This window comes from Ictalurus punctatus, chromosome 29 (genome assembly GCF_001660625.3).
Source record: "Ictalurus punctatus breed USDA103 chromosome 29, Coco_2.0, whole genome shotgun sequence".
In the NCBI taxonomy this organism is placed as follows: Eukaryota; Metazoa; Chordata; class Actinopteri; order Siluriformes; family Ictaluridae; genus Ictalurus; species Ictalurus punctatus.
Genome location: NC_030444.2, coordinates 9,077,842 through 9,149,930, shown reverse-complemented (window position 1 = coordinate 9,149,930; position 72,089 = coordinate 9,077,842). Strand labels below are relative to the sequence as shown.

The 72,089-nt window shown below is 37.0% G+C and overlaps 2 protein-coding genes and 1 long non-coding RNA gene across 5 annotated transcripts; 2 read left to right on the top strand and 1 right to left on the bottom strand.

Moving 5' to 3' along the window:
- Nucleotides 1-20,156: 20,156 nt before the first annotated feature.
- LOC108260542 (uncharacterized) lies at nt 20,157-24,779 on the bottom strand. 2 transcript variants are annotated; one of them, XM_017460924.1, is made up of 8 exons: nt 24,623-24,779; nt 23,625-23,697; nt 23,365-23,496; nt 23,140-23,185; nt 22,938-23,052; nt 22,495-22,567; nt 21,400-22,332; nt 20,157-21,253 (listed from the first exon to the last, which is right to left on the bottom strand). In XM_017460924.1, the coding sequence occupies exons 1-8, from the start codon at nt 24,643-24,645 to the stop codon at nt 20,384-20,386; spliced, it is 2,265 nt and encodes a 754-aa protein (XP_017316413.1). In that variant the 5' UTR covers nt 24,646-24,779; the 3' UTR covers nt 20,157-20,383. The 2 variants fall into 2 exon arrangements, with proteins under 2 accessions (XP_017316413.1, XP_017316414.1); XM_017460925.1 differs by having other exon boundaries at nt 23,631-23,697.
- Nucleotides 24,780-31,386: 6,607 nt separating this feature from the next.
- LOC108260543 (uncharacterized) lies at nt 31,387-40,930 on the top strand. Its single transcript, XR_008393826.1, has 3 exons — nt 31,387-31,591; nt 39,500-39,531; nt 40,112-40,930. It is a non-coding gene; the product is annotated as an uncharacterized LOC108260543 (long non-coding RNA).
- An 18,664-nt stretch (nt 40,931-59,594) lies between these two features.
- Nucleotides 59,595-66,012, top strand: LOC108261000 (uncharacterized). 2 transcript variants are annotated; one of them, XR_008393785.1, is made up of 3 exons: nt 59,595-59,786; nt 64,387-64,621; nt 65,211-66,012. XR_008393785.1 is itself a non-coding variant. In XM_053677570.1 (3 exons), exons 1-3 carry the CDS (start codon nt 64,357-64,359, stop codon nt 65,976-65,978), a joined length of 948 nt encoding a protein of 315 aa, XP_053533545.1. In that variant the 5' UTR covers nt 63,751-64,356; the 3' UTR covers nt 65,979-66,012. The 2 variants fall into 2 exon arrangements, 1 of the variants encoding a protein (XP_053533545.1); XM_053677570.1 differs by lacking the exon at nt 59,595-59,786 and having other exon boundaries at nt 63,751-64,504; nt 64,590-64,621.
- Nucleotides 66,013-72,089: the final 6,077 nt, after the last annotated feature.

Sequence of the window (72,089 nt, the reverse complement as noted above, 5' to 3'; positions counted from 1 at the left end):
TGTGAAGACCATCAGGAAATGTTGAAAATGGGGCACCACAGTGGCATTACCAAGAACAGGATATCACTTAAAGACTGTTGAAAGGACAAGAAGAAAACTTATCATGGAGGCTGTCAAGAGACCCATGACAACATTACAGTAGCTGCAGGAATATCTGGCAAGTACTGATCAAGCTCTGCATGTGACATGCAATCTCTTGCATTCTTCACATATCTGGGCTATGGATCAGGGTGGCTAAATGGAAGCACTTTCTCACAACAAACAGCCCATACAAATTTTGCCAAACCATGTGACAAAATGTGTAATGATCTGATGAGGTCAAGGTAGAACTTTTATCAGCAAAATTCTAAAATATATGTTTGAGACAGATTATCATCCAAAGAACAGCATAGCCACAGTGAAGCATGGTGGTAGCAGCTTCTTTATATATATATATATATATATATATATATATATATATATATATATATATATATATATATATATATATATATATATATATATATATATATATATTATATCCCCCTCCAAAAGTATTAGGATGGTAGGTTCTTTTGTTTTTGCTATACAAGGAAGACATTTGGGTTTAAAATGAATATGACATGATAGAATTCCAGTTTTCATTTCCTAATATTTACATCTAGAGGTGTTAAACAACTTAGAAAATCGCACCTTTTGTTTGAACCAACCAATTTTTCAAATGCTCAAAAATACTGGAACATATTACTATTTTTCTTGTTGGATTGAATATACCCTGATTGATTTTTCCATGTTAGCTTGATTATTTAAACAATTAATAGCTCTGAATGTCTACTCTTGGTTTGAGCCCTGGGTTTCACCTGTGAAAACTGCATTTGTTGTTAAAAAGTATAGAAAGTGTCTCGCCCCTAATAACTATGCCACCCCAAGGAAATGGGTAAAACAACACAAATAAAGGCACACAAATACAATCCAGTTAGAAAAGACAAGAGGCATGGGTTTCCATACAAAAATAAATTTTATTTGAAACTAAAAAGACTGGCCAAGAATTATTTAAAACCAGCAACCAACGCAGTCAGGCATTGGTCAAATAAAACAAAAAAAAATAAATTAAAAATAATAATAATCATCATCATCATCATCATCATCATCATCATAGGCTTCCTGTATGAAGGGCAGGCTAGTACAACAGCACCAGCTATACTGAAGGGAAAGAACCCCACCAATCAGAATCATACCCACAAAATTCACTGCAAATAATAACACAGCAATAATAATGACCCTTAGTGAAGTAAAGCCTAAAGGTGCAGCAAAGAACCCCCCCCCCCCCACGCCTAAGGAAGCACTCAGCTCCTACAGGAGAAAAAAATAAATAAATAAAATAATCACATTAACAAAGAACACAATCGAGTAGACACCAATGCTACTAAGCATAAACACTAAATGAAAATAAACACATTATGAATCAGTTTACTAAATCCAATAACAAAACAAAACCCAAGAAAATTACTTACAATATACTCAAAGGCAAAACAAACAAACAAACAAAAATTAATAACCCCCCCCCCCCCCCGCCCCCACAAAACAAACAAAACAAAAAACAAACCAAAAACACACTTACTGTCACAAAAACACAGAGATAACTCCAAGCTCAAACTGATTACAGGTAGTAAGATTAAAAAAACAAAACAAAAACCCACTACTACCGCATCAGCACAATTGATAAAGACTGTTACAACCGAGTTGGATTCAAGAAAACTGAGGTTAGTGACAGTAACCAGCACAAAGCTATGTCAACACAAATAAAGCAAAAGAACAAAAAACAATATTAATACAGCAAAAAAAAAGAAGGAAGGGACCTTCCTTCCCACTTGGGTATTAGACTGAGACCTGACTCCTTTCGCCGAGCCCCACACGAATTTATGGAGATACTAGAGATCCTGATCCTTTCAGCCTCTGGATGGAGCTCAAATCTTCTTTAATTCCAGACTGCTGGGACTACGGCTGCTCTTAACACCATACAGACTTCATATAAATCCATAATGAACTTTTTCACAATATCTGTTGTTACCCAGATGAGGATGGGTTCCCTTCTGAGTTGGGTTCCTCTCAAGGTTTCTTCCTCTTAAAACATCTTAGGGAGTTTTTCCTTGCCACCGTCGCCACTCAGTGGCTTGCTCAGTTGGGATAAATTCGCACCTTTAATATCTGTATACCGTGTTGATATTTCTGTAAAGCTGCTTTGAGACAATGTCTATTGTAAAAAGCGCTATACAAATAAAATTGAATTGAATTGAATTGAATTGAATTGACTGGACACCAAAAAGCAGCAACGTGGCTCAAAGAGTGAGGGGGAGGAGCTATACCGAAACAACCGCACTTACTCAGTTCTTGTAATAGAACTGATCAATTTACCTACTGTGATCCGATGACATACTCACGACGGCACATACGAAAATCATATGATAGCTTCTTGAATAGTTGCGAAAACAACAGCTGGTGCTCTGAATGGGGCTACGTGAAACTGCTATGCTGTTGATGGGAGCCCTGACGGCACACCACACTGAGAGTGAGCAGCACACCACATACGCACATAGTCTCCGTAGCCCAACGTCACACTAAACAAGTAAATTGCATGATATGACTGAACAACACTAGTATCAAATAGATAAACGGCACAGATATAAACACATACCTCCATAGTCCGTAGAAACGAAAGGGGGGGTTCAACCATGACGCACTCCGTGAGGCCTAAACAACAGTTTATATACTGTGGTAGGTTGATAGCTCATTGGCCACGTATTAAATAATGGTGACATTTTAATCACGTCACACACCTCACTACAAAAGATAGACCAACATGAAGAGAGCTGAGAGCTGTTTGAGCTTGCATGGCTGCTTCTGGAATGGGCTCACTAATCATTATTTATGATGTAACTCATGATGGTAGCAGCTGAATAAATACAGAACTCTGCTAATTTACATGGAAATGTATCCAATCCATGCAACCAAAGATTAAGTGTTATTTACTTTAATTTACTGTAATAATATCCAGTACTTTTGCTCTACCATCAAAGGTGACATGTTCTAAGCTTACATTTACATTTATGACATTTGCCCACACCCTTATCCAGAGCGACTTGCAATTGTCTCATTTATGCAAGTTGTTTAATTTAGATGTAAATTTAGTAGCTCCAAATTTTTGCCACAAAGTTGGAAGCACATAATTGTATAGTATGTCATGGAATGCTGTAGTGTTACAATTTCCTTTCATTGGAATTAAGGAGCCCAAACATGTTCCAGCATGACACTGCCCCTTTATCCTTTAGGGACAAAGCAAGGTCCATAAAGACATGATTTGCCAATGTTGGTTTAGAAGAAATCGAGTGGCCTACACAGAGCCCTGACTTCAACCTCACTGAACCCAGGCTTCCTCGCCTGACATTAGTGCCCAAACTCAGTAATACTCTTGTGGCTGAATGGGCAAATCCCCACAGCCACGTTACAAAATATGGAAATGTGATCACATATCACACATCACACATAAACACAGATCACACACAATAAATTTGCTTTAGCTAACTATGTCTTTTTATTGTTATTGTTTTCTCTCTCTCTCTCTCTCTCTCTTTATATATTTAAACCTATATAAAAAATAAACATAAGATATGTTATCTATCTAATTATGGTCTAAACAATGACATAATAAAAATGATGTGGGGCAAACATCACACACACACACACACACACACACACACACACACACACACACACACACACACACACACACACACACACACAGGAGTTCGTCCATCGGTTTCGACGAAGACCGAAGTTTCCATTTCTGCCTCCATTATGGAGAACACAAACTGGGACTCGACTTGCGTGTGAATTGGATTAAAGTGAGGTAGACTTGTGCAGCATCGGCCTCACTCTCAATTCCCAGTGACCACCATGATCCAGTGGGAAGACTGAGTTAAGAGGACTGAAGATGGCCCCGGATGCAGTGATTCATACACCCATTCATACACTACAGACACTTTGGAAACGCCAATCAGCTTACCATGCATGCCTTTGAACTTGGGGAGAAAACCAGAGTACCCGGAGGAAACCCCCGCAACATGGGGAGAACAAATTCCACATACACAGGGCCACGGTGGAAATCGAACCTGGAGGTGTGAGGCGAACGTGCTAACCACTAAGCTACAGTGCGCCACACACACACATGGACACACACATGCACGCACACGCACGCAAGCATGCACGCACACACACGCACACTTCCTCTGTCTTCCTCTTTCTATTTTCTCCTCCCATTTTGACAGTTTTTTACGTGCAGATAAAACTTTCTGTTGGACTAAATATCATGTTTCATTGAAAATCTAATCCAGGGTACTGGAGTTCTGCAAAAAGCTGTGAGTTATTTCAAATATTAAGCGATTTTGACTTAAGAAATATTTGTATACAGTTTATAAAATCCTGGCTAGATATTTTTCTGAAATATGTTGCAAACAGCAAGAAAATTGCGAGGAAATTGCATTGTGTTGCTTATTTTAATTCATTTTTATGAATTTTTTAAAAACAACCATTAAAAAACAAAAACAAATGTAAAATAATTTATTTGTCCAAAAACCACATTGTTAATTAGCATTATGAAGACATTATGAAAGTGCCAATGTTGTCCTTGTGCAGTGCTGTCTGGATGCATTTAGAGGTATATTTTTATATATGTTGAAGATAAATGTGAGGGTTTGCTATGGTGGCCGAGAAGTGCAAAACAAATCACAAATATGAAAAGAAAATAACAAATTATAAACACAATGACAAATCCGAAAACACATTAACAAATCAGATAAAACAGAAAAGATAGGTATATTTTGTGAATGGATTACTTACTGCTGTTTGGACTACACATTTATTAATGAAGATATATATGAAGTACACCTATGGCGTGTCCTCTGATCTGTCCCCTGCGGATTAAGTTCTTGCAGCAGCAGCATAACATCATCATGTTTTACACGCAACTTTCTGCTGTTTCTGCTGAAGTGTTAACCACATTATCCACTAGCTGAACAACTGTCCTGGTCCACACAGCTATGTTCTCATAGCATTCCTTACTGCATTTAACGGAGAATAGTTTTTTCCTCTAAACAGACCTGCATCCTTTAGGTGTGTTTGTAGAGAATGCAAGCTAATCTTTATTTAGTCATGGTATGTTAACAGCATATCCAAAATCATGACATATGAATGTCCATCCTCAAAGTAGCACTGAATAAATGCCATTTTCTCCTTTCTTGCCAATATAAACTTTAAATAAAAATTTTTGCTTAGGTGTAAAGTAAACACGGGAGTCCACTAATGTACAAGAAACAATGTCGTTCACAATTTCTTACTTCCTGTATATCTTGATTGACAGATGTTGATTTGCTATTTGAAAACAAAATACATTTATAAATACATATTACAAACTACATATTTATTTTTTTAATTAGTATTTAGACTTAAATTTAATACAAGAGACCAGACTGAGATAACCAAAAAGTACCTTTTGTAGTATTCAGTACCTTTTTCAGCTTAATATAATACAGTTTTCTGTGAGCAGAAATACTTTAAATGCTAGGATTGCTCAACCAATTATTTGACCTAACAATGCTAAAGTTTTCTCTTTTTTTAGTTAAAAAAATAAATGTGGACTTAACATGGAGTAATGTGGTCATAAGATTTAAGTAAGTGTTTAAGGTACTTCTTATTCTTGCTCTCTCTCTTTATAGAAATGATTAGTGTTTTTATGCAGATACTTGTGTTGTGTGGCTACCCTTTGATTTGTGGCATTGTTGCCACAATTGGGAAAAATGAATTCCCAATATTTCTTGATCAAGCTTTTTGCATTCCAACTGTAAAGATATCTAAAACTTAATAAAAGAGACATTCCATTGTGCCTAAATGTGAATGAGCCTTGGGTGAACATGACCCTGTCGCTGGTTCACTGATTGTCTTTCCTTGGACCACTTTTGGTAGGTACTAAGCACTGCGTAGCCCACAAGTCCTGCGGTTTTGGAGATGCTCTGACCCAGTTGTTTAGCCACCACATTTTCAGTCACTCAAATCCTTACATTTTCCAATTTTCCCTGCTGGTGGTTGCCCCTGCGGAGTGCATTAAAATCGTGTAACACACCTAGTCGTGGATTATCCCATTTAAACCATGGTCATTTGCCAGCACTGAAAAATTAATGCCGTCATTGATGTTTGCAGTACAAAATCTGACTCAAAAGATAAAAATAAGTAAATTGTCGATAGTTATTTTATATATGGGTCATTAGATCTGGAATTCTGCCCACTCTAAATCATACACAGCGATAAAATAGTGTGATAAGATTACATTTATTTGAATTAATTATAGCAAATAGCTATTAGAGAGAGAGAGATGCATGTGTGAATTATCTGCATCTGTGCCGCGTCTCTACTAACTACGAAGCTGTGAGTTTAACTCTATGTTACTATGGTTGCAGTTGTTTATAGGCAGCACCTTAATTTAGAACAGTGATTAAACTAACTGGAACTTTTTGTGGTATATAGGGTTTTAATGCACACCTTCCAGCCAATCAGAATCGAATATGAGGACAGACCATGTTACAATATTCCATCCATCCTTCTATACTGTTTAGCCTTCAGGGTCGCGGGGATCCTGGAGCCTATCCCAGGCATGAGGCGGGGTACACCCTGGACAGGGTGCCAATCCATCGCAGGGCACAATCACATACACATTCACACCTATTCATACACTACGGACACTTTGGACATGCCAATTAGCCTACCATGCATGTCTTTGGACTGGGGGAGGAAACCGGAGCACAGGGAGAACATGCAAACACACAGGGCATTAAAGAGAATTAAAAATGAGGAATCGAACCCCCAACCCTGGAGGTGTGAGGCGAATGTGCTAACCACAATATTAAATATTATACATTATTTAAAGATGTGTGAAGAGATTACGCTATAGATTACAGGCAATGGAAATACCTATTTGATTATAAAATGAATGTACCATATTTTATGACAGCACATCTTAAGAAGCTGAAGAGAGAACAAGCCATGTCCCTTCATCACTGCTTCAGGTCTGACTTTCTGGAGCAGGTACCAGACACCAAAATCATCCGCCTGTCCATCTTCCTCATCACTGGTGTGTGTGTGGGTTTTCCAACTCTGCTTTGGGTTCTCCGTGTTCTGTACCGCCAGTGTAAAAAAGGAGGTAAAATCTCAGCCTTTACCATATTCCTCCTCCTCAGTGACCTGTTGGAGCTCCTTCTGAATCCAGTCCTTTTGGCATGCATGATCAAAAGACACTTCACACCTTGTGTGTTTTTAAGACTTGTGTTTGGAGCTAGGCTCTGTGGGTATCAGTTTCACCTGCTGTTGGTGGTAGAGAGCATTCTTACTCAAAAATATCCATCACTTGCTGTTATATTTTCTCCAAACATCCCTACTATCCTCTGTGTCTTTGTGTGGATATTAACATTGTTGTGCAATGTCATCCCAAATGACCTTATTTATGAAATAAATGTGTGTTTATGTGTGTTACCTGTAATTCTCTGTGCAACCACATATTTAGTGACTTGCAAAGCATTTTCTTACACCAACCAGGCCACAGACAGAAAACCAGACATGTTAGTGCTAAGTGTTGCCCTGTTTACAGTAATCATTTTACATGTGCCATATTTGTTGACTTTTTTTACTGACTTTCCTATAATAGTAGACTATCTAGTGAGCATGAGACTGATTTCAGAGCCTCTCTTGTGTGCTCTCGTCTGCACGGAGAACCGCATAGTTAAAACAGCACACACACAAACAGATCACACTCAGTAAATTAGCAGCTTTGTTTAGCTATTTTTGTGGAACGACAGCGATTATTTTGCTTTGTTGTTATTGCAGTCTGTATCTTTCTATACAATCTTTTATGTGACAAGGCTGTCCTCTATCCTATGTTTCCAGGTCTTATTTCCATGACAGTATATTTTGGTTCCTTGTTAATTCTATTAATTGTGTTTATAGTGGACTAATGCCTGTTTTCCTGTTCATTGAACAACACATGTTGTAGACCTTTGTTATATTCTGGCTCTGTGTTTTTTTTTTTTTTTTTTTTTTTTTTTTTGTTGTTTTACGGCTTATTGACTAATTTTATTTTATATATATATATATATATATATATATATATATATATATATATATATATATATATATATATATATATATATCTGTTCAGGCAATAGATTGTTCAGACAATATTAGAGTATATTAGCTTATTGCCATTTAGAAATGAAATGCTAAATTTTTAGGGCTTCTGGTTTGTTGGTTCCTCATTAAAATATTGTTTTACCCCAAACAAAATGGAATATGTATACTGACATTAAGCTGTTTGTCTCATATTATCACAATAAACTCTAAACCTATTTTATTCTCTGTGCCATCTGATCGTGATATTAGATGGGACGTTAATCTATCAACTACAATGACACACACACACACACACACACACACACACACACACACACACACACACACACACACACACACAAAGACAATAGAGAGCTGAAATAATTACTTGTTATAGGCCTTTCCTTTCAACAATACTCAATATATAAACTTAACGTCCACTTTATTAGGAACAACCATACACCAGCACATTCACTTTACAATCTTCAACTGTCTGGGCTAGAAAGAAATCGGCATCAGTCTCATTTCCTCAGGTCTGTCGCAGTGGTACCTCAGAAATTACTAGAGACTGTAACCTTCCAGATGAAGAAGAAGAAAGAGAAGAAGGAGAATGAGAAGAATGTGTTTGTTTGTGTATCAGAAACACAACCCTGCAGATAGGGCAAAGTATACAGGCATTCATTCCAGTCAACAACAGAAAGTGAATATTTTAAAATGTGAAATATACTAAATAACATTCATTTTAAATTAACTAAGTTGCAGAAACGTTAACAAAATTTCTGGATGGATATATAATGACTTTTTTGGTGCAAATGTTTGGTGTTGTTTTTGAAGCCGAGAGGTATTCATGGAGTCTTCGCTTAAAAAAGTGTAACTAAGCTGTATTTTGAATATTCTGCCATTTCTAAACATTTGGTGGCCCGAATGCACATACTTTAAAGCTGACCATTCATGCAGATGGGCTATAGTTGCCAAAAAAATCTATTTAGGTTAATAACACATGCACACACAAACACATTTTTCTTTTGTGTATGGTTAATCACAGTTAGTAAGGCAAATTCATTATAACACTGTAAAATACATATTTATTTGAGATGTTATGTGTAGACTGGGACAGGGTCAACCAGCTGAGTATATCCATGGGAGCTTATCTGAAGTTGACTCAGCCACAGGTGCATTGGTTCACCAAGACATGGACCTCAGTACATAATCACAAATGTTTTAAACGTTTACACTGCTGCTATCACTGCATGAAGGTGTGTGAGAAAGGCAAGTAGAAGCTGACAAATGTGTCATACTGTCACGATTTCCCCTCACACAAGCACTGGAGCACACAGTGTGCTCTGAAAAGCAGAGCGAAGGAAAGAGAGTCTGGGGTGGAGGGTGGGGGGGGGAGTAGGTGGGGACAGGAAAGAGAGTACAGAGTGGGGTGTGTGTGTGGTGTGGGGCTGGGGGTGGGGGTGAGGTCAGGAAAGAGAGTACAGAGTGGGGTGTGTGTGTGGTGTGGGGGTGGGGGTGGGGGTGAGGTCAGGAACGACAGTACAGGGTGGGGTGTGTGGTGGGGGGTGTGGTGGGGGGGCAGGAAAGAGAGTGCGGGGTGGGTTCTTCAACTCGACTACATGTACGTAATAGTTTTAAGCTTAATTTTGTACTATTTTATTTTTTTGTTTTGTTTTTTTGAATAGTGACTGTAGGGGATGGGTCGTCATGTGGTTCTTGGTCGTGGCAGTAGGGGACGGTGTCAGCACATTCCCCAAGCTCCTCTCAGGGTTTTAAAGTCTGTATTTTAGACTTTGGTATACCTCTACCCGTGCACTCTAGTCTGCATGCTACATGGTGATTTAATGGGGCATGTCCCTTTTTTTAAATTTAGTCATTCTGGGATTAAATTTGAGATATCCTGATTCTCTGTTTCAACAGGTTAGTGTTTTGAAGAGCCTCTACAAGAATGTTTGCTGTTAAAACTGTTTCAGGAACCCCAAACTACACATTGTCCAATGCAAAAATGTACAGGTGCTTCTAAAAAAATTAGAATATTGTGGAAAAGTCCCCCCCCCCTCCATATTTTAATTAAAAAAGTGGAACTTTCATATATTCTAGGTTCATTACACAAAGAGAAATATTTCAAACCTTTTTTGTATTAATCTGAATTATTATAGCTCATGGAAATAAAAAAATTCAGCATCTCAAAATATTAGAACAAAATTTATATGAGAAGAGCTCTAATCAGCTAATTAACTCAAAACACCTGCAAAGGTTTCCTGAACCTCTAATCTCTCAGTCTGGTTCAGTACACACAACCACAATCATGGGGAAGATGAAAGTAAATTTTGCGTTTCATTTGGAACTCAAGGTTCCAGAGTCTGGAGGAAAAGTGGAGAGGCACAGAATCCAAGTTGCTTGAAATCCAGTGTGTAGTTTCCACAATCAGTGATAATTTGGGGTGCCATGTCATCTGCTAGTCGAGAGTCAATGCAGCATCTACCAGGAGATTTTAGAGAACCTCATGCTTCCATCTGCTGATGAGCTTTATGGAGATGCTGATTTCCCTTTCCAGCTGGACTTGGCACCTGCCCACAGTGCCAAAACTACTAGTAACTGGCCTGCTGGTGTTACTGTGCTTGATTGGCCAGCCGACTCGCCTGACCTGAACCTCATAGAAAATCTATGAGAGACACCAGACCCAACAATACAGACGAGCTGAAGGCCACTATCAAAGCAACCTGGGCTTCCAGAACACCTCAGCAGTGCCACAGGCTGATTGCCTCTATGCCACGCCACATTTATAAAGTAATTCCTGCAAAAGGATTAAAGCCCTGACCAAGTATCGAGTGGATAAATTAACATACTTTTCTAAAGGTCGACATTTCTGTATTATAAATTCTTTATTCTAATAATTTGAGATACTGGATTTTTGATTTCCATGAGCTGTAAGCTGTAATCAAGATTAAAACAAACAATAAAAAGGCTTGAAATATTTCACTTTATGTGTAATGAATCTACAATATATGAAAGTTCCACTTTTTGAATTAAATGATGGAAAAAAATGAACTTTTCCATGATATTCAAATTTTTTGAGATGCTCCTGTATATTCCTCTGTTAAGACAAAAGTATTTTTTCCCCCTTAATATTGCACAGAACCACAAAGGTGTTAACTGCAAACAAACTCCAATCTTAATTGTGGTTGACCAACTGCATATTTGATGTGGTCCACATTAAACTGTTGATGAGTATCCGCCACGCTTGACTTGACTCTGTTTTGGACAATATTTGGTTGTGGTTTGGTTTGACATTTTTAATTCTCTGTTCCTAACACTTTTGAAGACAAAATTACTACTTCAGCATGAGGTGTAGAAAAAAGGCATACATCAAGACTCTTTACTCTCTCTGTCCTGACACCTAGGTGGTGGAATGAACTACCCTTCAAATAACTAAAGACTTACCTCTTCCGACTGGTGAAAAAAAAAATCCTTTAATCTCCTTTAAAGACTATCAAATGTGTTCCCAGCTAAATGTCTGCTACTGACTCAAGAGGCAACATGCTTTTGTTTTGCTTATTGTTATCGTTCTTACGGGCTGCTCCTGTTACAGGTCGCCACAGTGGATCATTGGGCCACATATTTGCTTTTACACCAGATGTCTTATCTGACACAAACCTCACATTTTATCTGGGCCTGGGACCGTTGTACCCGAGTACAGCCCCCAATCTCTGGGTTGGTTCCTTGCCTGGGAATCGAACCTGGGCCACAGCAGTGAGAGCACGGGATCCTTAGCTGCTAGAGCACCAGCGACCCTAGGGTTTGTGTTTTGTTTAGATATTTTTACATATAATGTAGTAACTAAGGCCTGGAAAACTGACCTCTACAAAAAAGAAGGCATTGCAGATCTCCCCACAGCAGCTGAACATCTGCTCGGCAATAATGCTGCTGACGCTGTAAGAGCTGCGTCGGACATCCATCGGAGCTTGGAGCACATTCACAAACAAGATGGTGACGGGCAACGCCTCCTGCAGCTCCTGTGTTCGCACTGTTGTGCACATCTAATGGAAGAATAAAAAAGAACTCTGTTGCGTTCTCCATAGACAGGTCTTATGAAACTCCTGAGCCTACGTTGCCTACGCCAAGGACCGACTCTTGCAACTAAATATGTACTGATTCTGATATATTATTGCTTCAAATAGTACTTACCCTGTCCAGGGCTGCTTCTATCATAAATATGTGGATGAATTTTTGTCTTTCATCTGTTGATAATAGGTACGCTCTTCTTGAGGAACCTAAAGAAATAAACCATTTAGATTGATGGATGTATCATCGATAGCAAAGTATGCATTGAAAGCTGCATGAAAAATGAGAAGTATAAAAAAATCTGATTTACTCCTCCCAGGGATGATGTCTTCCATTGACACGCTCTGTCTTTTCTTGACGCGGCGCACCTGATTCTTCAACATTTGTATCATTAGCACTAAGTTCAAGGGTTAAAACTGGTGTCAGTGCAGGTGTAGTGAATTCAGAAAAGGCTTAAGACCAACCTTGACCACTTGTTCGTTTTCAATCTGCTTGACGGTTAAGTCGTCTTTGGGCGCACGGTGGCTTAGTGGTTAGTACGTTCGCCTCACATTCGATTCCCGCCAGGGCCATGTGTGTGCGGAGTTTGCATGTTCTCCCCGTGCTGCGGGGGTTTCCTCCCCCAATATAAAGACATGCATGGTAGGCTGATTGGCGCGTCTAAAGTGTCCGGAGTGTATGAATGGGTGTGTGAGTGTGAGTGTGTGTGTGATTGTGCCCTGCGATGGACTGGCATCCTGTCCAGGGTGTACCCCACCTTGTGCCCGATGTTTCCTGGGATAGGCTCCAGGTTCCCCCGCGACCGTGAAAAGGAGTAAGCGGTTGAAGATGGATGGATGGTTAAGTCATCTTTGCCGCAGAGCCACCATGCTTCAGGAGAGAGCACGACGTAGCCAGGCTCCGCCAGCACCACAGCCGATTGCATCCGATTGCCGATTGCGTCAACTCCTACTCTCGCTCTGAAGAATCTCCCAGCTGACATGTGTTATGTTAAACAGCATCGAATAAAACATAAGGCACTCAATTACGCAAGTAGAACTAAATAAGCACCTATTATGACATGTTCTCTCCTTTGCTTGTCGCACTTATCCAGAATTTGGAAAAACATTGGACAACCTCAGATATGGCGTCACTCAGGTGCACGCTCTCCTCCACCCATTCAGCCAGAATCGTGTCACCTGCAGGCAAGATCATGTAACATCCATGTACTGCCATGTGTGCAAATATTTACAATTGACATTTACGACATTTATATGTTTCTTATAAGTTTCCAGCATACCGAGAAGAGAGATGAAACGTCTAGCCGTCTCGACGGAGAATCTGTCCTCAGGGACGCACGACATCCTGCCATTCGGTTCGGCATATCAGTTTGTGTGTGTGTGTGTGAAGTCTTTACATGGGCCATTGTGGACTATTTTGGAATGTAGATTTGTATATTAGTGTCATTGTTGTATACAAAGTATGCTAGTTATATGATCAATTCAGAAAAGGATTATTTATACTCCATTGAAATACATGAACGTGACCATGGAGTGTACTTAATGACAGCAGTAATAATAATAATAATAATAATAATAATGTAGCAGAAACATAAAAAATAAAACGTCATTCCTGAACAATACGTCAATATCAATTCAAATACTGACATGGTAATCCTTTATCATGATTAATTATTATTGTTAAATCACTATATTTTATTCATTTTATCCATAATTTGGATCATCCTTTAAAGGGTTAAAGGTATATAGTTGTTGCTATGGTCAGTTGCTGTTGTAAAACCAGGATAAACACATTGTTTATTGAAAATTGTCCAAAATAAGAGACCTGGTGTGATTATTCTTTTTTTTTGGTGCTTCCTTCAGCTAACTTCTTCATCTTCTTCTTTTTTTTGTCTTTCAACGTCCCATCCCGTTAAAATGACATTTATCAGCACATGTCAGAACCGTTAATCATGTTCTATACATATGACTCCTATACAATATACATGCCAAATATTTCATATATCAGGGATGTTATAAAGGAGTTTCACATGTCGTATGAAAAGCTCGCTCACACACTGTAGATGATGTGTTGCTTCCGTACATGTGCTATACAGTACTGTATTCATCGTGAATAAGGAAATAGGGAATTGTAACAGGAGATGAGGAACTACACAGCTAATTGGGCGATATATTTAAGTGAGTTTTGATAAGAACATCAAAATGTGTTCGTTTGTTATTTTTAGCAAAACCTTCATTCTGTTTATGAAGGTTGTATGAAAAATGGTGCTGAAAAAACTACAGCAGTGGCTTTGGGAAAACCGTAGCTATGTACAATATTAGGATGTGACATGGATAATACCGTTATTTACAGTATCACACACACACACACACACACACACACACACACACACGTGCAGAGATTAAACTTGGAGCAGGGCGACTGTCTGGAAAGCTATCAGACGTCTTCCTTTAAAAACTCAATCTTTCCTTTTCTGATGGAGGTGTGCGCATGAGAGGGAGGAAAAGAGACAGGAAAGGGGCGAGAAGTTTTCCAGCGAGACACTACTCTGTTTGCAGGAAGAAATGCTTCTCAAATGTGTCTGTCACAAAGAGCACAGCTTGTGCTTGTGCGTGTGTGTGTGTGTGTGTGTGTGTGTTAGTGTTTGTGTTGTGTAGATAAACCCCCACAGGCTTTATAAAAGCAGAACTAATTCTCACTTTGATGCATCTTGTACTCTTGGGCAAGTGGAGTGGTCTGGCCATCCTTTTGATTAAAGTCCCTAAGGGTCAGGCCACAGTGTGTGTGTGCTTGTGTATGTGCATCCAAGCATAAAAGTCACTGGATATGTGTGTGTGCACAATAGCATGCAGTTCTTCTTGACGGAGGTGGTTTAATAAACAGCGCCATTTCTGCACTGAAGCTTAACCAGAGTAGCAATTGGAAGTCTGCATTAATTCACTGTTACAAAGGCTTTAGAGAGAGATGTTGTGGATAAAAAATGTCATAAAATAAACATAAGGGAGGTCCAGATCCAGATCCAGGTCCAGTAACGGAGAGAGAAGGGACTGACGACGGGCACCGGCAGAAGCGGTTTTAGTCAGAGGTGGATAAATTGGTAAAACACTTTAAAGATCTTTATGGGTTATTAGTCGAAATAGTCGAAAGAAGTGTACGAGCTGAGGAGTGCTAAAACACACACACACACCCACTCGTACAGTCAAGGGCGGGCAAGTAGACACAACATACACACACATGAATAACTTTAATAATATCTTATAGTAATAGAGAAACTCTATAAAAAAAAACAGAATAGTAGGATATGCAGGACAGTAGAACTGTAATGATATTAAGAAGTTGGAAGTACAGTAAACCGCTTTTCAAGTAGTATAAATATATATAAAATAAGAAATATAGTGCAAATATGAAAATAAATTATAAACGAGAAATACAGGGGAAAAAAGGAAAATATAACTTACTCATGATTCAGGTGGTGAAGATTCTCGTCTCGCAAGGAAAGCCTTAATTTTTAGAGAACCATAAAGAAAGCCAGTTATAAGGGTGGCTGGGTCAAACTGCCCCCCCCCCTCGAGATAACGATAAGACCAAGGTCCCTCCCGGTTGTTTAGTCGTCTTGTCTACGTCATTTTTTTTACCTAGGGAATTGAGAATCCTGGTTTCTGACTACCTAGGTAAATGAGAGTCCTGGTTTTTGACACCCTAGGTAAATGAGAATCCTGGTTTTTGACAACCTAGGTAACTAGAAACTCTGGGTTTTTGTTTCCTGGGTTGTTGGAAATGCCTGGGTTCTGATTTTATGTGTAAATTAAAACCCCTGGTTTCAATTCTATGGGTAAGTGAAATAGGCCTTTTCTGGAAACCTATGGGTTATCTAGTGTGTAAATACAGTATAAATACTGGAGCTTAAGCTCAGGGTATGGGGATCACTTTTGAGAATTCTCATCGGTGTGGATCTCGTGTGGTGGAATGGAACAATAAAGCTGGACCCTTGCTTCTTCTCACTCACGGCTGGTGTATTTTTTCTATCTCCAACTGGGCTCAGAGGTAGATGTGAGTATTGGCTTCTAAGTTGAGTTTTAAATGTTTTTGGGTAATAGGCTAAATTCGAGCCAACAGAGAGCGAGCGAGAGAGCTTGCGTGGTTGTGCATGTGCAGTATTAATTATCCCAGACTTTTAGGAAGACCCGATCGCAATCAACCAACCAACAGACAACTAGTGCAAGAAAATCATACAAATCAGCACACTTCATCCCGTCGCCTTTAAAGTCGCATTTTCTCTTTCCTTAATTACCCATCTCATATCCCAAATACAGCCTGGCGCCTCCACAACCACATCATTACATTCACTATTTATGCTCTCTCGCTCTCTCTCTCTCTCTTTCTTAAGTGATACAGATATACTGGCAAAACTGGGTCAGGAAAACTGATGGTCCTAGACTTGTGTGACTTCCTTAAATTAGGGTTTTTACTGCGATTATTCATTAGTGTTGAGGATAAAAAACGAAACAAAAAAACAAACAACTACAAACAACCTTGCCGCGAAAGCTGTTAGCGACAGAGAGCAAAGGATTCAACAATGACAAAGTGCTACTTGAAACTGTGCAACGTGCAAAAAAAACCCAAAAAACACCTATTTGTAGTTAATATTAGATCACCAGGTATTGTTCTGCGTCGAGAACAGAAAGAAAAAACCTCCATTACATCATGATGACAGAAGTCTGGGGTTTTGTTTGTTTGTTTTTTTCCCCTTTCTTTTTTCTGTCATCTTGAATACTTTTGCTCACCTAAAAATTGGGTACAAAAGATACAAAAAGTTTTATGTTATTTAAGGTCTCTAGATGTAAATACCAGGAAATAAAAGCTAAAATCGTAAAATTCTCATCTCATGTCAATCTTTTGATCTCAAACCCAAATGTCCTTGGTGTATAGCACAAACAAATGAAGAATCAGTTTATAAAGACTTACAAGGCATTTGTACATAGTGAGAAAAATGACTATAATTGAATGAAATAAAAGCAAATATCTTTTACATCAGAGTTACATGATAAAATAACAAATTAGCAAATCAATAAATAAATGAAGAAATATTTACTGACTTTATATAAATTAATAGATCAGCTGGTTGGATAAAATAACAGATGGATGTTATTTGAACTCTAATAGATCTTTTCACGATCTCCCAGCCTGTGTTCTCTCTACACAGAAGCCATAATGTATGTAGAAAATGACATGTTGAGCTTGATGTTCTCACATTATGCTCTTTATGTAAACTGATATGAGACACTTAAAAGTGTTTGAAATCATCTCAAGCCCCGTCATCAGTCACATATCATTTGTCATTAGACAGACATTAACAGTGCAAATTGTCGATACCAGTGCGATCCTTTAAAAGCCCGCTGCAACCTCATACCTCGTTATGTATTTCTCTGCACACAGACATGTAATTGCAGCCCTTATTTTTTTTTCAGAGACAGGAGTTCAGCTTGATTATTAATACTCCCTACACATCTCAATTTTACAGGAAAAAAGGAACAATTACTTGAAGAGGTGATCAGCTGTGGCAGCGCTTAATTGCTGCAAGGACTGAGTGTGTATCTTCTCATGTCTCTCTTTCTTTTGTTATCCTTTTCCCCTGCTGAAGATGATAATTGTTTTTGCTCATGTAAATGCTATTGTTGAGTTCAGACTTGTTAATGAGTTATCTTTTGTTTTGTTTTTGTTTTGATTTTTTACATATTTTATTTCAGTGGAATCCTTTTTTTCTATACAGGGATAAGAATCAAATCTTCCAAATGACCAGCAGGTGATGCTAAAGGAAACTACCTACATTTTGTGTCGCAGTCCAGTTTCGGACCATAAAGAGCCTTGGTACAGATCCTACACACCTCTTATAATTCATTCTCCTGCTACCATCATGAGTTACATCATCAGTAAAGATTAGTGAGTCTGTTCCAGAAGCATCCATGCAAGCCCAGTCCATGACACTTCTTCCACCATGTTTCACAGATGAGCTTGTATGGTTTGGATCATGAGCAGATCCTTTCTTTCTCCACACTTTGGCCTTTCCATCATTTTAGTAGAGGTTAATCTTGGTTCGAGAACTTTTTTGGTTCATCTCTGTATTTCTTTGCAAATTACAATCTGGTTTCCTGTTACTTACTGATGATGAGCGGTTTGCATCTTGTGGTATGGCCTCTATATTTCTGCTGTTGAAGTCTTCTTCGAATGGTGGATTGTGACACCTTCACCCCTGCCCTGTGGAGGTTGTTGGTCATGTCCCTGACTGTTGTTTTGAGTGTTTTTTTCTTCACAGCTCTGACAAGATTTCTGTCATCAGCTGTTATTGTTTTCCTTGCCTGACCCAACCCACCAGTGGTTTCTTTCTTTTTCCGGACATTCCAAATAGTTGTATTGGCTATGCCCAGTCTTTGTGCAGTGCCTCTGTTTGAGTGAAACCGAAGGCTAAAACCAAGAGTAGATGTTCAGAGCTATTTATTCTTTAAACAATCAATCTAACAGGACACACCTGGGTAACAAGAAACACCTGTCAGTCACATGTTCCAATATTTTTGCTCGCCTACAAATTGGTTGGTTTGAGAGAAAATGTGCTGTTTTCTATGTCATTTAACATGTCTACCATCTAACATGTCTAACATGTCATGAAATTTGAAACTCTCTTATCATATTCAGCTTTTGATCTCAAACCCAGATGTCTTCAGTCTACAGAAAAAACAAATGAATTGGCCTTGTCGTTCCTATAGTTTCGGAGGGGATGGTATGCAAATTATTAATAAATGATGTGCCCTACTTACCATATGTATCCGCCTAGCAACTGGAAAGCTGGTTGATGATGGAGGTCCAAAGTGATAACGTGTGTGTGTGTCCACATCTTAAAGAGACCTCAAATGAACAAGGCATATGAGCATGATTGAGCATGACTAATACTGACTTCCTAATTGCACTCGTGGGTCTTTTATAAAAATGCTTCAGGCCAGCCTGTCTGTGTAAACAAGCATCCCACCAGCACCAAGCAGTATCTCTTCTAAAAAGAAAAGCAACATATAACGCATCTTGCAGCAGCATCTGGCTGAGGCAGTTCTGAATGCCAGTCTGACCTCTGTCTGTCTCGCACACTCTCCTGAGAGCGCCCGAAAAAGCTGCTCATTTCTGCACGCTCATTACAGGGCTTCAGAGCTTAGTTATACATGACGTGATATTAATTATTGTTGGTAAACAATGGCAGTTACGGAGATGGTTGCACTCAATCTGCTTCACCCGTTCGGCGGGCGCTATTCTCACAAGCGATTAAGAGCCACAAACCAGGACAGATGTTCAAGATGAGTTCATTGGCATGTTTAATTAATTCCACTTGAGATAATTATTCAATCATTGCTTTGATTACTTTTAGCCGCTTCCCAGATTACGCATTAAACGGCTGCTTGCTGTCAGTAGGATTAAAACGGGATTTGGTATTTGCAGTCGGATATTAAAAATGATACACAAGTGTAGTAGGACTGGCAGTGACTGCTAATCAGGTGTAACGTCACTTGATTTCAGTGTGCTTTATGTTTGATTGTGGTATTTCCATAGCAGTAAGACCTGTTGTTTGCTATCTACTGTAGCTGCAATGTTTGTATTAGTGTAATGGAAATATGTCTGTGTATACAGTATATTAGAGTAGTTATGGAAAGTTATCGGGTGGAAGCAGAATCCTAATAGTGTATTAGAAAGTGAAATACGGTCGAAGGTTGATCAACATTAATATTGCAGTTGAATGACATAAGAGAGGAATTTTAATTTAATGAAAGGAATTACAAGACTTATATTCTTTCCTGACAAAAGCATTATGAACAGGAGTGTAGGAAAGGCTTTACTAGAGAAAACAGTCAAATACATAGTTGCAAAATAATTTTATTATTAATAATAATAATAATGCACACAAATTTTCACATAAAGGAAGAAGGGTTCAAAATAAACAAAGTAAACAACATATGTACACACTCCTGAGGAGAAGCTCCTTGGCGTCCTCCAATTCTGTATCTTCATTCTTCTGCACATAACCTTTCATTCAACTTGAATGAACTCGGCGTGCTCCCCTGACTTCCCCAGCTTTCCTGTTCCACAGTTGTCAATTTGGAGTCAATGGAGTGATTGAAAGGCTCGTTGGTGATGTGATGACGTCATCATCAAACCCCCAGTCCTCAGAAGTGTCTGCCATGTGGAATAACTTCTCTACATTAACTTGTCCACAAAGATCAACAAAAACCTTCTGATAGAGGTCTTCAATATGTTTTCCAACAGATCTACTCAGAGCCGCAGTGCACAAAGTTAGAAGTTTGTTCATCAGTTCCTGAGGGGAGACATCAGGAGGAAGCGTGTGTGGAGGACCATTAGCTAGCAGTTTCAGTAGCAGTAATATGGCCATGCTTGTGCTGTTCTCAGCAGATACTGCATCAGTCCTGTCGTCATGGAGGCTGTCCGAGTTTGACGGATAAAGCAAACATAACTCCAAATCCTCATCTTCCATTGCCTTCAGAAAGGACTGAGCGAAGGCATGATGTATCCACTCAGCTCCAGCATTAAAGGCCTTCATGAGGTCAAACGGAGTTCCTGTTTTTGACAGCAGCTCTTCATAGATCCTGTCTATGACTACAGGGTGGAGCTTTTTGGGGATGTGCTCACCGTCCGCCACACAAAGTTCTGGCATCCTGGATAAAACTTTAAGCACGGATTCTGCCAGTTGCCCCACTTGTTTACTCTTAGCCGCTAACATCAGTGTTCCTGCAGGATTCGAGCTGCATGCCCGCTGTGCTCGTAGTACAATGGCATGAGCACAGTGGTGCACAGCGAAAGGAGAGATTATAGGAAGATTGAGGTAAATGATGTACGTGATCCTTCCTGGCTCATCTTCCTGGCTTGCACTTGACCAAGTTGAAATCGTGTCTGTAGCTTCACTCCATTGTGGTGTCACTGAAGCAGAATCCATGTCACGTTTAACCTGCAGACAAATATACTGTATAGTCAAGTTACCCCAATGACCTGGTGGATACATTTTTTCTTCATCCACCATCTCAGAATGTTTATTTCTATGGTATTATAGAACACAATGAAAAATGAACGGGTAAAAAGGATAAAACAGTTTACCTTTGTGAAACTCTTTGGCGCTCTGAAGTGAGACGGCAGTGTTTTCTTCTTCAACTTTGTAACCCCAGCATCAGTCTCAGGAGTCAAAGGCGTCAGAGGAGCGATGACATCATCGTCAAACCCCCAGTCCTCAGAAGCATACGCCATGTGGAACAATCTCCCGACACTAACTTGTCCACAAAGATCAACAAAAATCTTCTGATAGAGTTTTTCAATCTGTTCTCCAACAGATCCACTCAGAGCCTCAGTGCATGAAGTTAGAACTTTGTTCATCAGTTTCTGAGGGGAGACATCAGGAGGAAGCGTGTGTGGAGGACCGTTAGCCAGAAGTTTCAGTAGCAGTAATATGGCCATGCTTGTGCTCTTCTCAACAGAATCTTCATCAGTCCTGTCACTTTCATTCTCATCACAGAGACTGTCTGTGCCTGGTGGACAAAACAGGCACGACTCCAAATCCTCATCTTCCATTGCCTTCAGAAAGGACTGAGCGAAGGCGTGATGTACCCGCTCAGCTCCAGCATTAAAGGCCTTCATGAGGTCAAATGGCGTCCCCATATTTGACAGCAGCTCTTCATACATCCTTTCTATGACTACACGGTGGAGCTGCTTCGGGATGTTCTCACCATCAGCTAGACAAAGTCCGGGCATCTTGGATAAAATATGAAGCACGGATTCTGCCAGTTGCCCCACTTGTTTGCTCTTAGCCGCTAACATCAGTGTTCCGGCAGGATTCGAGCCGCATGCCCGCTGTGCTCGTAGTACAATGGCATGAGCACAGTGGTGCACAGCGAAAGGAGAGATTATAGGAAGGTTAATGATGTATGTGGTCGTTCCTGTCTCATCTTCCTGGTTTGCACGTGACAAAGTTGAAATCACGTCTGCAGCTTCACTCCATTGTGGTGTCACTGAAGCAGAAGCCATGTCCCTTTCAACCTGCAGACAAACATACCGTGTATTCAAGTTTCCCCAGTGACCTGGTCATGTTTATTTACTATTATTATTATTATTATTATTATTATTATTATTATTTACATACAAAATGACTGTAGAGACAAATTTGATATACAAATATAGATAGATTTGTCATTTATTTACCATATTATTAATCTGAGCTGAACCGAAGACACTCCTTGTTTCTTGGTTGATGTTGCAAAGAGAGACACTGTTCCTAAGAGATAAAACATCAGCTCAAAGTCAAATGTATAATGATTAGAAATACATAAATCTCATAACTGGTGTTTTGAGCGGTTGAGAGTGTGCTTATATCTGGGACGGCCTTACTTCACTGTTCTCACAAATGTGAAGAAAAACAATCGCAATCTTGTAAAATGTTCATCTTACAGAAGATGTTTTATTTAGCAGGCTCATACACGAGCACGTTTAAACTCTTGAAGGGTTTTAATAGCGATTTGTGTTCATTAAGCTATTTTTGTGAACACAAATTCCCACACAGCCATAAAATGCTGTAAAATCTATTGGAAAGTCTTCCCAGAGGAGTGGAGGTTATTATAACAGCAAAGGATGGAACTGTAGCTAACCTGGAACGGGTTGTTTTTCTCCGAGGAAAGCGGAGATGCATTTTTTTGAAGAGAAGAGGCCTCCGTGATGGTATACGGTACACTTCTCTCCCGCGCTGTGATTTCCCGGACAGACCTAAAAACAAGGAAACTATTAGAAAGTATCCAGTTTAAGGGGAATTTTGATCTTTATTCAATGATTACGGAACGTATGAGGCCTTACTTTCAGATTCATCTGAATCATCTGCCTCAGTTCCTGCCTTCGATTTCTGTTCGTAGAGAATAAATTATTACAAAAAGCTCAAGCAGGTCACAGTGCATTAGATTTTCTGAACATGAGCAGAAGATGCAAATTACAGAATGCATTTTGTTTTTCCCTCATCCACCATATTACTATAGAACCCAATGAAAAAAGTTTAAAATGTGTAAAAATAATAAAGCAGTTTACCTTTCGGAAAATCTTTGACATGCCTAAGCGAGACAGCCACGATTTCTTCTTCGGCTTTGTAACACCAGAGTCAGGTACAGGAGTCATAGTTGTCAGTTTTGGCAAGTCAGATTCACTGCTCTTGAAAAACACCTTGGTGAGAGGAATGATGACATCATCGTCAAACCCCCAGTTATATTACATATGCATTGTTTACATTTCCATATTACTTTAGGGAAAAATACAATGTGCAAATTTAGATAGATTTGTCATATATTTACCCTAACATTCCTCCGAACGTCCCTGGAGACTCTCATCACTGGTTGCCTGATGTTAACAGGAGAAGCACCGATCCTAAGAAAGAAATCATTGTCTCAAAGTCTCATTTATATGTTAATGATTAGACATACATAAATCTCATAACCAGAGTTTGAGTGTTTCTGTATCTGGAATGGTTAAACGTTTGCTGTTCTCACAAAATGTCCCTGAAAAGGGAACGAGACGTAGTGTGACCACGACAGGCTTATAAATAGGCGTGATTCACTGTTTCTATACGGTATCTCGTTTAAGGTGATGGTTGCCCGTAACAAAGCCCAAAGCCCACATTTCCCGCTTGCTTCTGCCCTTTGCAGTACTTGTAGTACATGTGAATGTCCTCACTCACTGTGGGTTAAAATTATATTTCGTACTGGAAATGGAGGATGAGCTGATCACTGCTGGGGGCTTCAGTTCACATCAATTCAAACTTCCTAAATTTCTGTCACACTCTGTCTTTTCAAATAACGACTAATAGGCTTCATACTTTACCTGTGTTGCTAACTAACTTTAACTATCTGTGTAGCTCACTGCCTGTTCACTCTTGACATTTTTTCTATTTTTTTTTTGTAGAAAAAGTGCTGTCTAGAATCTCTTTGCTTATTGAATAAGTAAATGATCTATTTACTATGATCAGAGAGTTTTATCTGTCATTGTGCTGATGTGCTGATCTCTTTAGTTCTGTCTTTAGTTTTAGCTCAGGCACATAAACCATACACTATAACAAAAATCTTCTACTTTAATCTGTAGTCATGGTGTAAAATTATAATTTTTTTACTCATTCCAACTGGAAATGTTAATTAGATACAGGATGTCTGAAAAGTATCCATACACAGGGTAAATTAACACATTTTAGCAAAGACATGTTAGATATGCTGTAGATAGCTTAGCGTTTGTCGCTACACTTCACTGACACTTTTCTAAACTTTTCTAAATTTCATGAGGTAAAAAAACACGGTATTACCTTCTTGAACAAAAAGCCGACATGTCAAGTTGAAAATGTTGCAGATTTTCGAATCCACTCGCAAAATAAATCAATGTAATTCGCTAAGTTCGCACACTGTAAATGGAGAGAGAAACTCGCTGTGAACACTAAATGGCTGAATGGAACTAACTGCACGGAGCTGCACTGAACTGAGTGGGGCCCAACGGAATAGAATACGGAACTCTGACGAGTATTCCGCATTACAAAAAAAAAACAAAGCAGACCTCATCAGCTTTTAACTTTTTTTTTCAAAATGGCTTCCGCTACAGTTAACTCCAGTACAGTCAAAGCCAAAGTGAGCTTTATTTTCATTCAGACCATACAACATGGAGTGCACAGCACAACCAAGCTGTGTTTCTCCAAGCTCGAATGTGCAAAAATAAGACAGACAGACATGTTTGTGTAGTGTTAAAGGGAGTTAAGTAGTCTGATGGCCTGAGTCTGAGCAGTCATGCACCACACACTGCGGTAGCGTTTGCCCGATGGCAGAAGGTTAAACAGACCATGGGTGGCGTGAGTGAAGTCCTTGAGTATTTTATCAGCTCTGCTTATCCAGCGTGACCGGTATTGGACCTGTGTAGTCGTGAGGGAAGCTCTGACGATTTTCTCTGCCGTCCTCACAGCTCTCTGGATAGTTTACTTATGTTGGCGTTTCTGTAATTCTGCGTGTGCCGAACTACAAAAAACACCTTTTATTTATTCATTCATTCATTCATTCATTCATTTATTTATTTATTTATTTATTTATTTATTTATTTTTAATCCTCTAGCACTGATGTAGGGTGGACATGTGTACACTAGCAGGCACTGTTTTCTGCCTGAAGTACTACAGACTGACCAGTGATGACGTTTAAGTGCAAAGCTTGCTGTATGCTATAGAATTCATTTCCAGTATGTTAGGACTGTCTGGGTAAAGACAGTGACGAATTCAGGTTTAAATCGTCTGGATCGACGATTAGCATTCCATTAGCAGCTCTTTGGATGCTCAGGGACACCTCCATCTCGCACTCGAGCATTAATCTGTCCTGTCTTTCTCTCAATCTTCCCCTCTATTCCTCTCAATCCATCCTGTTTTCCTGTCCATCTGTTTCAATCGCTCAACCTTCTCCCTGGTCCATCTTGTCCATCCCTTCATCCTCGTCTCCTGTCCTTGGACGTCCTCTTACATAGGATTGCAGAGACTTTTGGAAAAATTAGCTCGAAAGTGTAGTTTTGTTTTTTTTTTTGTTTTTTTTGCTTCTGTACTCATACACGCTCATCTAAGTGAACATTATTAACGATTAGCATAAAATCTATTACAGCTTTAATATGTTTTCTGATCGAAAGAAAGGGCTAGAGGAAAAGGTTCCCCCAGTGCTTAGCTCAGCTAGCCCTGCTTTCTTTCGGTAAATAAGTCACATGTCTCATTAAAGTGAGAAATGGTTTGTACTTCTTCCCATTTTTTTTATGCTTGTTTGTGGTGTCAGTGTCCCGCAACTTTCTGAGGTCTGCTCTTTTGACTGTGAGCTAACGCTAAAAGCACTAATGCCTGAAAGAGCTGAGGCAAGCAAGGTATAGCTGCCAGGTCTAGCACACACACTCTCTCTCTCTCTCTCTCTCTTTCTCTCTCTCTCTCTCTCTCTCTCTCTCTCTCTCTCTCTCTCTCTCTCTCTCTCAAACTTCATACACACACACGCACACACACACAGAAGCCTTTAACTCAAGTTATTAAACCTAGCACAGATGCTAGCACTCAGCGCGCTAGCCGTTTCTCCTTAGGGGACAATTCGTGAGTATTTTTGATCAACTATATAGCTTCACATTATTATTCAGGACTTTATAATTATCTCCCAAAGTGACAGAATGCTCAGGCCTCATATTCATCTCCCCAGTTATGAGTAGTGCTTATTAAATGGAATTATGGTTTATAATGGCTTGGTCAATAGGGGTGATGCAGCCCATACATCACTGTCGGCATCAGAGCTTTGGGTAAAACTGCACCGTACTATAAAACGAGCTGCAGATCATGTGCCAGCATTTGTATTTTCTTTACGCACTGTAAACTCAAAAAGTTATATTAGAAGTGAGCTCCTGGTATTGATCATAGCCGATTGTGTTTTCACACACCTCTTTGGAAAAAAAAAATCAGTCTGGTGATGTTAGTTTAACACTAGCCTTGGATCTTTTCTCTATATCTCGCTGATGTTAAACACACTGACGAGTTCCGCTTAACTTTAAACCCGATCGTTGTCATTAGCACGTGTCTCAAATCGAAAACTCCGACCTTATGTTTTATTATGAATGCAAATATTTATCAATCTAGAAAATCCAGTAGAAGAAGAATGTTACAGAAAACAGACCTTTCAGTAGGTTTTAGAGGTTTTTAAAATGCAAACACTTGCAATGATAAGAAAAGCATTAGTGTTAGTACTCGATGACGGTTTAGAATAGTACATAAAATTAAAGTACGTGATTTGAGACACGGCACTAGTTTGTTTATTCAGTTGTGTCGCATGGTGCTACTGTATACTGCTGCCACTATTTATGTTGGTATTGTACTACAAGTACACTTTACATTATGTGAACACGCACACAATGGCATAGCTATTGAGGAAATAATCCACAAACACATTTTCAATCTGCTCCCAGCAAATGGCTCTGCTTAAATAATTTAATATTCAAAGGAAATATGAAATCATGGTAAGCATGGTGGCTTGGTTCACCTCACACCGCCAGGGTCGGGGTTCGATTCCCGCTGCTCTGTGTGTGCGGAGTTTGCATGTTCTCCCCGTGCTGTGGGGGTTTCCTCCGAGTACTCTGGTTTCCTCCCCCAGTCCAAAGACATGCATAGTAGGCTGATTGGCGTGTCTAAAGTGTCCGTAGTGTATGAATGAGTGTGTGTGATTGTGTGCCCTGCGATGGACTGGCACCCTGTCCAGGGTGTACCCAGCCTTGTGCCCGATGCTCCCTGGGATAGGCTCCAGGTTCCCCCACGACCCTGAAAAGGAGTAAGCGGTTGAAGATGGATGGATGGATGGATAAATAAGACACTGGACAACTATGGACAGGTGAAACTTAGGTCATTTCAGCTCTCAAAAAGAGCAGCCAGTCTGTTGCGCGATTTATTATGCTTCTGTAAAAGATAGAAAATGTCCACACGAGGTTATAAAATTTCAGTATACAGTCAGTCATTTGAAGCCATCAGTAGTTTATTACAAGTGTAAGAAGTAATTATTCTGGTGAAAGTTATGCAGTCTGTAACAGTCGTCCTGTTCAAATCGACCTGGCTTTAATGTAATTACTAAAACTGGTAATAGAAACAGCCATGCTGTTATAGTTATTGAGTATATTGAGTTTCAGGTTCATCCAGGCTATACGTTACTGAAGCACCTCTGGTTAAACTAATCCAGCTCGCTCAGCACTTTATACAGCATAGCAACATCTAACAGCATAGTGTTATTGCCTTACCCAGCAGAAACATTACGTTAATTGCACTCAGAAAATGAAAATGATCCCCTCGTCCTGAAGCTCCCAGGACTCGATGTACAGTACGTTAGTCACTCTAGCTTTCATATAAGGTTCATTGTAGCTACTGAATTTTAATATTTAGAGTGAATAACTGCCTGTGACACTAACAGTACATTAACTGTACATTTTAATGCATGTAAGAGAGTGAGAATGACTTTAGTATGAAAACAAAGTAATTGATTTTTCACATTTTTAAATTAAGGTGAATTACTTTTCACCACACAGCTCGAAGCAAATCTTTTAATTACACATGAAAGTTCCTTTAGTGTAATAACCCAGGTGATGAACATGGTTTAGGGGTTTAGCTGTGTGTGTGTGTGTGTGTGTGTGTGTGTGTGTGTGTGTGTGTGTGTGTGTGTGTGTGTGTGTGTGCGTGTTCACATTCGGTGTTTGTGTGTTTAGGCCAATCCGATCAAAAGAATACCAGGTCAGAAATTACACCTATGTTTCTCTCAATACACACATGTACAGTTGTGCTCATAAATTTACATACCCCTTGCAGAATCTGCAACATTTTAATAATATATATATATATTATATATATATATAATATATATATATATATTGGGAACCATGAATGCCAACATGTACTGTGACATACAGAAGCACAGCAGGGCAGTATTCCAGCATGATAACAACTCCAAACACACCTCCAAGAGAACCACTGCCTTGTTAAAGAAGCCGAGGGTGAAGGTGATGGACTGGCCAAGCATGTCTCCAGACCTAAACCCTATTGAGCATCTGTGGGGCATCCTCAAATGGAAGGTGGAGGAGCACAAGGTCGCTAACATCCACCAGCTCCATGATGTTATCATGGAGGAGTGGAAGAGGACTCCAGTGGCAACCTGTGAAGCTCTGGTGAACTCCATGCCCAAGAGGGTTAAGGCAGTGCTGGAAAATAATGGTGGCCACACAAAATATTGACACTTTGGGCAAATTTGGACATTTTCACTTAGGGGTGTACTCACTTTTGTTTCCCGCGGTTTAGACATTAATGGCTGTGTGTTTAGTTATTTTGAGTCGACATCAAATTTACACTGTTACACAAGCTGTACACTCACTACTTTACATTGTAGCAAAGTGTCATTTCTTCAGTGTTGTCACATGAAATGATATAATCAAATATTTACAAAAATGTGAGGGGTGTGCTCACTTTTGTGAGATGCTGTATAAGCTATGAATTACAGCTATATACAGCTATAAACTAAACTACAGCTTTATACAGCTATAAACTATGAACTACAGCTATAAACTACAGCTATAAGCTATAAACTGCAGCTATATACAGCTATAAGCTATGAACTACAGCTATAAAGCTATAAAGGCCCCATATCATTGCACTGTTCATTTGGATGTGAACGACGGTGAGTGATAACACATCTGCCATTCTGTTTCCTTAACCAGGAAGTAAACAATCAGAGCAACTTTTACTTTTGAGTGAAACATTCTGTAGTACAAGCTGGTAAACTATATATTAAAAAAAGAAGGCATTTTACCATCGGTAGTATGTATAGTTGGCGTAAATTATATAACTTATAACTTAATAGTAGTTAGAATATTATCATATTATCACTACCCCACCGCTATCTTTAAGAACTCCATCCATTTATTGCTATGTGCTGATCTTTGCAAGTTTATTACCAACTCAGATCAAATCTGCCCAACTCAAAAGGCAGAATAAGGACAGCTGTGCTACAAGGTTCCTTATTTAACCCTTACAGTGCAGCGAGATGATTCTGAAGGTTCATATCGAGGTTTTCACGATAAAAGATTATGGAATTTGCAGTATCTGAAATATTTGTATTGATATACATTACACCTACCATCGTTTTATTGTTTCTAATGGTTTAGAAAATCTGGAACCTTCCACTGAGTTCACACAACTTTTCTTTTTCTGAAGGAAGGCACTACAGTTTCTTCCCAAGAATCTTGGAGAACTTGCCTCAGTTCATCTGCAGACTTTGGCACTCACTTGGCTCTGGCTCTGCATACTTAATATGTTACTTTCATTAAATGACAGAATTGTCTCTGTATCTTTCTTAATGTAACTTGTTGAGCATATATTTTACTGAGAAGTATTCAAGAAGTAATAAAAATAAACACATTCAGTAAAAAAGTATAAAATATTTAAACATAGAATATTACATAAACATAACCGTAATATAAAGTAAATATAACCAGATTAATAGATAATAAAATGCTACTATAATAGATACAAATTCACAGATATCAATACAAAAACACAATTAATATGATAATAATTATGAATGCCCAACTAACATCCTCTATTCATTTCAGACATTAAAGAACACCTTCACATGATATTAAGGATTAAAGATTGAAACACTGTGAAACAAGCTCCTTAAAGCTTACAGTGAACTGTGATAGTAATACATTTCATATCATGGTAATTTTCAAACAAGATTCAGTAACTCAGTCAATATAATTTTTTGAGGTGGTCTATTTTCTCTATACTCTAGGGCAGAGTAAAGTCTTCCACACCTACAAGGGTTTAAAATGTGTACTGCAGGCAGATGAGAGTAAAAGCTTCCAGCTACAAATTGTATTGAGAGCGTAGAGAGTCTAGATTAAAGGGCTACTACACATTAAATGCGCTAATGTTTGTGTGTGTATATATATATATACATATACGATTTTACTGCTATCTCTGTCTCATCTTAATTTAACACTTAATTTGTATTTATACTCATTAGCCATTTTACCAGATATACCTGCTGTTCTTTGTAAGTGTGCAATCAATGAATGTAATGTATCTGTTGCTCTGTAATATTTGTCACCCACCTTCTACCTGTCCAACAGTTGAACATGACCACCACAAGACAATATTATTTAGATGGACAATCCTTCACATAGCAGTGACACTAACATGGTAGTGGAATGTCAGTGTGTGTGGCACTGGTACAAGTGAATTTAAGATCTTTAAACATCTCAGCGTTATGGCTGAGCTGAGAATCAGTCCTCAAACAAAATATCCAGGTAGCTTTACCTGGTAAAATGCCCAGTGAATGTAGGTACAGGGTTGTGGTACCTAATAAACTGGCCACTGAGTGCAAGTATGATTTTGTTTTAAGGTTTAAGCCACTTTGTTTGGTGATTATATGAGAGCAGATTGTTCCTGTATAACTGCAGATTATAAGGTGTGTGCATCTGGAAGGGAGGTGTGGCAGCATTTCAGCTGCTTACAAGACACAGGTTTTGCAAAATTACATACACAGATACACATATACACGAGTGTCTTAGAGTGCACATAGTCATTCTTTCAAAAACTTTTAATTGATATTAAAACTATTAAAACTGATTTTATTAACAGTAATAGTGGTATTTATGTACTTACATAACATACTAAGCTGACAGACAGAAAAGAAACTCACCACCCAAGAAAGAAAATTTGTTAATTTCTACCTCTCTTCACTTATTCAGGTAAGAGACAACTTCAGACTATTTGTGTTTTTAAATAACACATTGCATGTTTCAGTGTATAAATATTCACCTATGAATACATTTATATTTAAAATTTCTGTTCTGTTTTAAGTTTTGCCATTTTCTTCTGGGTGAATTTTTATGACAATAAAAAAGAAAGAGCAATAAAAAGAAAAAAAAACAATTTAATAATAATAATAATAATAATAATAATAATAATAATAATAATAATAATAATAATACAACCCCAATTCCAAAAAATTTGGGACACTGTTTAAAATGTAAATAAAAACAGAATCCCGTGATTTGAAAATCTCCTAAACCCATATGTTATTCACAATAGAACATAGAAAACATATAAAATATTTAAACTAAGTAAATGTACCATTTTAAGGAAAAAAATAAGGTAATTTTGAATTTGATGGCTACAACACATCTCAAAAAAGTTGGGATGGGGCAACAAAAGTCTGGAAAAGTAAGTGTTACTAAAAACAACTGGAGGTTTATTGGTAACAGGTCAGTAACATGATTGAGTATAAAAAGAGTATCTTAGAGAGGCAGAGTCTTTCAGAAGTAAAGATGGGCAGAGGTTCACCAATGTGCGAAAAACTGCGTCTACAATTTGTGGAACAATTGTAGACTATGAATGGCCTTGTGTTTGCCAGTGGTGAATTTTACATTTATGGTTCCCAATTCTCAACCTTTTTGATAAGTTTGAGAGTGACTTCAGACCCCCTGTTCTGTCTGCTGGTGTATAAGGAGCAGCTCATGGTTCATAAACAACAAACACACACACAGAGATGAACACTGACCAGAGATCAGTTTCAGTTGAAGACCTGAGTGCTACCTGAAGATATCAGAAGATACCAAAAAAGTCCTTATGGTGGTCATCGTCTGGCAGCTACTGGTTTGAGAAATGTGGATAAAATGGCAGTCTGTAAATGAAAACATGAGCTAAAAATTTACTACATTTCAAGCAACAGCAAGGTCAGGAAATTATTTTGTCACTGTAACTGTAATGGTCTATATATATATATCTATTATTATTATTATGGTAAATGGTCTACACGTATATAGCGCTTTTTTACCTTAGCGGTTCCAAAGCCCTTTACACTGCGCTCTATATTATTATATATATTAATTCAGATACAGTGGGAGAAAAAAAGGTATTTAAGTCAACATTATTTGTGTCAACATTATTTAAGTCAACATTATTTGTGTCAACATTTTTTTCAGTAAATATATTTCCAGTGAGTCTACTCACATGAAATTTTCACCAGACTTTGGTATAAACTCAAGAAATCCACACATATAAAGAAATCCAAACATGAAAGTCCATGAATGAAGTTAAGTAGAATGACACAGGAAAAAAGTATTGAACACGATAACTGAAATGTATTTAATACTTAGTGGAGAATCCTTTGTTTGTAATGACAGCTTCAAGACGTTTCCTGTATGAAGAAATTAATGGGCCGCAGAATTCAGGTGTGATTTTGGCCCATTGTTCTAAACATATTGTCTTTAAATCTTGTTCAATTGGATTCAAGTCAGGTGATTGACTGGACCATTCTAACACCTTGACTTTTTTTTCTCTGAAACCTATTGAAAGTTTCCTTTGCTGCATGTTCTGGATCGATTTCACAAGCTTGTCCAAATCAGTTGTTGCAAACGTTAAACGAGCTTTGACATGCTTTTTCTTTAGTAATGGAGTCTTGCAGGGTGAGGGCGAGCAGTGGAGTGCATTGTCTATTGTTTTCTCTGTGACAATGGCACCTGCTGCCTCCAAGTGTTTCTGGAGCTCTTTCTGAGTGGTCCTTGGCTCTTGGGCTACTCTTCTGACTATTCTTCTGTCTCCCTGGTCAGAAATCTTGCGAGGAGCTTCTGGGCGTAGCCGATTACTGATGGAGTGATGTTGCTTCCACTTGCAGATAATGGCCCCAATGGTGTTTACTGGAAGATTCAGAAGTTTTGAAATACATCTGTATCCAATTCAATCAATATGTTTTGCAGCAATAAGGTTGCAAAGGTCTTGGGAAAGCTCTTTGCTTTTACCCATCATGAAATGTTTCTTGTGTGACACCTTGGTAACGAAAAACCTTTTTATAGACCATCAATTTACTAACCCAGCTGATATTAATTTGCACAGATAGGGGGTATAATTACTTACGGATTTCAGCTGGTTCCTTGCCTTACCTTGCCTTGGAGAACTGCTTTTTCTTAGTGTGTTCAAAAATTTTTGCATTTGTCATTCCACTTTATTACACATAACTTTTTTTTATGGACTTTAATGTTGTGAATTATTTATATTTACAGATTTCTTGAGTTAATATTTATGTCTGGTGAAAATTTCATTTGAATAACCTCATTGGAAATATATCTACTGAAAAAAATGTTGATGCGTTCAATACATATTTCCCCAACTGTATGTGAAACCTGATCCAGGGATCCTGGAGTTGTGAGGCAACAATGCTAATACCATGGGTGTAACCACATATGAATAATTTTTTTGGATTGAACAGAATGTGGGCTAAAAATATGAATACATAAACAAAAAACTGATTAAGTATTATTATTATTATTATTATTTTTTAAAAGCTTGCCAGCTTTAATGATCCACTGGACAAAATGCTGCAAAATGCTGACATTATACAGAACCTGGCAACACTGTTAAGCGTTAAGGCAGGTTGCCCTGTGCATGGAGCTGCATATCCCTGCAAGACTCTCTGCAAAATTAATCATTAAATTAATTTATTGAGTTACATATCAGAAGGTTGTTGGTTCAAATCCTGGTACTTCCAAGCTGTATATAGTGGTTAACATGTTTGCATGCATAATCTGTGGTCTAAGATGATGTGTTCAGGTCATAGTCTCTTCTGAAGGTGCTGAGTCAAGCCCCACTTCTGCCATTTGTTTGGGGGCAGTTGGTGGTTAAGGCTCTGGATTACTGATCAGAAAGTCATGACTTCATGTTTACCTTTATCTTATTTGGCTGATGCTTTTATGCAAAGTGACTTACAACTGAGACAGGAAGCTACTGATCAGCTGAGGTGTTAAGAACCTTGCTCAAGGGCCCAGCAGTGGCAGCTTGGTGGGATGCCCCGTTAACCTTCTCTGCTTCAGGGATTCTGTATCATGGCAGACCCTGTGCTCTGAACTCAAATAACAAGCGATATGGTATATGTGAAAAAAAGAGTTTTGCTGTATTGAACCTGCATATGTAACAATAAAGGCTTTCTTCTTCTTAAACCCTAACACCAGATAGCAATTAATTTATTAATTGCCCCTCATTTGGTTTAAATTATAACAGCAGCCTTCCACACAATCATTTTGCAAGAGTGCACAAATTTCAGAAAATGGACATAACACACACACACACACACACACACACACACACACACACACACACACACACACACACACACACACACACACACACACAGAGTAATTCACTACCAAAGATGAATGATTAATCAATTAACTATTATGTTGGAAAAAAGTTACATCCATTATGTTATGTGTCAAAATGACCTCCACAGTTTAAATACAAACAAAAACAGCAAAGAACAGCTTAAAACAGGAAACCTTTATTATGACTGATCCAAGACAAGCCATAAGAAGAAATTTTTGCATATAATTCCCTGAATAAGGGAAATCAAAAAATTTCAAAGAGTAAAAGGGAGATTAACCAGTAGTTCAGACATCTCAAATGTGGAAATGGCTTAAATTGACCTATGACATAATAGGACGTTAAAATAAGAAGTATGGTTTGCAAAAAGGATTAATGAATGTGTATGAAAGAATTAACATGCAGGGTTTCAGTTTGTATGTGGGTTTGCTTACATAGGATTTTGTTCCATGTGGTAAAAGATCTTACGTGTATCTTCTCTCTTATCTGTCTTATTTTGTCTGTATGCATGTGAATTTGCTCCGTGTGGTAAAAATGTTTCATCTGCATCTTTTCCCATACCTATATCTTATCTTACACGCACACACACACACACACACACACACACACACACACACACACACACACACACACACACACACGCACGCATACACACTTTTTCTGCATTAATCATGTGGTGTTTAGCTCTCAAGGCGATTTTTCGAATCTTGCAGCACTGATATAAAAAGACGCTTATTGGAATCAAGCTCTGCTTTTGAGATTTTTAAAATTATTATTATTGTTGAATGTGCAGGTTCAGAAATGAAAGCAATATACGTACAAAATACATTTTTCTCAAATTAGCCTACAAATAATAGCTTCCTTCAGATTAAACAGAAATTCCTGTAGATTTTATACAATTAAGTTGGCAGTAAACTACTGTAATGATTACAGGCTGCAATTATAAAATGACCTAGTACAACATGTTATTTTACAGCTCAAGAAAAATCCCATAATAATTCATACCATTACATGGTTGAAAACAATGGTGAGAATCAGTTGAAAATCAACCACACATTTCTACAAGAAAAGGCTGAAAATGACTAAATTGTCCTAGAATGTATCTCAATATTACAGTGATTTATTGCACATTTTTAATGCAGGACCTTAATGTGAAATTTTATTGTAAAAATTAAAGTAGTTGCCTTAAATGTGATAGATCTTTATACACCTGTGTACAGTATCATAGTACAGTGTCCCTAAAACACAACACTGTACATATACACATAACAACACATTTGTTTAAACTTAACTTATGTGAAATGTCCACCATACAATTCCATGTGAAATTTGTTCACATAAGCGCATTACAATTGCATGTAGCACCTTCTGATCAATCAGATTTGAGAATTGAGCACTGCTGTGGTATAAATGACACATGATACCTCTACCTCTTCCTCTTCCTCTTCCTCTTCTGATACCTCTTCTCTTTTCCTCTTTCAGTGTTCTCTTCAATCTTCTACAGGCTTTCACTCGCAGATAAAACTGTTGGAGTACATATCATGTTCTATTGAGAATTCATTTAAATCCAGTACATGGCACAAAACTGTGAGTTATTTCATGGCAATTTTTATACCAGTGCATATTTGTATGCAGAATATAAAGTCCTGGTTAATTATTTTCAGAAATATGTTGCAAATAGTTTTGATTAAATTATATTGGGTGGATTATTCTAATTCCGGAATTTTTTAAATTACTATTAAAAAACAACATTTGATTTGTCCAGCTTCAATTTTACTTAGAATTATGAAGACATCATGAAGTGTTCATTGGTCTCCTTGAGTAGTGTTGTGTGTATGTGAAGGTGAGGTGTTATAAAATTATCTAAACCAATTTATTTACAATAACAAAGACACATACAGACACACACACACACACACACACACACACACACACACACACACACACACACACACACACAGTATTATAAAAGCAAGGGCAATTCTTGGCTGAACATCTGGGCAATAAAAACACCTGTCAGTCACAAAGGTGCCATGTTCTAAGTTTTTTTTTAACACATCTAGACATACATCTTAGGTAATGAAAGCTGAAATTTTGAACTATTGTCTCATATTCATATTTTGTTCTCACACCCAAATGTCTTCAGTGTATAGCATAAACAAAAGACTTGGCCTTGCCGTTCCAATACCTTCAGAGGGGACTGTATATATGTTCCTTTACTTTTTCTCTCATCATATGTAGGATATAACATCTTCCTTACTTATTGTTCTCTTTCTTTTCTATAAATAAAATAAAATAATTATATATATATATATATATATATATATATATATATATATATATATATATATATATATATATATATATATATATATATATATTTACACAGGTGATCATATTCTATGACTACAATTTGATTCTCAGTCAGTTATTTTCCTCTGCGTCATCAGTGGTGTTGGTAAGTGCTATGAACTTGAATTTTTCTTGCTCAACCTTTAGATTTTGATTACTACAAAATAAATGAAAATAAACAGAACATTATAAAAATATTTCTTCCTAAAAGGTATGTGGGTGTTAATAAATGTTAGCATATTGATTATAAAACTATTATACTGTAGCACTTTTGAATTCTTACATCTGATTGGTAAAGAATTTTGATGAATTCACAGGGACCAGTATGTAGTACATTCTACATAGTCTACAACTAATGATAAATTGGTAAAAATTCTGCCATTTAAGAAAGTATCAATGTATAACCATTGATATGGTAAAGCAGACATTTATTTAACATTAAATGAAGGAGACTCCAGTCTCAGGGCTTGAAACAGTCGGTATGATTTCCTCCATGGGAAAATCTTCAGGATGAAGACCTTTTTGTTTCACAATTACTCTTTAACAGGACAAGCTGAATGTTCTGTTTATTAACTTAAAAACTTTTCCTTACTGAATCTTTACATTTTGTGCACCATGTCAATGGTCCTTCTCACAATATGGGCCATACATTAGAGCTAGTACTTTATTATGATATCTCTGATTCTAGGTTAGAGGTCTTAGATGATGGCATTTCTGACCATTACTCAATAATGTTTCAATCTGTCCATCACTACACCTTCTACCGAGAGACCTATGAGGAAATAAAAAAATTTAGCAGATTGAAGGTGCTATTGTACAGTCACAATTTGACCAACCATTAAAACCTTCTCCTCCGAGCTCTCTGACTCACTCTGAATTAGTTTCATCAGCACGGTTGGCAGATGTTGTCTCCAAGATGAAGTGTTCCAGTTATAAACTGGATATTCTTTCGCCGGATCTTTTAAAAGACATCTTTACAACGTTGGCTCCAGTGTGACATCTATTTAATAGCTCCTCAGTGAATGGAATTGTTCCAAGCAGTTTTAAACATGCAATTCTACATGCCTTATTAAAAACCTCTCGGATCCGACAATACACAATAATTATAACCAATGTCCAAACTGCCTTTTATGTCCATGGTTCTGAATAGAGTCTATTCGCAGCTCTATTCCTATCTAAATGCATTAACATTCTAGATACATTTCATTCGGGCTTTAGACCTTTGCACAGCACCGAATCTGCATTGATTGTCTGCATTGATTATCTAATGACATTTTGCCCTCCATGGATTCTGGCTCACATGTTGTTTTAGTTTTATTAGGTCTCAGTGCAGTGTTCGACATTATCGACAATAACATTCTTCTCGATCATCTCGAAAGTTTGGTTGGCATCCAGGGAATGGCCCTTTTCTTCTATGGCTGTTCAGTTAAAATGTGGTGTCCCTCAAGGGTCAATTTTAGAACCCTTTCTATTGTCCCTGTATATGCTTCCTCTGAGTTTTATTTTTCAGTTTTTTTTTTAGTTTTGTTATGCTGATGATTCTCAATTTAATTTTCCAGTGAGCATAGACAAAAATAATTCAACTGATGTTTAAAATGTTTTGAATACATTAAAGTTGGTTGGAAAACAACTTTTTACAATTAAATGAAAACAAATCTGAAGTACTGGTTTAGGTTCCTCCATGTCTTCCTTACCTGGACTCGTCAAAAGTACAGGATCATGTAAGAAGTCTTGGAGTGATTTTAGATGAATCATTACAAATCAATGCTGTTGTTAAAGGTTGCTTTTTCCATTTGAGATCTGTTGCTAAAGTCAAACATTTTCATTCTAGCAAAGACGTGGAAATTCTTATTCATTTGCTAATTAAATCTCGCTTAGACTATTGTAATTCATTGTACATTAGTCTCACTCAAACTGTATTATCCTGCTTACAATTAGTTCTTAAATGCGGCAGCTAGGCTTTTAACAGGGTCTGGAAAGAGGAATCACCTTACCCCGGTATTAGTGTCTCTGCACTGGTTTCACATGACATTCAGGGTGGATTTAAAAATTCCACTCTAAGTGTATGAAGTACTCTCTGGGTTTCGCATCCGTACTCCCCCACAAGAGCACTCAGGTTGTCTGATCAACTTCTTTTGTTATTGTCGTAGGTCCTAAACTCTGGAACAGTCTCCCTTTCCAGGTGAGGTCAGCTTCTTCAAAAGCAAAAATCTTCACTGAAAACATATTGTTATTCAGTAGATTTTGAATAGATCTTTTAATAGGTTGAAATATGTAAATGCTTGATGCTATATTTAAAGTTATTATTTATTTATTGTATTTATTATTATTATTATCATCACTATAATTTTAAACATAACTGTGATTGCTTATTTGATTGATTGATCTGTAAAGCACTTTTAAAACAACTTCTGTTGTTTTAAATGTGCTCTATAAATAAAGGTTGACTTGACTTGATGACTAAGAGAGAAAAGAGAGGCTGCTGAAAGAAAGTTTGTATTTATCTGCTATAACACAAATGATAACAGGATGTAGTGTTGTGGACTTTCCACAACATTAAATGGAAATATGAACAGCTAAAAATAAGACATGCCATTTTTAACTAATTTAAAATTGGACATGTTGTTATGGAAAGTGATCAACTTCATGCTGGTCCGCTTCACCACCTCAGTATTGATTATTTATAACAGCATGATTTGATTAATCTATAGCAGCATATTCCAAAATGTTCTATTCCTTACGCATACCATAATTTATTACAGGACATAAAGAAGCAGAAGAGAGAACAAGCCATGTCCATATTCAACTGTCGCAACAGTTACTATACACCTTGGGGGTATAAAAGCGCCTTACAAGACCGTCTGATCATCTTCCTCACTACTGGTTTTTGTGCGGGTTTTCTTGCTCTGCTTTTGGCCCTCGGTGTTCTGTACCACCATCATAAGAGCAGAGGTCGAATCTCATTCATCGCCATCTTCCTTCTACTCAGTGACCTGCTGGAGCTGATTCTGAGTCCAGTCCTTTTAACATACATTTTCAATGGAAATGCAGGTTGTATGAACCCTGTTATCACCCTTTTATTTGGAGCTAGGCTCTGTGGGAATTTGCTTCACCAGGTGGTGGCATTAGAAAGCATTGTTACTGTAAAATATCCATCAGTTGCTGTTATTTTCTCCAATTCCTGCTCTATTACCTTCTGCATGTTTGTGTGGCTGCTAGCAATTGGGTGCCAGTTCATCCCAATGCACATTAATTTTGTAATAAATATGTGTTTATGTGTGTTACCTGTAACTACAGGTGCCGCATGTATAGTAACATTTAAAGCCCCTCTTGACACCACCCAAGCCACAGTCAGGAAACCAGGAGTGTTAGTGCTAAGTGTTGCCATGTTTACTCTGATCATTTTATATGTGCCATTTTACCTGGATTTTTTTATTGAAACACCTTTTATGTTGGACTGTCTAGTAAGTATGAGACTGATTTCAGAGCCCCTCCTGTGTGTTTTCATCTGCAGGGAAAATCGAAACTAAATCGAAATCCAAACAATTTTTCTGCAGCACAATAGCAAAGTATATACATATATATACATACATATATATATATATATATATATATATATATATATATATATATATATATATATATATATATATATATATATATATATATATATAACAGAAGTGATATTTAATGCACATTAATATTATTTACTATAATATTATATTATTATTCAACAACCATATATAAATATAAGTTTTCTTTACTGGTTACTATATATACTAAATGAATAATCAAAATATATAATTTTATTGGTACAAATTTTATACTGGTACAAATTAAATGTTACCTTCTTAATTTATTGTTCATGTAATAAAATACAAGACACAACAATATAATAGTGAATAATTAATCAGTAATATTATAGTAAATAATATTTCTCTATATCAAATATCAAATATATATATATATATATATATATATATATATATATATATATATATATATATATATATATATATATATATATATATATATATAGAGCTAATGGCTTCTGGGGGATAAATGTTGATAGATGTCACATAAAAATTCAGAAAAGGAATAGAACATGATTATTCATGCATTGTATGCACTATGTGAACTGCTGCTGTTATGAAGAATAAACAATCAATAAAATTTTTTGCTCTGTAAAAATGGTGTTGGAGTTTGAGTAACCTTAAGTTATTTTAATGATTTGTTGAAATTATTATTTGTTTTGGATACAACACAAGAATTGATTAACTAAATATATAATCATTAGATCTTGAACAAAAATGTTTCACAGGTTTGTCCCATGGGACTGCACTGGTAGCTCAGAAATAAAGATTCAATAGGCTTTGGATCAATTGCAATAAAGAAGCTACTGAAGATGAATTATTATTATTATTATTATTATTATTATTATTATTATTATTATTATTATTATTATTATTATTAATAATAATAATAATAATAATAATAATAATAATAATAATAATAATAATGACACCAATAATAATAACACTAATAATATTTTAAAAAAAAAAGTAATTCCCATTGTATTACTATTCTTTTCATACTTTTATTATTACTTTATTCTGGGTGCATAATAACAACATTTTAAACATTATTATCATTTAAGTTAACTATTGCAAAAGGCAGATTAATGTTAGCGTTTTAGTTGGAACACAAACCAACAAATTCATCAACCATTTAATTCAGTAAACACCTTAGATTACATTAAATAATATACAAAATAACATTAATTCAAAATAAACTACACTCACAGAAATGGAAGTTAGTGAACGTATATGAAAGAGATTTTACAGGCAGGGTTTCAGTTTATACCAGGATTTACATGCAAGTGAATTTGCTCAGTGTGGTAAAAGATATCTTCTCTCTTATCTGTCTTATCTTGTCTGTGGTCAAAATGCTGGCAGTTATGTTAAACACACACAAGCATCTACCTTCCCTTCTGATTAAAGAAAAATAATTAAAAGGAATAAACTGCATATCTAAACTGTAAAGTACAGTTCTAAATATTTAACCACATGTGGGGTAATAAAGCTGTAAAAAATAACAATGTAAATTTTTGATATTTCTATAAAAGATAATTTGCTCCCTCTATAATGGGGGTATTTCAGAATTAAAGAGAGCTTGTGACATCCACCTCATATTCAGCGTTATGTGGTTATTGTGTAGATATCTGCAGTGTGCGCTCTTTTTGCCCATCGCATGACAAAATCATGCACACATTCACATATCTTCCCAACCATGTTTTTGTCTTTCTCTGCTTCAGTAAGATAAGCCTATTATAAGTATTTATATTTTAGACTTGTCTGGATGGATTTCTCGGGAAATTGCATACATATGTCATTCGTATGTAGCCATGTAGCGCTCTAACACAGTTCATTGTAAAGCATTACTATTATAACGGGTGATTTCTGTGTGGATTGTTATTGCACAGTGCTGGATTTTATTTTCAAGGAAGGACCGTGCAAATTATAAATCTAATGGGTAGCTAAATTAACAATGTTTTCAGCTGATTAATCATCACAAGCTGATTAATCAGCTGAAAACATTGTTAATTTAGCTACCCATCTAAAACTGGTCTTATCTCTTGAGCCTAGTAGTGAGTGTTTTATGAGCAGTAAGACAATCTTTGTTTTTTATAATTATGAGAAAGAACACTTCACTTCTACTCCAAGTAAAACACATCTTCCACTGCCTGTACCATGTTTGACCTGATCAGACTAGCAATCGTTATGTTAACAACTTTTTAATAACATAATTCATTTAATTTTTCCAGCTCAGCTAGTAGCCTAAGTTTTGTTTTATGGACGCTGAAGTAACTTAACTGTCAATGTGTGACATGATCAGAAATGATTAACAGTCCAGCTAACGCCCCTAGTGGCTGCGCAGGTTAATGAGCAATGAGCATGAACGCATGCTAAAATTACTGAAAGAAATACGAGTTTCACTTTGTAGTGTATTTTTGTAGGTTTGATAGTTTTTAAAAGTAGCTTGAAACAAAGTGATTAGTAATCTGATTACTTTTTACATACAGTAATCAGTAATATAATCAAATTGCTATTTTAAAGTAGTCATTAGTAATCTGTAGTGGATTACGTTTTTTGAGTAATTTACCCAACACCGCAAATAAAGGCTTCTAATTTACATTTAAACTAGTGTGTGAGCGAGGTTAAGTTCGACTGGTGCAACTAGATGCTTAAAAAACAGTATATAGGCCATTACAGTTACAATAACAAAACACATCATTTCCTTTTGCTTGATATGTAAGACTATTTTAAGATATACTAAATGTTTTAATTTACAAACTGCTCTTTGGTGATCAATTCTCAAGACAAAAACTGAATTAGTCAAAATATTTAAAGCAGAGAGGAGAAAAAACTTGAGCAGAGCAGAGCTGGCCTTTGAGAGAAAGCATGCTCTCTACTGCCACCAGCTGGTGGAGGTAAAGACCACCAATTCTGAATGCAAACAATAAATGAATTTTCTTTCTTTTTCTTTTAAATAAATATCAGGATGATAGGAATATGCACAAATGATTATTAACAAAACTGATCTGAACTGCTTCAGAAACCATTTAAGCTTTTTACACGTGAAATTTGTTTTAATCATCAATGGGATTTTGCTATTTATAGATGGCAGAATGAATCACACTTAAGTAACTGACATAAAAACAACAAAACTAAAATAAACATCCAGTTAATTATATTTTGGATAAATTATATCACACTGTGTACACAGTAACCACCTAAATTCAATGTTCTTTTTATATTAGTGGTTAGCACATTCATCTCACAGCACCAGGGTTGGGGATTCGATTCCTGCTGCTGCCTTGTGTGTGCGGAGTTTGCAAGTTCTCCGCGTACTGCAGGGGTTTCCTCCGGGTACTCTGGTTTCCTCCCCCAGTCCAAAGACATGTATGATAGGCTGATTGGTATGTCCAAAGTGTCCGTAGTGTATGAGTGGGTCTGTGAATGTGTGTGTGCCCTGCGATGGATTGGCACCCTGTACAGGATGTACCCCAAGTTGTGCCCCATGACCCCTGAAGGAGAAGCGGTATAGAAGATGGATGGATGCATAATAATAATAATAATAATAATAATAATAATAATAATAATAATAATAATAATTATTATTATTATTATTATTATTATTATTTGTTGCTGTTGTATAATCAGTTAATATAATCTGAAATGCTCTTATTTCTTTAACTGACAGATACTGAGTTCAGATACTGAGATTTCAGATACTGTGTACATGTGTTTGCATGCATTTACTTTTGCAGCTCTCATCCATGTATCTAAGCAGCTAAAATTGTGAAATTCAAACACCTCCTTCCAGATACACACACCTTTTATGCTGCAGTCACATCCTACTACTATACACTCATCAAGCAAATTGCCTTAAATCTTATTGAAATCTTATTAGTTGAAATCTGTCTATAGATAAAATAGCCCACCTGAGAAAACATTTTTCTTCTAGCAAATGCTAAATGTATTGCTATCACACATATCACACACTTTAAGCAGGTCAGTTCAATATTGTTTAAAGCACATTGTTTCAAACTTCATGATGTCATGTGAGTCTGGTCCGTTTAACACTTTAATTTTATACCTGATGTTAGTTGGAAGCTTATGATAATTATATTGTTAGTTACATTATATTGCTATCTAAATGACAGTGTGCTAAAAAGCATATTGGTGCCGTTTTACAACCAAAGGCTGTTTAAAAAGTATGTTGTTTACTGAGCTTTATAATATTTTCACATTAGAACTTTTAACTCTATTAGCTGGAGGTGAGAAGCCTCCTTGGAAGGCAAATGTGGCAACACAAGTTCACATAAAAATACAATAGAAATCTATAAGACATTTAGCTGCCGTGTTTCTAAAATATGGAGTAAATCACTTACTTCTTGGTTTTCTAATGTTTTCTTCTTTTATGTTTTAAAAAATAGACAACTGACAAATAATCTTGCTTTTGTCACGATCAGAATAATTTCTTAAAATGTAAAGGTATTATTCAATAACAAACAGCGTCAGGGTACATTATATACAATTTTATATACAATGTTTACCTGTATATAAGATTACCTGACTGGAATGTGGCCTCTTACCTGAACACAGTCACGTCAACACATATAATGGACTAGGTTCGTCTAGTAAACAGTGGTGGAAAAAGTACAAAACCTGCTGATTTGAGTAAACATACTGCTACTGTAAATGTAAATGTAAATGTAATGATCAAGAAAATTACTAATAAAAAAAGTAGAAAAAAAAGTAATCAGGTGGAAAAACTATTTAAGGGACCAAATGTAATCGGACAACCTTACATAATCATAATAAAACTGTCTTTTTTAATGTTTGATTGCAAATCCGCTTTAGTTAAGGAATTCACAAAAGGTTTTCCATGCTTAGATTAATACAAAGCTTAATAATAATAATAAATAAAATCTTCTACCAGGATATATTCCAGCTGCTCTAGTTTCTTTGCTCTCTCATCCTCTGAATATTTTTTTTTTGCACTGCCTATGATGTTGCACTGCGTACTGAACATCGGAGTGACATCTTACGTTTAATACAGAACTTTTAATTTCAAAAGATCTGTCTAGCTAGCCTAGTATGGGGACACTCTCCAACAATTAAGATGATTTGAATAACAGACTGGTGATCCAAAATAAACTGTCAGATTATTCAGGTTCAAATGGAACAACAGCACACAAAAGTAAGCCTTTAACTAACATTAACTTTCTACATGACAAAGCATTGTTCCTTATTAATAGATGTTTTAGTTTTACATGTTCAATGTTCAAAATGTGTCTTAACTATTGTGTTATGTTATCTTTACAAACTATCATGTTTTGTTATCATTGCCAATGAAATATAGCTAAATTTTCAAAAGACGTCCTCAAAGGGAAATGAATAACTAGGTAAGTGTCACGTAGCGGTAATTGAGATGGAAGCAAGTGCAGGTAAAGATGTTTTATTAAAGGAGGCAGGCAGATAAATCCAAAACGTGAATCAGAGGCATAGTCAAAAGCAAGCAATGGGTCAGGTGATATGCAAACAGACATAAACTGAGCTAGGCAGGAATCAAAATCGATTTCAATTTCAATTTCAATTTTCAATTTTATTTGTATAGCACTTTTTACAATAGACATTGTCTAAAAGCAGCTTTACAGAAATATCAACATGGTATACAGATATTAAAGGTGTGAATTTATCCCAACTGAGCAAGCCACTGAGTGGCGACGGTGGCAAGGAAGAACTCCCTAAGCTGTTTTAAGAGGAAGAAACCTTGAGAGGAAACCCGACTCAGAAGGGAACCCATCCTCATCTGGGTAACAACAGATAATGTGAAAAAGTTCATTATGGATTTATATGAAGTCTGTATTAGGAGCAGCCGTAGTCCCAGCAGTCTGGAATTAGAGAAGATTTGAGCTCCATCCAGAGGAAGAAAGGATCTGGATCTCTAGTATCTCCATAAATTCGTGTGGAGTTCGGCGAAAGGAGAGAGGGAGAAAAAAGATTATTATGACTGCGAAGTAGTAGAACAGAATCTAGTCAGGGTAGGCTTGACTAAACAAATACGTTTTAAGCCTAGACTTAAACACTGAGACTGTGTCTGAGTCCCAAACACTAATAGGAAGACTGTTCCATAACTGTGGGGCTCTATAAGCGAAAGCTCTCCCCCCTGCTGTAGCCTTTACTATTCGAGGTACCGTCAAATAGCCTGCATCTTTTGAAGTAGGCGTGGCGGATCATATAAAACCAAAAGGTCGCTTAGATATTGTGGCGCAAGACCGTTTAGTGCTTTATAGGTTAATAAAAGTATTTTATAGTTAATGCGAGATTTACTGGGAGCCAATGCAGTGTTGATAATATCGGTGTGATATGGTCGTATCTTCTAGTTCTAGTTAGGACTCTAGCAGCTGCATTCTGGACTAACTGGAGCTTATTTATATTCCTACTGGAACATCCAGACAGTAAGGCATTACAGTAATCTAATCTAGAGGTGACGAATGCATGAACTAGTATTTCCAAATCATGTAGTGACAATATGTTTCTTATTTTAGAAATATTTCTGAGATGAAAGAAAGCTATCCTAGTTATATTATCTACATGAGCATCAAATGATAGGCTGGAGTCAATAATCACTCCAAGGTCTTTAACTGCTGTACATGATGAAACAGAAAGACCATCCAGAGTAACCATGTGATCAGAAAGATTACTTCTAGCTACACATGGGCCTAATAAAAGTATTTCTGTTTTATCAGAATTAAGTAGAAGGAAATTAGTTAACATCCAATGTCTAATGTCCTTTACACAATCCTCAACCTTACTAAGCTTCTGTCTGTCCTCTGGCTTCGCTGAAACATACAACTGTGTATCATCAGCATAACAGTGGAAGCTAATTCCATGTTTACGAATAATTTGACCTAGGGGTAGCATATATAAAGTAAAGAGCAGTGGGCCTAAAACAGAACTCTGTGGAACTCCAAAAGTAACTTCAGTACGCATGGAGAAATCACCATTTACATCTACGAACTGATAACGATCGGTCAGATAAGACCTGAGCCAAGAGAGGACTGTTCCCTTAATACCAACAACATTTTCTAATCTATCAAGGAGAATAGTGTGATCTATAGTATCAAAAGCTGCACTAAGGTCGAGTAACACAAGAAGCGAGACACAACCCTGATCGTAGGTCAGTAGAAGGTCATTTACTACTTTAACTAACGCTGTCTCTGTGCTATGATGAGGTCTAAATCCTGACTGATACATTTCATGAATGTTATTCCTATCTAAGTACGAGCATAACCGCTTTGATAGAACCTTTTCTAAAATCTTAGAGATGAAGGGGACATTTGATATTGGTCTATAGCTGGACAATTGAGATGGGTCAAGATCAGGTTTTTTAATCAAGGGTTTAATAACTGCTAATTTAAGTGATTTAGGTACATAGCCAGTGCTTAGGGAAGAATTGATTATATTTAGAAGTGGTTCAATTACTCCTGGACCAATCTGTTTAAACAAACATGTAGGTACGGGATCTAGTATGCAAGTTGATGAATTGGCTGAAGAGATTAATGTAGCTAGTTCAGTCTCTCTAAGCAGAGCAAAACACTCTAAACATTGATCTGATATTGCTACACTGTCATGTAATGGGTTTGTTATAGTACTGTCCGGTTTTAATTTAATGGCCTGTATTTCACGTCTAATATTTTCAACCTTATCAATGAAAAATTTCATGAAATCTCCACTGCTATGTAATGATTGAGTGTTTCTCTCTGTAGTGGTTTTATTCCTAGTTAATTTTGCTACTGTGTTGAAAAGGAATCTAGAATTGTTTTTGTTGTCTCCTATTAAGGTAGAGAAATAGATTTTTCTAGCATTGCCAAGAGATTTCCTATATTTCAGTAGGCTCTCCTTCCATGCTGTTTGAAATATCACCAGTTTGGTTTGACGCCATTTACGTTCTAATTGTCGAGTTGTCCGTTTTAAGGTTCGTGTTGGATCGTTATACCAGGGTGCTAATTTTTTTTCTCTAATTATTTTCCTTTTGAGTGGAGCCACTCTATCTAGCGTGTAGCGGAGTGTTGACTCCAAGCTTTCAGTCGCATGATCGAGTTCTATGGGATCTGACGGTGATCCAAATCTAATTGATGTTTCTGCGAGGTTATTTATGAAGCTCGGTGCAGTAGCTGATGTGTAGGTACGTTTTATGCGGTAGCGAGGTGAGGTGGAAATATTATGATCAATACGTATTATGAACAAGATAAGATAATGGTCTGAGACAACTTCAGACTGCGGAAAAATGATAATATTTTCTATACTTAGTCCGTATGTTAGTATGAGGTCAAGAGTGTGACCACCATTATGAGTAGGCCCGATTACGTTCTGATTAATCCCTACTGCATCTAAGATGGACACAACCGCTAATCTTAGAGGGTCTTCCAGGTTATCAAAATGAATATTAAAGTCTCAGACGATTAATGCTTAATCTACAGACACAACCAGGTTTGAGACAAAGTCTGCAAATTCACTAAGAAATTCAGTATATGGCCCTGGGGGTCTGTAAATTATAATTAGAGGAATTGACTTATTTTTTGTGGCTACATAACTTATACTGGTATAAAGAATTTCAAAAGAATTAAATTTATGCTTAGGTTTTCGTGTGACGACTACATTTTTACTATGGATGAGACCAACACCTCCTCCTCTACCAGTTGAATGAAGCTGATGTACATAACTGTATCCAGGAGGACTGGCTTCATTTAATGCTATGTACTCGTTTGGTTTAATCCAAGTTTCTGTTAAACACATTAAATTACATTCTTGATCAGTAATGATGTCGTTAACAATAAGTGCCTTAGACGCAAGAGATCTAATGTTTAATAGTCCTAGCCTCAGATCAAAAGTGCTGGCTGTGCATTCAATATGATTTAATTTTATGTTAATTTGGTTATGAAGATAGACTTTCCGAGATTTTCTATATATCTGTATAGCTCGGGGAACAGACACAGTCTCTATAGTATGTATTACCAGTGCCAGATTTTTAATTGAACATTGATAATACTGAATGTTGTTATTATTGGAAGATGTACTTACGGTAGGCAGTCACTTGGTGTGTAGCGCCTTGGAGATGTTGTCTGACAGCAGTTCCGCTCCAAGGCTGCTGGGGTGCAGGCCATCAGGACGAAACAACCTAGGACGCTCCCAGAACAGATTCCAGTTATTGACAAACACCAGATTCTGCTCATTACACCAAGAGACTAACCAATCATTTAATGCTAGAAGTCTACTGAACTTTTCTGCTCCACGTCTGTATGTGGGAAGAGGTCCAGAGACGATGATCTTCGCAGTGGGTGATCTGCCTCGTACCGTATCGATCAGGCTGGAGAAGTCCCTCTTCAGAACCTCCGTCTGCCGCAGCCTGGTGTTCGTCCCCGCGTGCAGCACAACCGCTCCAATGCGCTCGTCCTTCTTCAGGATCCCGGATACCTGCGCAGCGTCATCAAGGACACAAGCACCAGAAAAAAAGTGTGTGCGCACCTTACCTTTAGATGAGGCTACACAGATGTTCCGCACAATGGAGTCCCCGACGATCACAGCGTTGGGTCTGGTCTGACGGAGAGGGGCGAAACGGTTCCTGGTTGGAATCTCAAACACCGGAGGTGGAGAGGGTCCAGCCCGCGCCTTCCACCGCTGGTTCACCCAAGGCCCGAGGTGTGTTGGCGCCGGCGTGACGGAGACCACGGCTGGGAAAGTCCTAGGTGCACGGTCCCTGCACAGAGAAACACACGGCGTAGAGGGGCTGGGAGTGGAAATACCAAGCTGTGTGCTTACCTTGGATATGTGGGCAGAGGCACAAGATGTTTCCAGTGCAGTTTGTCGCTCCAGCAACTGGGCCTGCTTGTCGAGTAGGCCGCGGATCTGCTTCTCCACATCCTCCAGTTCCAGCTGCACCATGTGAAGCTCGAGCGAGTCCTCATCTGCACTCAAAACCGGAGAGACAGCAGGCATATTTGTTTTTTAAACAGAACAGCGGTAAATGAGAAATGTGAAATGTAAACAAGGCTAGCGGTAGGTGATACTAGCGGGCTACGGGCTACAAGCTAGTCGCAAGCTAGTCGCGGATGTTTGTAAAAAAACCCCAAAAACAACAACAACAACAAAAAAAACATCAAATTTAGCGACAGCGCAACGTTATGATTGTTTTATCTAAAATAGTGTCAGTTATATTTGTCAGTTATAAATCGAGGTCAAAATATGAAACATGAAACTTGAACAGGGAAACAGGAAACAACAACGTGGTATTGTGGAAACTAAACTACGTTCAACTAAACTATCTCTATCACAACTACTATACACTATAATACTCTGCACCGTGTACTGGGAGGGGAGGGGTATATATCGCAAACATGATCAGCGTTAAGTGCTGATGGCTGATACCAATGTAGACACACCCTCAAACAACAACCAATGACAAAACAGGGAAGAGACAGAACAGAAAAAAAACAAATGCACGTGTCCACAGTAAACAATGTGACAGTCATCAGAGCGTGTGCTCTCTGAGCACTCGCGCACCTGGCTCATGCACACGAATGCAATCCGGCTCTCCGAGCCTGCTGCAGGCTGCAGCACTGTCTAAAGGGGAGATTGTGACAGTAAGTAATAATATGCTTTATACTCCATTACATAGACATCAGATCCATTGTTTTGTTTCATTGTTCTTTAGTATCCTGTGCAACTCCATGAAACTGTTATACAAAACTATAAACACTGCACATCTAGCAGTAAATACAACAGAACACAACACTTCCTGAAGAGACTGAAGTCACTCACCATGTGCAGTAGTCTACTACCAGTCTGACAGCAGAGTGAATGAGGTGAATAGATGTTTCACATGTGTTATAATTCAATGTTTTTTTCCCCCAGATTGACTGCTAGGCTGTCCACGGTGTGACAGATGACCAGCTAATTAAATACGTGCCCAAAATTGGAGCTATTCGGCAGTACTGCAGAAGAGAAGTGGCTGCACTGGAAGGAACCACCACAACTATCTCTAAGGCTATAGAAAGCCTGATGGCAAAAATCAACCAAAGACGGGCCTCCAAGAGAAGTCGTGGGGAAGATTGTTTCGAAAAACTGTCTGGTAACTCTAATGCTCTGAAAATGGAGTGTGCTTTTCAAATGGGATTGTTTGAAGAAGTAGGGGGATCTTCTATTCAGGTAAAAATGAAAAGGAGAGGAGGGACCAGACATTTGAAAGCATTGAAGACTACTACAATGGCGCAGCTGTTGGAGACTGGCAAAGAACTCTTTTTTCCAAATGTAAAATATAAAATAGTGAATGCCAATGAATTTGAATTCACCATGCGAGATTTTAATAAAGATGAGCTGGATCCATTGACCACACTAGGTCAGCAATATGAGAAGAGAAAAGTTAAATTGTTGAGACTGTATCTCTCTTGCAAAAAGACATTGAAGCAGATGAAACACTGAATGCTGCTACCTCACCAGGTAAATCACAAAATGCATCAGTCCTCACAAGTGAATCATGCTGTGCATCTGCTGCTTCACATGGAGCCGTTTCCATAATTGGATCTCCCAGTGGAACTGCTTTCACAACTGGAACTCCAAGTACAAGTGAATACACCAATACAGAATTTTGTTGATTAATCAATGACATATTTAATCAAACAAACCCAAATTTGTTATATTATTTTCCTTTTGAAGGGATAGTTTGGATTTTTGTACATTAAGCAGTAAGAAATACTCACCAGTAATATAGTTCATGATTTTGTAGTAATGCCAGTAATGTAATTGGTGCATAAGAGTTACCTTGCTTTCCAAGTCCATTGGTTGGAGTTCTGTTCGGGTTCCAAGTGAACTGAGGTGGGCACTGGTATGACTAATAACTTTAAACTAAAAAGTCTTAGCTGATTGAGACCTTCAATAAAAAAAAAAAACTAAATCCACACCATTTAAATAACCATATTATTTTTATCATGTCTTCAACAAGCGCAGACCTCCTAGTTGCCCAGAATATCCAGGTCTGATTCATGTAGCCGGAGAGGATGTTTACTAGAACACCCCTGGCCCACACATGTGGCTGTGTGTTGGAAGTCCCAAACAACTAGGTGTCATACCCAGAGTTGGCTGACGAGTTCACTAATATTCTTGATGCAAACATGTGGGTCGTGGACATTATTTAGTAGTAACTGGTGCGAGTTTAAGTCAAAATTCCATTTTCACAAATAAACCATATTTGTGACCCTTGTTCCTCATTCCATGGTTTTGATCCTGTTTTTTGGACCATGTTTGTGCAGAGAGGCAGACAAATCCTAAAAGCGCAACGCACAAACGTGGTCAAAAAGACAGGCAGAAAGTCAGGTGAACAGCAAACAGGATAAACGAGGCAAAATAAGAATCAATAAACAGGAGGACAGAACAGGATCAAAACTATGGAACGATGAACAAGGATCAAAGGCTCAGTATGCATCTGGTGATAAACACACAGAAGCACACAGTACTTCACACTGAACAAAGACACATGAGGGGTATATATGCTAAACATAATGAAAGATGGAAACGAGACCAGCTGAGACATTAGGAAGGAACCAATTACGTAACAAGGGCAGAGACAGGACAGAAACCAAAACAAAACACACGTCACAGTAAACAAAGTCCATGTCAACCCAGAAGTGCGTGCTGTCACACTTCGGGCAGTTCATACAGTGAGGGAAAAAAGTATTTGATCCCCTGCTGATTTTGTATGTTTGCCCACTGACAAGGAAATGATCATTCTATATTTTTAATGGTAGATTTATTTGAACAGTGAGAGACAGAATAACAACAAGAAAATCCAGAAAAACGCATGTAAAAAATTTTATAAATCGATTTGCATTTGAATGAGGGAAATAAGTATTTCACCCCTCTGCAAAACATGACTTAGTACTTGGTGGCAAAACCCTTGTTGGCAATCACAGAGGTCAGATGTTTCTTGTAGTTGGCCACCAGGTTTGCACACATCTCAGGAGGGATTTTGTCCCACTCCTCTTTGCAGATCTTCTCCAAGTCATTAAGGTTTCGAGGCTGACGTTTGGCAACTTGAACCTTCAGCTCCCTCCACAGATTTTCTATGGGATTAAGGTCTGGAGACTGGCTAGGCCACTCCAGGACCTTAATGTGGTTCTTCTTGAGCCACTCCTTTGCTGCCTTGGCCGTGTGTTTTGGGTCATTGTCATGCTGGAATACCCATCCACGACCCATTTTCAATGCCCTGGCTGAGGGAAGGAGGGTCTCACCCAAGATTTGACGGTACATGTCCCCGTCCATCGTCTCTTTGATGCGGTGAAGTTTTCCTGTCCCCTTAGCAGAAAAACACCCCCAAAGCATAGTGTTTCCACCTCCATGTTTGACGGTGGGAATGGTGTTCTTGGGGTCATAGGCAGCATTCCTCCTCCTCCAAACACGGCGAGTTGAGTTGATGTCAAAGAGCTTCATTTTGGTCTCATCTGACCACAACACTTTCACCCAGTTGTCCTCTGAATCATTCAGATGTTCATTGGCAAACTTCAGACGGGCATGTATATGTGCTTTCTTGAGCAGCGGACCCTGCGGGCGCTGCAGGATTTCAGTCCTTCACGGCGTAATGTGTTACCAATTGTTTAATTGGTGACTATGGTCCCAGCTGCCTTGAGATCATTGACAAGATCCTCCCGTGTAGTTCTGGGCTGATTCCTCACTGTTCTCACGAGCATTGCAACTTCACGAGGTGAGATCTTGCATGGAGCCCCAGGCCGAGGGAGATTGACAGTTCTTTTGTGTTTCTTCCATTTGCGAATAATCGCACCAACTGTTGTCACCTTCTCACCAAGCAGCTTGGCAATGGTCTTGTAGCCCATTCCAGACTTGTGTAGGTCTACAATCTTGTCCCCATCATCCGTGGAGAGCTCTTTGGTCTTGGCCATGGTGGAGAGTTTGGAATCTGATTTATTGATTGCTTATGTGGACAGGTGTCTTTTATACAGGTAACAAGCTGAGATTAGGAGCACTCCCTTTAAGAGTGTGCTCCTAATCTCAGCTCGTTACCTGTATAAAAGACACCTGGGAGCCAGAAATCTTTCTGATTGACAGGGGGTCAAATACATATTTCCCTCATTAAAGTGCAAATCAATTTATAACATTTTTGACATGCGTTTTTCTGGATTTTTTGTTGTTATTCTGTCTCTCACTGTTCAAATAAACTTACCATTAAAATGATAGATTGATCATTTCTTTGTCAGTGCACAAACGTACAAAATCAGCAGGGGATCAAATACTTTTTTCCCTCATTGTACTTGCTAAATGCTTTGGCACTCAGTGCGAGAGGAAATCGTGACATGTAAAAGCAAACCAGTACTGTCTGTCCTTGTGCACTGGGATACAGAAAAAATGCATTTGCCAAATCAGTAACAGAGAAAAAATTGGAATTTGGAGACATACTGTTTAAAATATTAGAGGGACTTGGAACAATTGGAGCTGATGGATGTACAGCATATTTTACAGCAGAAGTTTTGCAAGAGATGCCGGCAAGAGTTAGACTTTCTGATTGCAAGAAGTGGGCTGTTCACTACGCTAGCTTTGCAGGGGACAACTACACCTCTGTTAAGTGACAACATTATCCAATTCCTGAGAAAGAGGATATTGGGCTCTGAAGGGTCAAAGGGATGACTTTGGATGTACTTCTACTGGTTTTTGCATTCTTCATACAGCCAAAGTCATATGGTGATTTAGACCATAAAGACCATAATGTCCTTAAGTAAAAGTGCTCCTCTGCTATCTGTTCTGAACTCATATCATTTTCTTCATTAAATCTAGTTGGATGCCTTGTTCTTACAACAGAGGAAAGATGAAACAAATGAATGCAATGGGCTTGCTTTAAGACAGAAAAAAGAGTTCCACTTTGATCCATCCCCCCCAGTCATCTGCTGCTAAAACTGAATTCAACCCTGGGCCTAGCTCTTGCCACTGCCCTGAATGTTTTCCCACAGAGAGATGAGGTACTGAATCTTTCATTAAAAAGAGAGATTTCTGCTCTGTAGTCAAAGAAACAGAAACAGCACAGAATAATTCTCATAGTAAATATTAGAAAGAGAAATCGTTTCTGTATCAGTTCCACAGGTCCAGAGAATCATTTTGTCTCAAAAGTTCAGTCTACATGCCCTGAGGAGAAGTAAGAAGTGCAATGCAACTCTTCAGGTTTTTCCAATCAGCAAATTTATCATCAGAATAGATTTCACTGTACAATTTATCAGTGGTCACTTCCCAAGGATAAAAACAACCACTTGCTGTTAAAAGCAGATATCTGGTGAAACTAGATTTAGCTCAGTATTGGAGGATTCAACTGATATATTCCAAACAAATCTCTACCCAGTAGGTTTGCTGAACATGCATGAGAAATTAATAAATGATGCAAAATAGTTTTAGTGCCCAATTTAACTGGTACTAGTGAGGAAACAATTCAGTAAGTGGAAGGCAGGATGCCCCAGCTAATAACCAAATCTGAAGTTGGTGTCAATCTCAAATCAGAGTGGATATTAATTAATGACTGTGTTCCACACATGTCAACTAAGTTTCTGTCTACATACATGCACAGAAAGCATTGAATTCTGATCTAAAGTACAAGAAAATTACTAGATGCCTCATCCTACCCTGTTGGCTGACCGCGTCCTCTAGGATTTGCCACTGTGTACTGCTGTTGCTGTGTGGACCTGGGCTGCTGGAATTCTGCCTCCTCCATTTCCATCTGTGGGCATTGTCTTGCAACAAGGTCCGACTTTCTCCAGCCTGAATTCATACTGCCTCTGAAGCTGTGTCCTCTTCCTCCTCTGCAGCATCCTCTCACCTGTGTGTGCTGAGCATACTGAAGCGCTGTATCCTAAATTGCCATTTGAGTGATCTCTTTATCAAGTCCCATAGCAATATATCGTCTGAACATATTATCCCAGTCTCTGCCAGGTTTCATACCACTGTGACTGTACATCGCATTGTGAAGTTGTTCAACAAAGTTCTAAACTATTTCCTCTTTTTCCTGTGTGATGTTATTCACTTTAGTCGAGTCACAGTGAGCTAGAAATGCAGCTCTAAAATGATCCATGAGCAAATTCCACAATCTATTCCATTGCTGATCTGCTCTATCCAGATTTTGATTCCAGTTGTCCATCCAGTTGAACTTGCACAGTTTGCATAAGATGGTATTCCACTCTGGACCGGTTTGTTGATGCATATTGTCCAGCTGTATAATATATTGTATGCATTGTGTGATGGTGATCCATGGGTTTGTGATCTCCATTTCAAAAGGATGATAATGTCACAGCATCCAAGGACAATTCCTCCCCAGACCACTAGAGGGCATCCTTGCTCACCTGTTGAATTTCTTTGGTTGTCTTCCCGAATTCCTACCTTGATTATGCACATGTTTTGTGTTTCCCAATCAGGCTCCCTAATTGAGTTCCATGTTTTTCCCTCCTTTTTTTTGTTGGAGTATTGAACTTGATCAACAGTAATGTTGTGCTTGTGTTTATGCATGTGTGCTGGAATTACAGTTACTGTTTGCACTGTTTATAGTGTTTATTTTCTAGTTTGAGTTTTTCCTTTGCCTTGCCTTCTCTAGCCTAGCATCAGCCTATCCCTTTGTTGTTCCCACTTTTGAATCTTTTCCCCTGTTTTGTTAACTTCTCTGTCATTTTGTTGACGATTAAAGAGGTTTTGCATTTGCATCCGTCTCCATGAACTCTCCTTATGAGAGATAAACATTAATATTTCTATTCAGGCCAGCAAAGCCACCATGGGCATCAGCAAAGGCTCTGATTCATCCACCTTTCTGTTTGCTGTTCATGATCTAGTCATAACCACGTTCTACAAAGACTGTCCAAAATGTTCATAAAGATACTGTAACTTCAGTGATTTGAGTTCTTTTAGCACTACTTTTTCGAATATTCTGGTGATTTGTCATTGAAGTTAATCTTTGCTTGTAGCTGTGGATGTATCTGAGACTCCAGTTGTACCTGTGATTGTAAGTTCAAGATACGGTAGTGGTGGAGCTTGCACTGCAATTTTCTAGCAGCAATGAAGGACACAATGTTGTAGGCTCAACACATCAACACAAAAGAGCAAAAGTACACAGAGAAGAGTATATGTTTTACTCCAAGCCTTACAGTACTTGTCAGCTAACCGAATCACAAACATGCTCTTTTTGTTGTTGTTGAGATTTTGAGAAAATCACACTGGTCATAACAATATTCTAGTACTCACAGATTGAATAATTTCCAGCCCTGATCAACACTGGTGTGGATGAAAACTTCTTGCATGAAGAAATAGCAAAGCATATCTAGGAATGTAGTGAGTTGACATCACAGAACTTTTATGGGCATGGTATAGGTCTCTCTTTAATTTGTTGCACTTCTAAAATGAATGTCCAGAAGTTGAGAAGAATATCCTGATTCTAGAACCTATACGAAGATTCTGTGATCTTCTTATTCTCAGAGTAAGAAAATATATTTCATGTGTTACACTGGATAAATACAAAGCCACAAATATCAATACAAAAAACAACAACAAGTGCTCAAAATAGTTACAGGTTATTAATATGATAATTAATATTATAATAATTATGAATGCCCAACTAACATCCTCTATTCATTTCAGACATTAAAGAACACCTTCACATGATATTAAGGATTAAAGATTGAAACACTGTGAAACAAGCTCCTTAAAGCTTACAGTGAACTGTGATAGTAATACATTTCATATCATGGTAATTTTCAAACAAGATTCAGTAACTCAATCAATATAATTTTTTGAGGTGGTCTATTTTCTCTATACTCTAGGGCAGAGTAAAGTCTTCCACACCTACAAGGGTTTAAAATGTGTACTGCAGGCAGATGAGAGTAAAAGCTTCCAGCTACAAATTGTATTGAGAGCGTAGAGAGTCTAGATTAAAGGGCTACTACACATTAAATGCACTAATGTGTGTGTGTGTGTGTGTATATATATATATATATATATATATATATATATATATATATATATATATATATATATATACATACGATTTTACTGCTATCTCTGTCTCATCTTAATTTATCACTTAATTTGTATTTATACTCATTAGCCATTTTACCAGATATACCTGCTGTTCTTTGTAAGTGTGCAATCAATGAATGTAACGTATCTGTTGCTCTGTAATATTTGTCACCCACCTTCTACCTGTCCAACAGTTGAACATGACCACCACAAGACAATATTATTTAGATGGACAATCCTTCACATAGCAGTGACACTAACATGGTAGTGGAATGTCAGTGTGTGTGGCACTGGTACAAGTGAATTTAAGATCGTTAAACATCTCAGCGTTATGGCTGAGCTGAGAATCAGTCCTTAAACAAAAATATCCAGGTAGCTTTACCTGGTAAAATGCCCAGTGAATGTAGGTACAGGGTTGTGGTACCTAATAAACTGGCCACTGAGTGCAAGTATGATTTTGTTTTAAGGTTTAAGCCACTTTGTTTGGTGATTATATGAGAGCAGATTGTTCCTGTATAACTGCAGATTATAAGGTGTGAGCATCTGGAAGGGAGGTGTGGCAGCATTTCAGCTGCTTACAAGACACAGGTTTTGCAAAATTACATACACAGATACACATATACACGAGTGTCTTAGAGTGCACATAGTCATTCTTTCAAAAGGTTTTAATTTATATTAAAACTATTAAAACTGATTTTATTAACAGTAATAGTGGTATTTATGTACTTACACAACATACTAAGCTGACAGACAGAAAAGAAAGAAACTCACCATCCAAGAAAGAAAATTTGTTAATTTCTACCTCTGTTCACTTATTCAGGTAAGAGACAACTTCAGACTATTTGTGTTTTTAAATAACATATTGCATGTTTCAGTGTATAAATATTCACCTATGAATACATTTATATTTAAAATTTCTGTTCTGTTTTAAGTTTTGCCATTTTCTTCTGGGTGAATTTTTATGACAATAAAAAAGAAAGAGCAATAAAAAGAAAAAAAAAAACAATTTAATAATAATAATAATAATAATAATAATAATAATAATAATAATAATACAACCCCAATTCCAAAAAATTTGGGACACTGTTTAAAATGTAAATAAAAACAGAATCCCGTGATTTGAAAACCTCCTAAACCCATATGTTATTCACAATAGAACATAGAAAACAATTGTACAATTGTAGACTATGAATGGCCTTGTGTTTGCCAGTGGTGAATTTTACATTTATGGTTCCCAATTCTCAACCTTTTTGATAAGTTTGAGAGTGACTTCAGACCCCCTGTTGTGTCTGCTTGTTTATAAGGAGCAGCTCATGGTTCATAAACAACAAACACACACACAGAGATGAACACTGACCAGAGATCAGTTTCAGTTGAAGACCTGAGTGCTACCTGAAGATATCAGAAGATACCAAAAAAGTCCTTATGGTGGTCATCGTCTGGCAGCTACTGGTTTGAGAAATGTGGATAAAATGGCAGTCTGTAAATGAAAACATGAGCTAAAAATTTACTACATTTCAAGCAACAGCAAGGTCAGGAAATTCTTTTGTCACTGTAACTGTAATGGTCTATATATATATATATATATATATATATATATATATATATATATATATATATATATATATATATATATATATATATTATTATTATTATTATGGTAAATGGTCTACACTTATATAGTGCTTTTTTACCTTAGCGGTTCCAAAGCCCTTTACACTGCGCTCTATATTATTATATATATTAATTCAGATACAGTGGGAGAAAAAAAGGTATTTAAGTCACCATTATTTGTGTCAACATTATTTAAGTCAACATTATTTGTGTCAACATTTTTTTCAGTAAATATATTTCCAGTGAGTCTACTCACATGAAATTTTCACCAGACTTTGGTATAAACTCAAGAAATCCAGACATATAAAGAAATCTAAACATGAAAGTCCATGAATGAAGTTAAGTAGAATGACACAGGAAAAAAGTATTGAACACGATAACTGAAATTTATTTAATACTTAGTGGAGAATCCTTTGTTTGTAATGACAGCTTCAAGACGTTTCCTGTATGAAGAAATTAATGGGCCGCAGAATTCAGGTGTGATTTTGGCCCATTGTTCTAAACATATTGTCTTTAAATCTTGTTCAATTGGATTCAAGTCAGGTGATTGACTGGACCATTCTAACACCTTGACTTTTTTTTCTCTGAAACCTATTGAAAGTTTCCTTTGCTGCATGTTCTGGATCGATTTCACAAGCTTGTCCAAATCAGTTGTTGCAAACTTTAAACGAGCTTTGACATGCTTTTTCTTTAGTAATGGAGTCTTGCAGGGTGAGGGCGAGCAGTGGAGTGCATTGTCTATTGTTTTCTCTGTGACAATGGCACCTGCTGCCCCCAAGTGTTTCTGGAGCTCTTTCCAAGTGGTCCTTGGCTCTTGGGCTACTCTTCTGACTATTCTTCTGTCTCCCTGGTCAGAAATCTTGCGAGGAGCTTCTGGGCGTAGCCGATTACTGATGGAGTGATGTTGCTTCCACTTGCAGATAATGGCCCCAATGGTGTTTACTGGAAGATTCAGAAGTTTTGAAATACATCTGTATCCAATTCAATCAATATGTTTTGCAGCAATAAGGTTGCAAAGGTCTTGGGAAAGCTCTTTGCTTTTACCCATCATGAAATGTTTCTTGTGTGACACCTTGGTAACGAAAAACCTTTTTATAGACCATCAATTTACTAACCCAGCTGATATTAATTTGCACAGATAGGGGGTATAATTACTTACGGATTTCAGCTGGTTCCTTGCCTTACCTTGCCTTGGAGAACTGCTTTTTCTTAGTGTGTTCAAAAATTTTTGCATTTGTCATTCCACTTTATTACACATAACTTTTTTTTATGGACTTTAATGTTGTGAATTATTTATATTTCCAGATTTCTTGAGTTAATATTTATGTCTGGTGAAAATTTCATGTGAATAACCTCATTGGAAATATATCTACTGAAAAAAATGTTGATGCGTTCAATACATATTTCCCCAACTGTATGTGAAACCTGATCCAGGGATCCTGGAGTTGTGAGGCAACAATGCTAATACTATGGGTGTAACCACATATGAATATTTTTTTTGGATTGAACAGAATGTGGGCTAAAAATATGAATACATAAACAAAAAACTGATTAAGTATTATTATTATTTTTTTTAAAAAGCTTGCCAGCTTTAATGATCCACTGGACAAAATGCAGCAAAATGCTGACATTATACAGAACCTGGCAACACTATTAAGCGTTAAGGCAGGTTGCCCTGTGCATGGAGCTGCATATCCCTGCAAGACTCTCTGCAAAATTAATCATTAAATTAATTTATTGAGTTACATGTCAGAAGGTTGTTGGTTCAAATCCTGGTACTTCCAAGCTGTATATAGTGGTTATCATGTTTGCATGCATAATCTGTGGTCTAAGATGATGTGTTCAGGTCATAGTCTCTTCTGAAGGTGCTGAGTCAAGCCCCACTTCTGCCATTTGTTTGGGAGCAGTTGGTGGTTAAGGCTCTGGATTACTGATCAGAAAGTCATGACTTCATGTTTACCTTTATCTCATTTGGCTGATGCTTTTATGCAAAGTGACTTACAACTGAGACAGGAAGCTACTGATCAGCTGAGGGGTTAAGAACCTTGCTCAAGGGCCCAGCAGTGGCAGCTTGGTGGGATGCCCCGTTAACCTTCTCTGCTTCAGGGATTCTGTATCATGGCAGACCCTGTGCTCTGAACTCAAATAACAAGCGATATGGTATATGTGAAAAAAAGAGTTTTGCTGTATTGAACCTGCATATGTAACAATAAAGGCTTTCTTCTTCTTAAACCCTAACACCAGATAGCAATTAATTTATTAATTGCCCCTCATTTGGTTTAAATTATAACAGCAGCCTTCCACACAATCATTTTGCAAGAGTGCAAGAATTTCAGAAAATGAACATAACACACACACACACACACACACACACACACACACACACACACACACACACACACACACACACACACACACACACACACACACACAGAGTAATTCACTACCAAAGATGAATGATTAATCAATTAACTATTATGTTGGAAAAAAGTTGCATCTATTATGTTATGTGTCAAAATGACCTCCACAGTTTAAATACAAACAAAAACAGCAAAGAACAGCTTAAAACAGGAAACCTTTATTATGACTAATCCAAGACAAGCCATAAGAAGAAATTTTTGCATATAATTCCCTGAATAAGGAAAATCAAAAAATTTCAAAGAGTAAAAGGAAGATTAACCAGTAGTTCAGACATCTCAAATGTGGAAATGGCTTAAATTGACCTATGACATAATAGGACGTTAAAATAAGAAATATGGTTTGCAAAAAAGATTAATGAATGTGTATGAAAGAATTAACATGCAGGGTTTCAGTTTGTATGTGGGTTTGCTTACATGGGATTTTGTTCCATGTGGTAAAAGATCTTACATGTATCTTCTCTCTTATCTGTTTTATTTTGTCTGTATGCATGTGAATTTGCTCCGTGTGGTAAAAATGTTTCATCTGCATCTTTTCCCATACCTATATCTTATCTTACACACACACACACACACACATGCACGCATACACACTTTTTCTGCATTAATCATGTGGTGTTTAGCTCTCAAGGCGATTTTTCGAATCTTGCAGTATTGATATAAAAAGACGCTTATTGGAATCAAGCTCTGCTTTTGAGATTTTTTAAATTATTATTATTATTGTTGAATGTACGGGTTCAGAAATGAAAGCAATGTACGTACAAAATACATTTTTCTCAAATTAGCCTAAAAATAATAGCTTTCTTCAGAGTAAACAGAAATTCCTGTAGATTTGACACAATTAAGTTGCCAGTAAACTACTGTAATGATTACAGGCTGCAATTATAAAATGACCTAGTACAACATGTTATTTTACAGCTCAAGAAAAGTCTCATAATAATTCATACCATTACATGGTTGAAAACAATGGTGAGAATCAGTTGAAAATCAACCACACATTTCTTCAAAAAAAGGCTGAAAATGACTAAAATGTCCTAGAATGTATTTCAATATTACAGTGATTTATTGCACATTTTTAATGCAGGACCTTAATGTGAAATTTTATTGTAAAAATTAAAGTAGTTGCCTTAAATGTGATGGATCTTTATACACCTGTGTACAGTATCAGAGTACAATGTCCCTAAAACACGACACTGTACATATACACATAACAACACATTTGTTTAAACTTAACTTATGTGAAATGTCCACCATACAATTCCATGTGAAATTTGTTCACATAAGCGCATTACTATTGCATGTAGCACCTTCTGACCAATCAGATTTGAGAATTCAGCACCGCTGTGGTATAAATGACACATGATACCCTCTTCTCTTTTCCTCTTTCAGTGTTCTCTTCAATCTTCTACAGGCTTTCACTCGCAGATAAAACTGTTGGAGTACATATCATGTTCTATTGAGAATTCATTTAAATCCAGTACAGGGTACCAACGTTCTGCACAAAACTGTGAGTTATTTCATGGCACATTCATCCGTACTTCCCCACAAGAGCACTCAGGTTGTCTGATCACCTTCTTTTGTTATTCTCGTAGGTCCTAAACTCTGGAACAGTCTCCCTTTCCAGGTGAGGTCAGCTTCTTCAAAAGCAAAAATCTTCACTGAAAACATATTGTTATTCAGTAGATTTTGAATATATTTTTTAATAGGTTGAAATATATAAATACTTGATGCTATATTTAAAGTTATTATTTATTTATTTATTTATTTATTTATTTATTTATTATCATCACTATAATTTTAAACATATCTGTGACTGCTTATTTGATTGATTGATTTGTAAAGCACTTTGGGACAACTTCTGTTGTTTTAAATGTGCTCTATAAATAAAGGTTGACTTGATTGAGGACTAAAAACAGAGAGAAAAGAGAGGCTGCTGAAAGAATGTTTGTATTTATCTGCTATAACACAAATGATAAAAGGATGTAGTGTTGTGGACTTTCCACAACATTAAATGGAAATATGAACAGCTAAAAAGAAGACATGCCATTTTTAGCTAATTTAAAATTGTACATGTTGTTATGGAAAGTGATCAACTTCATGTTGGTCCGCTTCACCACCTCAGTATTGATTATTTATAACAGCATGATTTGATTAATCTATAGTAGCATATTCCAAAATGTTTTATTCCTTACACATACCATAATTTATTACAGGACATAAAGAAGCAGAAGAGAGAACAAGCCATGTGCATATACTTTCTCGAGCATTTTGACTTTCTATCATCGGGGTATAAAAGCACCTTACAAAACCGTCTGATCATCTTCCTCACTACTGGTTTTTGTACGGGTTTTATAGCTCTGCTTTGGGCCCTCAGTGTTCTGTACCACCATCATAAGAGCAGAGGTCGAATCTCATTCATCGCCATCTTCCTTCTACTCAGTGACCTGCTGGAGCTGATTCTGAGTCCAGTCCTTGTAACATACATTTTCAATGGAAATGCAGATTGGATACACACTGTTATCACCCTGTTAGTTGCAGCTAGGCTCTGTGGGCATGTGCTTCACCAGGTGGTGGCATTAGAAAGCATTGTTACTGTAAAATATCCATCAGTTGCTGTTATTTTCTCCAATTCCTGTTCTATTACCTTCTGCATCTTTGTGTGGCTGCTAGCAATTGGGTGCCAGTTCATCCAAAACGACATTATTTATGCAATAAGTTTGTGTTTATTAGTGTTACCTGTAACTACATGTGCAGCATGTATAGTAACATTTAAAGCCCCTCTTGACACCACCCAAGCCACAGCCAGGAAACCAGGGGGGTTAGTGCTAAGTGTTGCCATGTTTACTCTGATCATTTTATATGTGCCATTTTTCTTGGATTATTTTTTAAGAACACCTTTTATGATGGGCTGTCTAGTAAGTATGAGACTGATTTCAGAGCCCCTCCTGTGTATTTTCATCTGCAGGGAAAATCGAAACTAAATTGAAAAGCAAACAATTTTTCTGCAGCACAATAGCAAAGTATATATATATATATATATATATATATATATATATATATATATATATATATATATATATATATATATATATATATATATATATATATATATATATATATAACAGAAGTGATATTTAATGCACATTAATATTATTTACTATAATATTATATTATTATTCAACAACCATATATAAATATATATAAACCATATATAAAGTTTTCTATACTGGTTACTATATATACTAAATGAATAATCAAAATATATAATTTTATTGCTGGTACAAATTAAATGTTACCTTCTTAATTTATTGTTCATGTAATAAAATACAAGACAACAATATAATAATAAATAATTAATAAATAATATTATAGTAAATAATATTTCCCTATATCAAATATCACTTCTGTTGCTGTTTAAAAAAAAATTTTTTTTTTCTTTATCTGTTGTTATATATATATATATATATATATATATATATATATATATATATATATATATATATATATATATATATATATTATATTTAGAGCTAATGGCTTCTGGGGGATAAATGTTGATAGATGTCACATAAAAAGTAAATTCAGAAAAGGAATAGAACATGATTATTCATGCATTGTATGCACTATGTGAACTGCTGCTGTTATGAAGAATAAACAATCAATAAAATTTTTTGCTCTGTAAAAATGGTGTTGGAGTTTGAGTAACCTTACATTATTTTAATGATTTGTTGAAATTATTATTTGTTTTGGACACAATACAAGAATCGACTTACTAAATATATAATCATTAGATCTTGAACAAAAATGTTTCACAGGTTTGTCCCATGGGACTGCATTGGTAGCTCAGAAATAAAGATTCAATAGGCTTTGGATCAATTGCAATAAAGAAGCTACTGAAGATTAATTATTATTATTATTATTATTATTATTATTATTATTATTATTATTAATAATAATAATAATAATAATAATAATAATAATAATAATAATGACAACAATACTAATAACACTAATAATAAAAAAAAAAATGTAATTCTCATTGCATTACTATTCTTTTCATATTTTTATTATTACTTTATTCTGGGTGCATAATAACAACATTTTAAACATTATTATCATTTAAGTTAACCATTGCAAAAGGTAGATTAATGTTAGTGTTTTAGTTGGAACACAAACCAACAAATTCATCAACCATTTAATTCAGTAAATACCTTAGATTACATTAAATAATATACAAAATAAGATTAATTCAAAATAAACTACACTCGCAGAAATGTAAGTTAGTGAATGTATATGAAAGAGATTTTACAGGCAGGGTTTCAGTTTATACCAGGTTTTACATGCAAGTGAATTTGCTCAGTGTGGTAAAAGATATCTTCTCTCTTATCTATCTTATCTTGTCTGTGGTTAAAATGCTGGCAGTTATGTTAAACACACACAAGCATCTACCTTCCCTTCTGATTAAAGAAAAACAATTAAAAGGAATAAACTGCATATCTAAACTGTAAAGTACAGTTCTAAATATTTAACCACATGTAGGGTAATAAAGCTGTAAAAAATAACAATGTATATTTTTGATATTTCTCTAAAAGATAATTTGCTCCCTCTATAATTGGGGTCTTTCAGAATTAAAGAGAGCTTGTGACATACACCTCATATTCAGAGTTATATGGTTTTTGTGTAGATATCTGCAGTGTGTGCTCTTTTTGCCCATTGCATGACAAAATCATGCACACATTCACATACCCATTCCCACACTACAGGCCCCCATCCCCAGGAAACATGCGAACCACTAAGACACTGTGCCTCCAAAGCCACAGTATATTAACAGGATATTACTACTTTATTTGTTATTTTTGTTATTTTGATTTGTTAAATTAATAAAAAGTTTTAGTTAAAGGCACAATATGTAACTTTTATGTTCAAAATAAACAAAATGTAAAAAATGAATAAGTACATCATAAATCCATCTTCCAAACCATGTTTTTGTCTGCTTCAGCAAAGTAAGCCTATTATAAGTATTTATATTTTAGACTTGTCTGGATGGATTTCTCGGGAAATTGCATACATATGTCATTCGTATGTAGCCATGTAGCGCTCTAACACAGTTCATTGTAAAGCATTACCTAATATAAAGGGTGATTTCTGTGTGGGTTGTTATTGCACAGTGCTGGATTTTATTTTCAAGGAAGGACTGTGCAATTATAAATCTAATGGGTAGCTAAATTAACAATGTTTTCAGCTGATTAATCATCACAAGCTGATTAATCAGCTGAAAACATTGTTAATTTAGCTACCCATCTAAAACTGGTCTTATCTCTTGAGCCTAGTAGTGAGTGTTTTATGAGCAGTAAGGCAATCTTTGTTTTTTATAATTATGAGAAAGAACAATTCACGTCTACTCCAAGTAAAACACATCTTCCACTGCCTGTACCATGTTTGACCTTATCAGACTAGCAATCGTTATGTTAACAACTTTTTTATAACATAATTCATTTAATTTTTCCAGCTCAGCTAATAGAATAAGTTTTGTTTTATGGACGCTGAGGTAATTTAGCTGTCAATGTGTGACATGATCAGAAATGATTAACAGTCCAGCTAACGCCCCTAGTGGCTGCGCAGTTTAATGAGCAATGAGCATGAACGCATGCTAAAATTACTGAAAGAACTAAGAGTTTCACTTTGTAGTGCATTTTTGTAGGTTTGATAGTTTTTTAAAGTAACTTGAAACAAAGTGATTAGTAATCTGATTACTTTTTACATGCAGTAATCAAATCAAAATCAAATTGCTATTTTAAAGTAGTAATTAGTAATCTGTAGTGGATTAGATTTTTTTTTAAATTAATTTACCCAACACTCCAAATAAAGGGTTCTAATTTACATTTAAACTAGTATGTGAGTGAGGTTAAGTTCGACTGGTGCAACTAGATGCTAAAAAAAAAAAACAACCATTATATAGGCCAGTACAGTTACAATAACAAAATACATAATTTCCTTTTCCTTGATATGTAAGAGAATTTTAAGATATACTAAATGTTTTAATTTACAAACTGCTCTTTTATTATCAATTCTCAAGACAAAAACTAAATTAGTCAAAATATTTAAAGCAGAGAGGAGATAAAACATGAGCAGAGCAGAGCTGGCCTTTGAGAAAAAGCATGCGCTCTACTGCCACCAGCAGGTGGAGGTAAAGACCACCAATTCTGAATGCAAACAATAAATGAAGTTTCTTTCTTTTTCTTTTAAATAAATATGGGGATGATAGGAATATGCACAAATGATTATTACCAAAACTGATCTGAACTGCTTCAGAAACCATTTAAACTTTTTATAAATGAAATCTGTTTTAATCATCAATGGGATTTTGCTATTTATAGATGGCAGAATGAATCACACTTAAAGAACCGACATAAAAACAACAAAACTAAAATAAACATCCAGTTAATTAAATTTTGGTTAAATGATATCACACTGTGTGCAAAGTAACCACCTAAATTCAATGTTCTTTTTATATTAGTGGTTAGCACGTTCGTCTCACAGCACCAGGGTTGGGGGTTTGATCCCTGCCGCTGCCCTGTGTGTGCGGAGTTTGCAAGCTCTCCCCGTGCTGCAGGGGATTCCTCCGGGTACTCTGGTTTCCTCCCCCAGTCCAAAGACATGTATGGTAGGCTGATTGGTATGTCCAAAGTGTCCGTATTGTATGAGTGGGTCTGTGAATGTGTGTGTGCCCTGCGATGGATTGGCATCCTGTCCAGGGTGTACCCCGCCTTGTGCTCTGTGACGTATTAATAATAATAATTATTATTATTTATTTTGTTATTATTATTATTATTATTTTATTATTAGTTGTTGCTATTGTATAGTCAGTTAATATAGTCTGAAATGCTCTTATTTATTTAACTGACAGATACTGAGTTCAGATACTGAGATTTCAGATACTGTATACATGTGTGTGCATGCATTTACTATTGCAGCTCCCATCCATGTATCTAAGCAGCTAAAATTGTGAAATTGAAACACCTCCTTCCAGATACACACACCTTTTATGCTGCAGTCTTACAGGCACATCCTACTACTATACACTCATCAAGCAAATTGTCTTAAATCTTATTGAAATCTTATTATTTGAAATCTGTCTATAGATAAAATAGCCCACCTGAGAAAACATTTTTGATTCAATTCAATTCAATTCAATTCAATTTTATTTGTATAGCGCTTTTTACAATAGACATTGTCTCAAAGCAGCTTTACAGAAATATCAACACGGTATACAGATATTAAAGGTGCGAATTTATCCCAACTGAGCAAGCCACTGAGTGGCGATGGTGGCAAGGAAGAACTCCCTAAGATGTTTTAAGAGGAAGAAACCTTGAGAGGAACCCGACTCAGAAGGGAACCCATCCTCATCTGGGTAACAACAGATATTGTGAAAAAGTTCATTATGGATTTATATGAAGTCTGTATGGCGTTAAGAGCAGCCGTAATCCCAGCAGTCTGGAATTAAAGAAGATTTGAGCTCCATCCAGAGGCAGAAAGGATATGGATCTCTAGTATCTCCATAAATTCGTGTGGGGCTCGGCGAAAGGAGAGAGGGAGAAAAAAGATAATTATGACTGCGAGGTAGTAGAACAGAATCTAGTCAGGGTAGGCTTGAGTAAACAAATATGTTTTAAGCTTAGACTTAAACACTGAGACTGTGTCTGAGTCCTGAACACTAATAGGAAGACTGTTCCATAACTGTGGGGCTCTATAAGAGAAAGCTCTTCCCCCTGCTGTAGCCTTCACTATTCGAGGTACCGTCAGATAGCCTGCATCTTTTGATCTAAGTAGGCGTGGCGGATCATATAAAACCAAAAGGTCGCTTAGATATTGTGGCGCGAGACCATTTAGTGCTTTATAGGTTAATAAAAGTATTTTATAATTAATGCGAGATTTTACTGGGAGCCAATGCAGTATTAATAATATCGGTGTGATATGGTCGTATCTTCTAGTTCTAGTTAGGACTCTAGCAGCTGCATTCTGGACTAACTGGAGCTTATTTATATTCCTACTGGAACATCTAGACAGTAAGGCATTACAGTAATCTAATCTAGAGGTGACGAATGCATGAACTAGTATTTCTGCATCATGTAGTGACAATATGTTTCTTATTTTAGAAATATTTCTGAGATGAAAGAAGGCTATCCTAGTAATATTATCTACATGAGCATCAAATGATAGGCTGGAGTCAATAATCACTCCAAGGTCTTTAACTGCTGCACATGATGAAACAGAAAGACCATCCAGAGTAACCATGTAATCAGAAAGAATACTTCTAGCTACACTTGGGCCTAATAAAAGTATTTCTGTTTTATCAGAATTAAGTAGAAGGAAGTTAATTAACATCCAATGTCTAATGTCCTTTACACAATCCTCAACTTTACTAAGCTTCTGTCTGTCCTCTGGCTTCGCTGAAACATACAACTGTGTATCATCAGCATAACAGTGGAAGCTAATTCCATGTTTACGAATAATTTGACCTAGGGGTAGCATATATAAAGTAAAGAGCAGTGGGCCTAAAACAGAACCCTGTGGAACTCCAAAAGTAACCTCAGTACGCATGGAGAAATCACCATTTACATCTACGAACTGATAACGATCGGTCGGATAAGACCTGAGCCAAGAGAGGACTGTTCCCTTAATACCAACAACATTTTCTAATCTATCAAGTAGAATAGTGTGATCTATAGTATCAAAAGCTGCACTAAGGTCGAGTAACACAAGCAGCGAGACACAACCCTGATCGTAAGTCAGTAGAAGGTCATTTACTACTTTAACTAACGCTGTCTCTGTGCTATGATGAGGTCTAAATCCTGACTGATACATTTCATGAATGTTATTCCTATCTAAGTACGAGCATAACTGCTTTGCTACAACCTTTTCTAAAATCTTAGAGAAGGGGAGATTTGATATTGGTCTATAGCTGGACAATTGAGATGGGTCAAGATCAGGTTTTTTAATCAAGGGTTTAATAACTGCTAATTTAAGTGATTTAGGTACATAGCCAGTGCTTAGGGAAGAATTGATTATATTTAGAAGTGGTTCAATTACTC

What these genes read in the sequence shown, in the direction of transcription:
- LOC108260542 (XM_017460924.1), bottom strand. Translation starts at nt 24,645, where the DNA reads ATGTCGGCTTTTTGTTCAAGAAG. An exon ending in AGAAAAACAACCCGTTCCAG is followed by an intron (nt 22,568 to 22,937) that starts GTTAGCTACAGT and finishes TTTATCTCTTAG; the next exon opens with GAACAGTGTCTCTCTTTGCA. An exon ending in CGCCAAAGAGTTTCACAAAG is followed by an intron (nt 21,254 to 21,399) that starts GTAAACTGTTTT and finishes ATTTGTCTGCAG; the next exon opens with GTTAAACGTGACATGGATTC.
- LOC108261000 (XM_053677570.1), top strand. Translation starts at nt 64,357, where the DNA reads ATGATACCCTCTTCTCTTTTCCTCTTTCAGTGTTCTCTTCAATCTTCT. An exon ending in CCAACGTTCTGCACAAAACT is followed by an intron (nt 64,505 to 64,589) that starts GTGAGTTATTTC and finishes TTATTCTCGTAG; the next exon opens with GTCCTAAACTCTGGAACAGT. An exon ending in GGAACAGTCTCCCTTTCCAG is followed by an intron (nt 64,622 to 65,210) that starts GTGAGGTCAGCT and finishes AATTTATTACAG; the next exon opens with GACATAAAGAAGCAGAAGAG.